At 40.3% G+C, this 72089-nt stretch overlaps 1 protein-coding gene across 1 annotated transcript; it reads left to right on the forward strand.

Annotated features, from left to right (window-relative positions):
* Positions 1-45181: 45181 nt before the first annotated feature.
* Positions 45182-55867, forward strand: SLITRK2 (SLIT and NTRK like family member 2). The gene is made up of 2 exons (XM_040265400.1): positions 45182-53377; positions 53413-55867. The coding sequence occupies exon 1, from the start codon at positions 48586-48588 to the stop codon at positions 51118-51120; it is 2535 nt and encodes an 844-aa protein (XP_040121334.1). The 5' UTR covers positions 45182-48585; the 3' UTR covers positions 51121-53377; positions 53413-55867.
* Positions 55868-72089: the final 16222 nt, after the last annotated feature.

Consider the following 72089-nt stretch of genomic DNA (forward strand, 5'->3'; position numbering starts at 1 on the left):
CCACTTTCTGAGCAGAAACTCTCAGAGCCTTCATGTGGCATGTGGGTTTTTCTTTTTTATTTTCCCTCTGCCTTGAGATTGATGGGTCTCAGAAACTGCCTGTTCCTTGTACTTTGTTCTCAAAATGGAGGCGATAGAGAGTAGAATGGCATTCAACCTATAAAGGACAAGAAATGTGACTGAGAAATAAACTTTCCTTGTTGAAAGATACTGAGATTTGAAAGCTTAATATTGTTACCATGGGATAACTTATCAAGGCTTCCGAGGTGGTGCCAGTGGTAAATAATCCGCCTGCCAATGCAGGAGACACAGGTTTGATCCCTGGTTCAGGAAGATTCCCTGGAGGAGGAAATGGCAACTCACTGAAGTATTCTTGCCTGGCAAATCCCAGAGACAAGAGTCTGGTGCACTGCAGTCCATGGAGTCACAAAGAGTCAGACATGATTGACCATGCACACCTGAACTTAGTAAAAACTGACTGATATGCAAAATAGATTGGAAAGAAACTTGCTTTGCTTTCATGAATTAACTCTGAGTTGAGCTTGTGTTCTACCAGAATATTCTGTGCTATATTATGCAGAACATACAACTTCTATCTTATGATTTTTAATTAAGAGAGAGCCAACTGACTCTCTCAGTTCATAGAGCAAGTAATTTTAACAAGTATCCCTGATGAGCATGTCAGTAATGAATGTTGAGCTAGTTGCAAAATGCCCAGAGGGATAGATAGGGAGAGAAAAAGACTACTAACACTGACTGGGCATCTTCCATGCACTAGATGCTTTACATACATTATTTCATTTATGGTTATGGCAACTCAGATTCTGCTGCCATTCTACAAATGTAATTCAGAAGGATTGGGTGAATTTGCTGCCATCAGAGAGCTACTAAATGAGATATCTGGAGTTTGAGCTTTGATGTGACTGACTCCAAAGTCTTTACTTTCCATTATCCTCTTTTTATTACAGGTTTTCCACTACACGAGACAGATGAATTGATGACACAGACACAGAGGATCATTTCAAAGTCTTTGGAAGCCTAATGTTGCTCTAAGTTTAAAGGGAAAGGGGTCAGGTTGTAAAGGGTTGTTCAATATGTTTGCACAAATATACCTGGGGTTTAATTCCAATATTAAGAATAATTTATTATTTTAATTGTAAAGGAAATCGACAGAAAATTTGGAAAATATAAAAATCACAAGTGTATGTCTATCAACTCTTGATGTCAAGAATTTATAAACTTAGAAGCAGTAGGGGAAATATCAAAAAAAGTCATATTTGGTTGCACAGATGTTAAACAAATGCTGTATCTCAAGTATAGGCTTTAAATTTTGAAAGATATATTTCTTTTGGTATACTGAGTAGGATTCTATTAATGGGCAGACTGATATTTCTATCATTCTTATGATAATATGGCACTTCTAGATCACTTTTATAGTTTTGCATCTATTTTAATTAATATTTATATAATTAATATTCCATAATAGCAATATATTATATATTGATATTAGTTAATTGTATGAATATTAATAACATGCCTCTTTCACATGTTTGGTTATTAACTAGAACTAGAAATTGGGAGTGGGGAACACAGTAGACATATATATGTGAGGAATTGAACATCAAAAGAGATAATGACTATTGGCCTAAGGTGGCATTGCTGACAGAACAAGTAGCATTAGGACTCAGCTATGCAGTCACTGAATGGAGACAAGGATGCAGGAGTGTTTCTCATGGATCAAATGTGAGACGTGGGTAAGGTGATTGAGAGAGACACTTACCTGAAGTCTTTTTCTAAAAAAAAAACTTAATTCATTTATTTTAATTGGAGGATAATAACTTTAAAATATTGTGATGGTTTTTGCCATACATTAACATGAATCAACCAGAGGTATCCTTACCCAAGCAGACTTCCCATCAAGGTAAAGTGACCCCAGTAGAAGATAAGGATGCTGAATTCTCTGGTTAAAAGAGCAATAAGTAGTGTTGATTTATTATTGCCATTTAGGGGATTTCATTGAACCCACATATATGTATCTCCAAGGAAAAGAGTTAGAGTTAACCATCAATTAAGCTCAAAACGAGGCAGCTTTAAACATCTGACGAGGCTAGAGGCACCAACACCAGACACCTTAAGTGCAGTCAAATAGACCTTTCCTGACCCTGACATCCCCTCCCACCTGTTTCCTATCCTGGAGATGTCAGAAACTGGAGGCATGCTTATGGAGGGGGGAGTAGAGAACAGAGGAGATTTGTAAGGGAGAAGGATGCACATGAGGGATAGAATCCTTACCTTTGAAGTTCAAAGTTTTTTTTGTTATTACCCTAGATTTACTTTTATTGTTGTTCAGTCACTCAGTCTTGTCTCTTTTCGACCCCATGGACTGCAGCATGCCAGGCTTCCCTCTCCTTCACCATCTCCTGAGGCTTTCACAAACTCATATCCATTGAGTAGGTGATGCCATTCAACCTAGATTTACATAGTCATTACTAAAATGAAACTACTAGAAAGCCAACCAGAGGACTTTTCATCAACTAAGACTGAACATATATAAGCTATAAAGACTGTCCAAAATTTATTATATGGGCTCAAAAAATATTCCACAAGATGGATTTAAAGGAATAATTGAGAAAAAGAAAAAAAAAATGTATCCCACTTTACAAGTACTCCCAATTCAATGTATTCAATTGTTTTCATCTTCTTCCATGATTTGAAAGGTAGACACCTACTTTTGTTGCTAGAACTCACTTGAGCATTCATTCATTTTTCGTCACATGTATTGAGTACTTACTATGTGCCAGGTTGTATTTAGGTATTGAGGAAATTATAGTAAATTTTAAAAGAGAGCAAAAAACTGCTGCCCAAATGGAGCTTACTTTCTGGTCAGGAGAGAAAAACAAAAAATAAAATATCAAATAAATATAATTGTATTGAAGAAGATTAAAATAAAGGAATGGGATGATGATGGGGGGCAGGGAGGGAATGGATTGCTCTTCAAGTAACAGTTTCAAGGCTGATCTTACCAAGACCTGAGTGATCAGAAAGTGACAGCCGTGTACAATTTTTGGAGAAAAGTATTGTTGGCAGAGGGAAGAACTAAAAGTGAAAAAGCCCCAAGGAAAGGACTAGATTGGCTTTTCAAGAGACAGAAGAAGGCATGTGTGACTGGAGCATAGTGAGCTCAGAAGACCATTGGGAATTGACATTGGAGAGGAGCATATCCATGTCATGTAAGGGATTGTTTGTAAGCCTGTGTAAACTATTTGGATCGTATCTCAAGTAGAATGTCAAGCCACTGGAGGATTTTAAGCATGGCAGGAACATGATAAGAATTACATGTTAAAAATAGCACTCTGGAGACTGTGGGTAAGGGAATGGGCACAGAGAGGTAACTTAGGAAGGCATTACAAAAATCTAAGAATATGATGGCAACTTAGACCAGAGAGGTGGTGAAAGAAATAGAAGAAGGTGAACATTTTCAGAAACTCTTTTGGAAGCAGAGTTGACAGGATGTGTTGATGGATTGAATTCGGGGAGCTGAGGAAATAGAAATCAAGGATTAGTCTCAGGGTTTTGGCTTAAGCTGTTAGATTAATGGTGGTAGTGTTGCTGAGATCTACAGAGACTAGGAAGGACGGTGAGGGAAATCAAAAGGTGTGTTTTTCAGGTTCTAGATTTGAGATGCTTATTCGGTATCTAGGCAGAGATACTATGTAGGAGTTGGATATGTCCTAATAAGTCAAAAGCTCAGTGGAGATGTCAGGCAGGCTACAAATTTGGGATTCTTGGAATATGCTTGCTTGCTATTTAAGACCATATAGCAAAATGAAATAACCTAGGAAGAGAGTAAAGAACAAACATGTGGTCAAGGATTAAATTCTGGGAGCACTCCACTTTCTAGAAGTCCAACAGAGGAGGAGGAGCCAGGAAAAGAGACTGAAAAGGATCAGCCAGTAAAATAGAAAGAAAAACACAGAAGCATGTTGTAGAAGGGGAAAGAAGAGGTTTTCACAAGTAGGGAAAGCAGTTAACTATGTGAAATGCTGCTGAGTGATGAACTAAGGGGAAGATAATGAAGTGACCACTGGATATGATAAGCAAGGTCAATATCAAGATAACACATTTGACTTCCCTTTATGATTCTTATTAATATATTCTGTGATTGCAAGCTTTCAAAAATGTTATTGGAAAATGCAATCATATTTGTAGTATTTATCAGTTTCAGACTTTTCAATTTGCTGTTCTTTCTTAGTCTAAATAAATACTGGTATCTCCTGCTTTTCAAGGGTTGGTTCTACACCACTTTACTTCTGCAAAGGGCTTCCCAGGTGGCTTGGTGGTGAAGAATCTGCCTGCCAACAGGAGATATGGGTTTGATCCCTGGATGAGAAAGATCCCCTGGAGAAAGAAATGGCAACCCACTCTAGTATTCTTGTCTGGAGAATTCCACAGACAGAGAAGCCTAGTGGGCTACAGTCCATGGGGTTGCAGGAGAGTCAGACATGACTTAGTGACTAAACAACAATTTTTGAGAAAGACCTATTTTAGTACCTGTTTTCACTAACTGAAAGAAATGCAAAGAGGGTTTTTGCTTTTTCATGGGGAAAAAAAGCAAAAATAATGTCAGCATTTGTTTTCAGTGAGCCGAGGGGTTGTAGAGGCTATGTGCACCCAGAGTACCCATAAGAATGTCATGGCCAAGCTCCTCCTGGGAACCACACTCAGCATCCAGTTTCCATAACTTCAAACTGTGTCTGTGAGCATCTATGCTTTGTCTATGCTCATTTTGAGTCTCCCTTTGTAAGATGGTTCTAAGGTAATAGTTTTCTTGCTTATGGAAGATTTCATAGATACACCTGCCTTTTGGAGAGCAGGGGAAACCTGTATTCATGTTCATACCTAAATTTGTATTCTTTTTTCCTAACTGCATCCCCTAAATTGTAAAAGCTTCTGGCTACTCAAACACTCAATCTGTACTTGTTGAAGATGGATAGATATATACATAGACAGAGAGGTACCATTTCTTTCAAACATATTCAAAGAAGAATGACAATTTGATACCTTGGTCTAATTTATAATTCTTTTTTTTGTTGTTTTTAATTTGGCCACACCACCTGGTTTGTGGGATCTTAGTTCACCCACCAGGGATTGAACTGCACCCTCAGCAGTAAAAGCGCTGAGTCCTAACCACTGGACCACCAGGGGATTCCCTAATTTGTAATCCTTAACTCACACCCTTTGTCCCCCCAACTCTGTAGATGGTGATGTACTGTCTTCTTCAATTTAGTATTTTGGAGAAGATTAAGGATAGCCTGATCTTTTTCTTTTGTGCAGAACTATTATTAAGTTATGGAGAAGGCAATGGCACCCCACTCCAGTACTCTTGGCTGGAAAATCCTATGGACGGAGGAGCCTGGAAGGCTGCAGTCCATGGGGTCACTGAGGGTCAGACACGACTGAGCAACTTCACTTTCACTTTTCACTTTCATGCATTGGAGAAGGAAATGGCAAACCACTCCAGTGTTCTAGCCTGGAGAATCCCAGGGACGGGGGAGCCTGGTGGGCTGCTGTCTATGGGGTCACACAGAGTCGGACACAACTGAAGTGTCTTAGCAGCAGTAGCAGATTATTAGGTTAATATGTTTTTTTTTTCCCCTTTTCGTGAGCAGTGCAGACTTGACAACAAGGATTCTTTGACTAAAATGATTTATGTGATTTGAATCTATTTTTATTTATATTTTATAGAACCCAGTGAATGCTCCCACTTTCTACATTTAATGCCTTTCTTGAGATCAGAAAGATTTCCCCATGCATTTTTCTTCAATGTTGCTTCTGTTTTGTGTGTTCTCCCCTATCTTCTGTCTTTAATTGTAGCTCCTATCTATAGGATCTCTCCACCAAATTTACTGTCACCACTTTCATTATTTTCATCTCTCTTTTTTTCTGTGTTCTGGGAGTTTCTCAAATTTATCTTTTTATTTACTAATTCAATTTTCTGAGCTGTCAATTCAATGAGATACTCATTACTTGCACACAGTTTCTTCACTGTATTATTTATTCATCTCTGAATAGTCTTTCTTTATTTATATTTATAAAATAGCAAGTGAGATGTGATAAAAACTTTAATTTAAAAAAAAATAGGACAGTGATGCTGGCCCTATGCATTATATCTCTTCTTATCCCAAACTCTCCAAAGAGAAAGATCTTAAAAGTTGTCTGTGAAATCCATTTCAGTGTTAACAATGTATCAAGAAAGCACTGGAGGGGGTTACATTGTGGGGGAGTTGAGAATAGGTTTCTGACTAATGTTTCATTAAAACTCTAGAACTTAAGAGAGACCCTGAGGCTCTGGCAGGTCATAACACTCCATTGTTCATCTGTGGAGCCAGGGACAGATTTAAAAATGAGAAAGTCCACAAAGCAGAGAACTGAAAACCTTACTGTACGCATGATCACCTTAATTCATTTAGCTCAGCATTGCTTGGGGATGCAAGAAGGTAGAGGGCACCAGACCTACCCACCCAGTGAAACCAGAAGCAAGTGTGCCCATGGATATCAACAAATGGCCCATCCAGAATCTCTGGCTAGGCTCACTGGCAAGGGGTTTTGTTTGCTGAAACCAATCTGTAAAGAATTATGGAGGAGGTGCCTATTTCCTTAAATGTGCAGACATCAACACAAGGTGACAAGGACAATAAATAATCAAGGAAACATGACACCATGAAAGGAAACTAATAAACCTCCAATTAATGACCCTAAAGAAATGGAGATCTGTGAACTATCTGATATTCGGAATAACCCTCTTAAAGAAGAAAGTAAAGACAGACAACTAAAGAGAATTAAGAAAACAAGGCCTGAATGAAATTAGAGTCTCAACAATGAAATAGAAACCATTAAAAACAAAACAAAAACAAACAAACAAACAAACAAAAAAACAGAAATCCTAGCATTAATGAATACAGCAAATGAACTGAAGAATTCAGAAGAGAGCTTCAACAGAAGATTTCACTATGCAGAAGAAAGAATGAGTAATTGGGAAGACAGGTCATTTGAAATCAGGCAGTTACAGTAGCAAAAAGAAAAAAAATGAGGAAGAAAGCCTATGAAAATTGTGGACTATCATTAACAGAAATAATCTATAAATTATTGGAGTTCCCAGAAGGAGAAAAAAGTGATAAAGGGATGGGAAGCTTATTCAAAGAAATGATGATTGAGAACTTCTCAAATGTGGGGAGAGAGTTGGGCATCCAAGATCATGAAGCTAGTAGGTCACTCCAGAATTCCAATTCAAAATAATGTTCTCTAAGATATATTAAAATAAAACTATCTAAAATCAAAGGCAAAGAAAGATTTTAAAAGAAAAAAAAAAGAAAAATATTCCTGACATATAAATCACTTTGGAAAACAGTATGATGTTTCTTTTAAAAACTAAAAGTAAAGTTGCCATATGTCAAGAGGCAACAGTTAGAACTGGACATGGAACAAGAAGCTGGTTCCAAATTGGGAAAGGAGTACATCAAGGCTGTATATTGTCACCCTGCTTATTTAACTTATATGCAGAGTATATCATGCGAAATGCCAGGCTGGATGAAGCACAAGCTGGAATCAAGATTGCCAGGAGAAATATCAGTAACCTTAGATATGCAGATGACACCACCCTTATGGCAGAAGTGAAAAAGAACTAAAGAGTCTCCTGATGAAAGTGAAAGAGGAGAGTGAAAAGTTGGCTTAAAACTCAACATTCAGAAAACTAAGATCATGGGATCCAGTCCTATCATTTTATGACAAATAGATGGGGAAACAGTGGAAACGGTGGAGCCTTTATTTTTTGGGCTCCAACATCACTGCAGATGGTGACTGCAACTTTGAAATTAAAAGACTCTTGCTCCTTGGAAGAAAAGCTATGACCAACCTAGATAGCATATTAAAAAGCAGAGACATTACTTTTCCAACAAAGGTCCATCTAGTTAAAGCTATAGTTTTTCCAGTAGTCATCTATGGATGTGAGAGTTGGACTATAAAGAAAGCTGAGCACCAAAGAACTGATGCTTTTTAACTGTGGTGTTGGAAAAGACTCTTGAGAGTCCCTTGGACTGCAAGAAGATCCAACCAGTCCATCCTAAAGGAAATCAGTCCTGAATATTCATTGGAAGGACTGATGCTGAAGCTGAAGCTCCAATACTTTGGCCACCTGTTGCAAAGAACCAGCTCATTTGAAAATACCCTGATGCTGGGAAAGATTGAAGGTGAGAGGAGAAGGGGATGACAGAAAAAGAGATGGTTGGATGGCATCACTGATGAGAGGGACATGAGTTTGAGTAGGCTCCGGGAGTTGGTGATGGACAGGAAAGCCTGGCATGCTGCAGTCCAAGGGGTCACAGAGAGTCAGACACGACTGAGAGACTGAACTGAATTGGTGGTCCTGCAATCCTACTCCTGGGCATATATCCAGAGAAAACTATAATTCAAAAAGAAGCATTCTCCCACTCCAACATTCATTGCAGCACTATTTACAATAGCCAAGACATGGAAAAACATGACGTCAATCAACAGATGAACGGATGAAGAAGATGTGATATATAAATACACAGTGAAATATTACTTATCCATAAAAAAGAATGGAATAATGCCATTTGCAGCAACATGAATGTACCTAGAGAATATGATACTTAGAGAAGCAAGTTAAACAGAGAAAGGAAATCTTATATGATATCAATTATATTTGGAATCTAAAAAATAATACAGATGAATATATACAAAATAAAAACAGACTTACAGACATAGAAAACAAACATGCTACCACAGGGCAAGTAGGGAAGAGATAACTTAGGAGAACGGAGTAAGAGTTATGCATTACTATATATAAAATAGATAAGTGACAAAGATTAAGTGTATAGCACACTCAAATATACACAATGTCCTGTAATAAACTATAATGGAATATAATCAACAAAAAATAATCACTTTGTTGTACATCTGAAATGAACACAGTGTAATTAAAAAAAAAAAAAAAAACTCTAATAGAAAACTCTCAAAATGAAGTCTATTAACTAAAAAAAAAAAAAAAAAAAAAAAAACCTGGAAAAAAGAATGAGAATTACATGAGGGAAATCGAGGGTTAACTAACCTGAAGTGGAACACTGGCAGTGCATGTGCAAGAGAGGCTTTTGATCAAAACTATAGTTGGTAAATCAGAGAAGGCAATGGCACCCCATGCCAGTACTCTTGCCTGGAAAATCCCATGGATGGAGGAGCCTGGTAGGCTGCAGTCCATGGGGTCGTTAAGAGTGGGACACGACTGAGCAACTTCACTTTCACTTTTCACTTTCATGCACTGGAGAAGAAAATGGCAACCCACTCCAATGTTCTTGCCTGGAGAATCTCAGGGATGGGGGAGCCTGGTGGGCTGCCATCTATGGGGTCACACAGAGTCGGACACGACTGAAATGACTTAGCAGCAGCACCAGCATAGTTAGTAAATAGTGTATGAGTTGAAGATGACTCCAGTGTTTCAGATACTCAGAGTGATTTTAATTAAGAAGTAAGATTTCTGTACAGTGAGGAGTTTTTTCTGTTTATGTGCAACCCTCTTATGCAAGTAAAAAAGTAGCTACACCAAGCGAAGAAGATCTCATTGATCTGTTTTAATTAACTACTGATATTTTCCAATACATGTATTGTTTACACTCAGGAGCATCAGATTGTGTCACTCAGAAATTTCATGGGTGCTCATAGCTTAAAGCACCTCAAGTGGAATGGAGAAATAGAAAGGAAATGACTTTGTAGAATGTTGTAGAACAAGTCTTTTTTTTTTTTGGCAGTAGACAAAATAAAATCAGCTTGACCTTATCTGTGTATCCAAAAACAATCACTATTAAGGGAACAGAGTGATTTTTAATGGGAGATTTCAGCTCACCTTGCCTTTAAAATCTCTCTATTGCCTTAAGTAACCATGGATGCTCCACCCCTCTGTGTTCAACAGACCAAAAATGAAGTAAATTGATGTTAAAACATTTTTGTGCTCAAGTTAAATACCATAGCTTATCTCCGTAATTATGGCATTTAGAAAGGACATCACCCAAAAGGACAGAGCATATGTCACCACAGAGAGCTACCAAATCAGTATTTGGCATGAATGATAAGGACGTCCCACAGAGCATCCACTGAGCTCCAAGGAAGGGCCATTAGCTCAGATGATGACTATGTAATTAGATAGGTTAGCTTATAATTTGTACAAAGTGCTTAAGAAACTCCTTAAACTAGAAGAGTGAAGGTTGACTTATTTCTGTCTGATAAGGCACGAAGTACATTCCCACCAATAGATGATTTTAATAAGAAAATAAAGAGAAAGATGGGCTTCAAGTATTAAAAGATGGATTGAACACACATATGCTTCTCTTCGCTCCCAAGAAGCTCTTGAAATTATTAAAAAGAATTTTCTTTGGGCGGGGGGCAGGGAGTGGGGGGAGAAAAAGCCATTGCAGTGTCAGAGAAGCCAGAAAGGCAGCCAGGAGTAGACTAGAGATTTTGAAGGAATCCCAGATGGTAGAAACATCGTAGAACACACATGAGGTGGGACTGACTGAGGAAAAAAGATTGAAAACCACAGCCCAAATATCAGAAAGAATCAGGAGCATTAATGATAGCAGTTATGAATGGGGATGCATTGGGAATAGCTAAGACAGCCACCACTGTCTCTGTCTCCAGCATTCTGCCCAGGGTGCTGGTGTCCACAACTCTGGCTCTTTGGGTCCTGAGGACTCCTCTCCAAATGACATACCTTGTCTGCCTGGTGAGGAGTCTTGAGATAGCTGTTAGGGCCTGGGAGAGTAGAGTTTGAGGTAACTGAATTTTCATGTAAAGTGCAGAGGAAAAAAAATAAATGAAAAAAAAAAAAGGCAAAACAAGAAAACTCTCCTTCCTGGAGTGCAATACACTAAGAGCCTCTCTTCCCCCTAGAAAGTAGGACCTTCCCTCTTTTGAAGCTTGTGGGACATACTGTTTGTCAACGGGGTCTTCAAAAGCTTCCCTTGTGGCTCAGATGGTAAAGAATCTGCCTGCAATGTGGGAGACCTGGGTTCCATCCCTGGATCAGGAAGATCCCCTGGGGAAGGGAATGGCCACCCATTCTGGTATTCTTTCCTGGAGAATTCCTATGGACAGAGGAGCCTGGTGAGCTACAGTCCTTGGAGTCACAAAGAGTCAGACACAACAGAGCAACTAACACTTGCACTTTTCAAAAGCCAAGCAAAGGAAAAGAGCAATTTTTAAAGCCCTGTTAGAACGGAGATGCTACAGAAAGTTTACTCTGGGCAGGAGAGACTGTGGGCTGAGCTCAGCTGAGAAGAGGTTAAGAAATGCTGGGGTAAGATTTAACCTCCTCTCTCTTAACCTTTGAAAGCTTGAGCTCAAGAATGTGTTTTAGACATGTGATAATATAAAGGAGAAAATGAGGGTTCTTGCTCAAATTTTAGTTTGAAGAGCCCATGCTCAAAAATTCCTCTTACAATCTTCTTTTCCTTATAATGAATGTGGTCCAATGACCTTTTTTTCCTCCCTGAAGCATACTTTATTTCTGGAAATGCAGATAAAGTGCCATGCAGAGAAACTCAATCTTATTTTATTGTATTTTTTTTCTTGAAGATAAGGATTTCAGTAATCAGGAGTCACCTGTCAGGGCACAGGCAAACACTGGCAGCTCAGGGGGAAAGAGCCATAGGCAGTGAGCTGAAGGCTTTCTTCTCTCCCCTCGGTTGGCTTTCCTCTGGGGAGGGCACACTTCTCCAGGGAACATGGAGGAGACTGGGTGTCAAGAGCTGATAGATAAGAAGAGCTTGTGGTTATTTATAAAAATCTGCTTGTATAAGATAGCTTCTGGAGTGCTCCAGTGTGTGTATTTGCTGTGAGTTCTGCTTCTGCACTGTGCCTGCCAATAAAGGTGCAGAGCTGAAGAGCACAGGAACTGAAGGCTCAGGGTGGCTAGGCATGATTAGCCTTGCTTCTGCATGAAACTTTGCACACAAATAATTAAGTACCTTTTGAGTAATCCGTAAAGAGGGAAATATCATTTCTGGCAATGATTAGGGACTGTTCTGTGAAATGGCAGCTGGATTTAAACAGTACCTGGCTTCCCTGGTGGCTCAGATGGTAAAGCATCTGCCTACAATGTGGGAGACATGGGTTCGATCCCTGGGTTGGGAAGATCCCCTGGAGAAGGAAATGGCAATCCACTGCAGTACTCTTGCCTGGGAAATCCCATGGACAGAGGAGCCTGGTAGGCCATGGGGTCGCCAAGAGTCAGACTCAACTGAGCGACTTCACTTTCACTTTCCACAATGAGTAGATTTGTCCTTAGCACTCTCTTAAACCGAATAATCAGTTGAAAACACCCACAGCATTCTTATTCAAAAGTATCAGTTCAGTTCAGTCGCTCACTTGTGTCCAACTCTTTGCGACTCCATGGACTGCAGCACGCCAGGCCTCCCTGTCCATCACCAACTCCCGAAGCCTACTCAAACTCCTGTCCATTGAGTCAGTGATGTCATCCAACCATTTCATCCTCTATCGTCCCCTTCTCCTTCTGCTTTCAATCTTTCCCAGCATCAGGGTCTTTTCAAATGAGTAAGTTATTCCCATCAGGTGGCAAAGTATTGGAGCTTCAGCTTCAGTGTCAGTCCTTCCAATGAATATTCAGGACTGACTTCCTTTAGGATGGACTGGTTGGATCTCCTTGCAGTCCAAGGGACTCTCAAGAGTCGTCTCCAACACCACAGCTCAAACATATATTTTATACTTATTGGCTGATCTTCATCCTTTGAATGCAAATTTTCAGAAAAAGACGCCATTTGAAGCTAACACTGGAGAAAAAAAAAGTGAATGATCAACTCTGGTATTATTCTTTGAATCTAAAGCAATGTCTACTGAGAAAATAATGACATTAGTTTCATTTGTTCCTGGAAAAATAGATGGGAAGATGATTCCAAATAATTCCAGAATGGGTCAACATCCTGAAATAAGTGAATAGTGTCCAGAAGAAGAATAACGCCCTATAGGACAGGATGGGTCTTGTTGATTGTGAAGATAGAAACACTTTATGGTACTTGATTAGCTACCTATGAGGAAGGGAGATGGACTCAAAAGAGGAGAGGGATCTGAGAATACTGGCAGGCAAAGGGGGGGTGGTGTGTAGAAACAGGATTGGCCGCTAGGGCAAGACTCGCATATCAGAAGTAAAGTCCAGAAAGGTTTATGAAAAATACAGCACAGGTACAAGCTGAGAATGATGGTAGGTGAAAAATCAGGAAAGAATTGTATGGAGTACGATTTCAACTACAAGAATTATTATAGCTAGAAAAATCTATTTGTCTGTGCATCTATCTGTCTGGCTCACAGAAAGAGATTCCTACAAGATAGATGAATTTGACAGGTACTCCCCACAGTTGTGCAAACTGGTGGTAATCCCAGACGCTGGGGAAGGTCAGGACAAAATCGCTGTAATGTCAACTGGTGGGGAAGAAGGAAGAAGATTGTACCCCAAACCTGGGCAATAAAAGGGCTATACAGACCTTGCTGCCCTTCAATGCCTGTGGGTATCAGGCCCTTTGGCTCTTTAATGTAGTAGTGTTAAAGGTTGTTACAAATGCCTTTAGTGGTTATTGAAATGTTTCTTCCTGCCCTTGTTGGATTCTAGTTCAAAGGAGGAAGATCAGTCAATTTCAATCTTCCAGGATGGAAAAATGAAGTAGATCAAGCTGTGGACATTGGAGATGGACCAAGACAGAACCCAGAATGACATTTCTAGTTTCTTGAGTTAAGAAGTCTCTTTATTGGGTTGTCATAGTCGGAGAAGAAATGCCAACTGCTTCAGTTAACTTGCCTGGAGTCACACTACAAACCATTAAGAAGAAATTAATTAGAGATGCTTAGAAAGTTCACAGCTATTTTGCTATTCATTATTTTAAGGGCTCAAATACTAATGGAATTTTATTTTTACTTCAATATTTAGTGTTTGAGTAACGTCTCCAAACTTGATTCTCCTGATAGCTGCTCCTTTTCCCCTGTAATGTGGTAAACACCATTGGCATTCTGCCAATGGTTTTATGTCCCTTCTTCCTTGCTAGGACAACCAAGCTTATGTTCAGACTTTTCTGAATTGCAATATCCTTCTCTCTACTTGGGTGATGATTTTCTTTTTCTTTTATATGGAAAGGCATTTTATTTTATTTTTTAAATTAATTGATTTATTTTAATTGGAGGCTAATTACTTTACAATATTGTAGTGGTCTTTTGTCATACATTGACATGAATCAGCCATGGTTGTACATGTGTTCCCCATCCTGAACCCCCCTCCCACCTCCCTCACCATCCCATCCCTCAGGGTCATCCCAGTGCATCAGCCTTGAGCACCCTGCCTCATGCATCAAACCTGGATTGGCGATTTGTTTCACATATGATAATATACAAGTTTCAATGCTATTCTCTCAAATCATCTCTCCCCCACCTTTTCCCACAGAGTCCAACAGTCTGTTCTTTACATCTGTGTCTCTTTCACTGTCTCACATATAGGGTCATCATTACCATCTTTCTAAATTCCATATATATGCATTAATATACTGTATTGGTGTTTTGCTTTCTGACTTATTTCGCTCTGTATAATACAGAGTGCAGTTTCATCCACCTCATTAGAACTGATTCAAATGTATTCTTTTTAATGGCTGAGTAATTTTCCATTGTGTATATGTACCACAGCTTTCTTATCCATTCATCTGCTGATCAACACTAGGTTGCTTCCATGTCCTGGCTTTTAGAAACAGTGCTGCGATGAACATTGGAGTACACGTGTCTCTTCCAAATCTGGTTTCCTCGGTGTGTATGCCCAGCAGTGGGATTGCTGGGTCGTATGGCAGTTTTATTTCCAGTTTTTTAAGGAATCTTCACACTGTTCTCCATAGTGGCTGTACTAGTTTGCATTCCCACCAAAAGTGTAAGAGGGTCCCCTTTTCTCCACACCCTCTCCTGCATTCATTTTTTGTAGACTTTTGGATAGCAGCCATTCTGACTGGCGTGAAATGGTACCTCATTGTGTTTTTGATTTTCATTTCTCTGATAATGAGTGATGTTGAGCATCTTTTCATGTGTTTGTTAGCCATCTGTATGTCTTATTTGGAGAAATGTCTGTTTAGTATTTTGGCCCATTGTTTTGATTGGGTCGTTTATTTTTCTGGAATTGAGCTGCAGGAGTTTCTTGTATATTTTTGAGATTAATTCTTTGTCAGTTGTTTTGTTTGCTATTATTTTCTCCCATTCTGAAGGCTATCTTTTCACTTTGCTTATAGTTTCCTTAGTTGTTCAAAAGTTTTAAGGTTTAATTAGGTTCTATTCATTTATTTTGGCTTTTATTTCCAATATTCGGGGAGGTGTGTCATAGAGGATCCTGCTGTGATTTATGTCAGAGAGTGTTTTGCCTATGTTTTCCTCTAAGAGTTTTATAGTTTCTGGTCTTACTTGTAGATCTTTGATCCATTTTGAGTTTATTTTTGTGTATGGTGTTAGAAAGTGTTCTAGTTCCATTCTTTTACAAGTGGTTGACCAGTTTTCCCAGAACCACTTGTTAAAGAGATTGTCTTTTCTCCATTGTACATTCTTGCTTCCTTTGTCAAAGATAAGATGTCCATAGGTGCATGGATTTATCTCTGGGCTTTCTATTTTTTTCCATTGATCTATATTTCTGTCTTTGTGCCAGTACTATACTGTCTTGATGACTGTAGCTTTGTAGTATAGTCTGAAGTCAGGCAGGTTGATTCCTCCAGTTTCATTCTTCTTTCTCAAGATTGTTTTGGCTATTTGAGGTTTTTTATATTTCCATACAAATTGTGAAATTATTTGTTCTAATTCTGTGAAAAATGCCATTGGTAGCTTGTTAGGGATTGCATTGAATGTATAGATTGCTTTGAGTAGTATACTCATTTTCACTATATTGACTTTTCCAATCCATGAACATGGTATATCATGATATATTTCTCCGTCTATCTGTGTCCTCTTTGATGTCTTTCATCAGTGTTTTATTGTTTTCTTTATACATAATGTCTTTTGTTTCTTTTGGTAGATATATTCCTAAGTATTTTATTCTTTTCATTGCAATGGTGAGTGGAATTGTTTCCTTGATTTCTATATATATATATATATATATATATATATATATATATGTCTTTTGTTTCTTTTGGTAGATATATTCCTAAGTATTTTATTGTTTTCATTGCAATGGTGAATGGAATTGTTTCCTTAATTTCTCTTTCTATTTTCTCATCATTAGTGTATAGGAAGGCAAGGGATTTCTCTGTGCTAATTTTATATCCTGCAACTTTACTATATTCATTGATTAGCTCTAGTAATTTTCTGGTGAAATCTTTAGGGTTTTCTGTGTAGAGGATCATGTCATCTGCAAGCAGTGAGAGTTTTACTTTTTCTTTTCCAATCTGGATTCCTTTTATTCCGTTTTATGCTCTGATTGCTGTGGCCAAAACTTCCAAAACTATGTTGAGTAGTAGAGAATGGGCACCCTTTTCTTGTTCCTGATTTTAAGGGAAATGCTTTTAATTTTTCACCATTGAGGATAATGTTTGCTGTGGGTTTATCATATATAGCTTTTGTTATGTTGAGGTATGCTCCTTCTATTCCTTCTTTCTGGATGGTTCTTATCATAAATGTATGCTGAATTTTGTTAAAGGCTTTCTCTGCATCTATTGAAAAATCGTATGGCTTTTGTCTTTCAGTTTTTTAATGTGGTTTATTACATTGATTCATTTGCAGATATTGAAGAATCCTTGCATCCCTGGGATAAAGCCCAATTGGTCATGATGTATGATCTTTTTAATATGTTGTTGGATTCTGTTTGCTAAAATTTTGTTAAGGATTTTTGCACCTATGTTCATCAGTGATATTGGCCTGTAGTTTTCTTTTTTTGTGTGTGTGTGTGACATCTTTGTCTGGTTTGGGTATTAGGGTGATGGTGGCCTCATAGAATTAGTTTGAAAGTTTACCTTCCTCTGCAATGTTCTGGAAGAGTTTGAGTAGGATAGGTGTTAACTCTTTCTCAACTTTTGGTAGAATTCAGCTGTGAAGCCGTCTGGTCCTGGGCTTTTGTTTGCTGGAAGATTTCTGATTGCAGTTTTGATTTCCATGCTTGTGATGGGTGTGTTAAATCTTCTATTTCTTCTTGGTTCAGTTTTGGAAAGTTTTGTAAGAATTTGTCTATTTCTTCCAAGTTGTCCATTTTATTGGCATATAGTTGCTGACAGTAGTCTCATGATCCTTTGTATTTCTGTGTTGCTTGTTGTGATTTCTCCATTTTCATTTCTAATTTTGTTTATTTGATTCTTCTCCCTTTTTTTCTTGATGAGTCTGGCTAATGGTTTGTCTGTTTTATTCATCTTCTCAAATAACCAGTTTTCAGCTTTGTTGAGTTTTGCTATGGTCTCCTTTGTTTCTTTTTCATTTATTTCTGCCCCAGTTTTTGTGGTTCCTTTCCTTCTACTAACCCTGGGGTTCTTCATTTCTTCTTTTTCTAGTTACTTTAGTTGTAGAGTTAGGTTATTTATTTGATTTTTCTCTTATTCCTTGAGGTAAGCTTGTATTGCTGTGAACTTTCCACTCAGCACTGCTTTTAGTGAATTCCATAGGTTTTGGGTTGTTTTGTTTTAATTTTCATTCGTTGTTATGCATATTTTGATTTCTCAGTGTGTACACATCAATCTCAAACTCCATATCTCCCCCTCACCACAACCTTTCCCCCCTGGTAACACTATGTTCATTCTCTAAGTCTGTGAGTCTGTCTGTTTTGTAAATAACTTTATTTGTATAGTTTTTTTTAGATTCCACATATAAGTGGTATCATATGATACTTGTAAGGAGTTTTTGATTAGACTTTCTAAGCCAAGCATTCCTCTTGTTAAGTGCTTGGTTTAGCATGGGCAAAACATGTAATTCTGGCAAATGAGACTTTTGAGGAAATCTGCTGGAGGCTTCTGGGAAAATTTTCTTTAAAAGGAATGCAAGAGATAGACTACTGTTTTGATAATTAAATAAGCTAATATATATAAAGTGCTTTGAACAGTGACAGTACATAACAAGTCAATAATCATTTGTTATCATTGGGCTATTTTTGCTGTGTTTGTTAATGTAAATGCATAGAATCCCAGAGTATCCATGGTATCCTAGAAGTGATATAAGATGTGTACATCACATTTCTGTCTATGTAACAAGGACAAACATTAGCCTATAGTAGAGGCACACAGCCACAGGAAGAGTTTTGACAGAAGCTGAGAAAACCAAGCTCTTCAAGAATTTTGTGACTTAAACATACAGAAGCTGGCTCAGAGCTGACAAGATGAATATGGCGCAACAGTATTCATCCCCCTGTAGCCCTCGGGAGAGCTCTGATGCATTCTCAGTAAGAAGGAGGAATAATCTCAGAACTTGTGTCTATTTTTCTTTATTCTCCATTGGCTGCACCACTCCAACCCCCAAAACAAATCCCCCACGTGTATAATTTATGTATTGGCCGCATGGTAATAACAAGATTACAAAAACTGAAATCATAAAATAACATATCCTATAAAATTAAAACTTCGAGTGTAATGCAGAAACATCTCAATGTCCAGATAATTTTTATTTTCACTCACTTATCTCTAATGTGAATACTAATGGTAAAGTTTAGAAATACTGGCATATGCAGGACACAAACGCCATGTCTCCTCTGAACTCTTCAGCAAGATATTAAAGTATAACAAGTGTGAATATTAAATATTCTAGTTTTATAGCTCATTCTTGTTTTGCAAAACACTACTTAATGTGAACAAAACTCATTAATGAGCAAAAAGACTTTCAGTACCATAAAATAATATAATGTCACACTAGTCTATGACTTAAAAAGTGCTGTTATTAAGGTTCCATTTTCCATCAAGCAGAAGATTGGCCTGCATGATGCTAGGAAGGGTCTAGATAACCCCTATTGCTATCTAGACACTAGGTTTTTGAATATTGGCCAGAGGTATTCTTTTGTACTGAGGGATGTCAGAATATCAGGTTTTTTTGTGTCCATCCTACTTTTCATGATTTTTATATAAAATATTCTGCCTTGAGAGTATTTATTATACTGTTTTTATATCATTTACAACCATTATTAGTAGTAAATAAAGTCTACAAAGTAACTTTTAAACAATACATTATAATCTCAATGTTTATATAACAAGAAATCAAAATAACGTAGAAATAGTTAACTAGTATTTATTGTATGAAATAATATTACAACCAATCGCAGAATAACCCTCAAAACTGAACCGAATCCAAAGCTAAGGATGAGTCAGTGGGGCTTTATGGTACTCTGTCTCTCCACTTCTGTGCATATTTGAACATATTTTTGGAAAGATTTTAGAAGACGTGGGGCAGAATATAGGCCCCAGAAAGGTGTCCACATTCTACTGTGAGAATCTATGAATATGTCAGATTACATGGCATAAAAGAATGAACATTGCTGACCACCTGATCTTGAGATGGTAGATTATCCTGGATTATCTGGCTAAGTGCAGTGTCATTGCAAAGGTCCATAAGCACAACAGGGAAGCCAGAGAGTGAGAGTCAGGGAAGGAGATGTGAAGCTGGAAGGAGGGTTATAATGATTCAGTGTGATAACAATTCGATCACACATTTCTGGCTTTGAAAATATAGGAAGGAACCATAAGCCAAGGAATGCAGGTGGCCTCTAGATGAGGCAAAGAAATGGATTCTGTGCTGGCACTTCCAAAGGAACGTAGCCTTTCTGACACCTTGGTTTCAGCCATTTCAGACTTTTGGCCTACAGAACTGTAAGATGATAAATTTGTGCTGTTTAAGCCACAAAGTTTGTTGTCAATGTGTTATGTCAACAATGGGAAACTGGGACTTTCCTGGCAGTCCAGTGGTTAAGACTATGCACTTCCAATGCAGGGGATGCAGGTTCAATCCCAGGTTGGGCAACTAAAAGCTTACATGTTACATGGTGTGGCCAAAAAAGAAAAAAAAAATGGGGGGGTGGCTAATACAGGGAGAAACATGTGTCCTTTCCCTTCCCATTTGGACAGAAGTGCAGTAGGCCCCTCCAAAGATGTACATATTCTAATCATCAGAAACTGTGACTATGTTAATGTTACACAGCAAAGGGGACTTACAGTTGTTTCATCAACTGACCTTGCAAAGGGGAGACTACCCTAGATTATCTGGATGGGCCCACTGTCATCATAAGGGTCCTTAAAAGTGAAAGAGAGTGGCAGAGAGAGGGCAGAATCAGCTAGGTTTGAAGATGCTCTGCTGCTGGCTTTGAAGATGGAGGATGGGGTGACAAACCAAGGAATGCAGGTAGCCTCTAAAGGCTAGGAGAGAGAAGGCAGTGGATTCTCCCTTAGACCCATCAGAAGGAACATGGACCTACTGACATCTTGATTTTAGCCCAGTGAGCCTCATTTCAGACTTTCTGTAAGATAATACATTTGTATTGTTTGAAGTGACCCCACTTTAGTTATATATTATAGCTGCATGAAATAACTGATTTATGAAAAATTTTTTATTGTTGTTGAATATATCTCTGTGCTTAGCACTGTGATGCTCACTTAGATGCCAAAATGATTTGGTCTGTGCCTTTAAGTTGCTTTCCATCAGCTCAAGGCTTACACAAGGAATGTCTAGGGGGTAATAAAAGATGACAGAGTGTTTAGAGCTAAAATGAGGGATGAAGAGAATAAATCCTCCTGGAATTCTGACCACATAAACAGACAGAAATCACAGGACCTAGCTTGCTCATAACAGAGTTCTGTAGGTGCAGGAGGATGGCGTTGGAGAACTGCTGACTTAGCTGGGTTATCTGTCATTGTACTGTGTTCTTCAAACCTGTCGTGTTACAGCTGAGATCCCTGGGCATCTCAAGGGAGCAAGGGGTGATGGGTGACTGTCAACTTCCCACTGATGTGCTGTCATGCACCATGACAAAAATAGTCTGTTAGCCTATGCTTTCCTGGCCTTCTTGAGAATCCCTTCCAGCCCCTAGACATCCCCAGCTAACACTGCCACACCACCTACAGAATGTGTCTGTCCTTATGCCCTCATTCCAGCCCACTGCTCCTTATTTTCAACCTAACTGGTACTTCCGTTCACCTTTTCCAAGCCCCTGCAATTTGTTTCTGCCAATGGGAACTTAGCCATGGGAACTTGGGTGACTTCCCTTTTTTGTGCTTCTGGTTCCTAATCTGTAAAATCTGGAGGCTAAAAGCACTGATCTGGTAGGGGAGGAAGCTCTGAGGATTAAAAGACACATTGTAATAAAGTGCTTAGTCTCCATCAAAGTGTAGAAAGGTTATTAGTATCATTCGTTAGGACCAGGTACTACTTGATCATAAACAGAGAGATCAAATGTCCTGTTTGCACAGGGCAGCCCAGGTTTATACCTGCTTTCCCAGATTAGTTATTAATAGCATCCTTTTTTTGCTCACAAAAATGTCCCCAAATGGCACTTTAATCACAAGGAATGAGGCAAGAAGCCAATTATTAGAATTCGGCCATCAGATCAGCATCAACAAAAAAGCTAATTTATAGTCAAACATCTGGCCCATAGCTTCTCCATCTTCCCTGCCGAAGGAACAGCATTGGTGCTGGGACTCTGGAACAGGCCAAGGGCACAAAAACGGCTATGGATAGAAGGCTTCAGAGAGATGCTATACTTTTCTTCTCCTTGAACAATTTCTTCTTCATCTTCCCTAATCCAGGGAAAAAGCGGGGATTAGAAAGATCCAACTATGCAGCCATTTGATTATTTCAAGCAGGCATTTTTGTCTATCTCCCTACAAAGAACAAAGTCAAATCCTTTTGATATCGAATTGCTATGATACTTTAAAGCTACAGAGCTGTGATTATGGTCTGAAAATAGCTCTTGACATAAAACACAGATTAAAGATTCAGGTGAGTTTAAAGATGAGTTTTCCTTAGTCTGAAGGAAGCTAAAACCAGAGTTAGACCAAACAACAATTTATTACAGAGATAAGATAAGGAGCTGTATCCAGGTGTTCCTCCTTTATAATAGCTTTTCTTTTAGAATGACCTCTCTTTCAACCTTTCCATTCATGATTTTATATGTAAATGGATGGATATATATATATATGTATATATATATATACATTCATACCTATATCATCTCTATGTATTTATGTATCGTCAACTTTACCTCCCTGGAGAATTCCATGGACATATATATATATATATATATATACACACACACACATACACACAAGACTTTGACTCAATTTCTGCAAGAACCTGTGCCCCTCAACTCCCGCTATGACTGCACCTCTAGCTGAAGGTCTGTTCATGCTCTGACTCACATTATCTCCAGCCGCCTGACCACCTTTCTCTTCCACGTGAATCCTAGTCAGCTTCACAGGCTTTAGTGCTGCCTGACACTGGACATCCAACTCCAGGGGCTTCCTAGTGAGGAGTTGGAAGGTACTGGGAGCAGGAGAGTCATAAGCCACTAGAGCCATTCCTTTCTCAAATCACATCAAGTTACTAGCTCAATTCTGTGCCACTGTGCATATGATGAAGTGACAAGAAGGCCCCTCCAGGAGCTCATGTGAGCTCGCACTCCACTCTTATAATCAACCAACATTTTTTTTTGAATGGCTATAAATATTTCTCCTAATTTTAGTAAAAGCCAATTGACTTTTCCTGCCAGGCATTTTCCACTTACACTTGAGTGCATTTCTGCATATAATCTTTAACCATCTAGTTGGTTAAGAAAGAAGAAAAGAAGACATAAGTGTGAAGCCCTCCAGAGGAAAAAAGCAACCCACTCCAGTATTCTTGCCTGGAAAATCCCATGGATGGAGGTCCCTGGTGTCACAAAGAGTTGGACATGACTGAGCAACTTCACTTCTACAGAGTAAAACAGTAAAAAAAGAAAGAAAGAAAAGAAAAGCAGCAGACTCAGTAACTGTAACGTTGCTCATCATTAAGAGCTGTTCTGACTTTATTATCCATTACTAATGTAGCCCGTCATTTTTGATGCAGTTTTTCATTAGTAAGCCTGTCTACAGTGTACAGTACATAATAGCAACACTTAACTCTACTCACTCTAGGACACGGCAATCAAATGTGAATCATGACGCTCATGAGTAAATACCAGTAACTTGTGGTCATTTAATAATGGTGGGAGGGGGATTCAGGATGAGGAACACATGTACACCCATGGCTGATTCATGTCAATGTATGGTAAAACCACTACAATATTGTAAAGTAATTAGCCTCCAATTAAAATAAATTAATTAATAAAAAATACTAGAATATTAAACTCAATGTTCTCATTGTTACTTTGTATCATAATTCAAAACAAAATATGTGATTATAAAAAATAAACATTGATATTAATTGCAAAACTCTTCCACTAGATACGAGCTGCAAAGCTCTTCCACTAGATATTCTCAGCATAACTCTTATTTTTTAAAACTCTGGATTCACATACATATTTCCACATTCTTCCTGGAAATGAACCCTCTTGATAGATAATTCATGGAAGTTGTATTGTCATCTGACTACCAAATGTCACCAGTTCATATTAACTGCAAAGAAGATCAGTAAGAATTAATTTTAAAAGGTAAAGAAAAATACTTTCCTTACAATAACATAGAATAAAACAAATTTCCAATTACAATATTTCTAAGCATTTGCCTCCCTGATAATGAAAATAATGCTGCCTTTCAGGTGTTATGAGCAATACATGAGATCATGTGTATCAACTGTTTTACACAGGTGCTTGAGTAGATATTCAAGAGAAACAGTACTTATATTATTATGAAACCCCAGTGCTCCCACTTTTCTAGCCTTCTAAGCATCATCTTTCTTGAATGTCTAAATAAAAAATAACTTGAGAACTCATTCTGGGTAACACAGTGTCCTCCTGTGTATTTCAAACCATTCCTGGGGAGTATAAATCTATCTCTCCTGAGCCAACTAAAAATTGGCACTTGCCATCTGCCTCTACAAGGACTTATTGACAAACCACTGCAACCACAGGCTGCAACACCCACTGAAAAGAGTTCAAGGCGGTGATAAGGAATGAGGCCCTCTGTGCACTGGGAAAAACTGGCAGACCAGGTCTTTAGACAGTTGGATATTCAGTTGGATATTTTCAGGAGGCGATTTTATGAGTCTAATTCTTGCATTTTCCCATATCTAGAAAAGCACTAAGATCATTAATGGTGACGTCTGCTCCTCATGACTAGCAGCAAGCCTCTGCCAAAATGTGTGCTTGACTACACATACTCCCCATCTTCACTAAAACCTTATGTAACACTGACCTTACCCCCTGCCTCTTTGGAGCAGTTTCTAAGACCTACCTGAAACGCTGTCTCCCGGGCGACAGTCATTTTGCCTCAAATAAAACTTACTCACAATTCTCACGTTGTGCATTTTGTTTTTCTCAATAGACACCTGCTTTTTCCTTGGCTCTAAACTGATGCCTGTGAATTATCTAATTCACTCTAATTTTGGTCCATCTCTACTTACCACTAAACCATACCACTCCAGTTCTCAAAAACCTCTTTCTGAATATAAAAACAAAGCCCCTTCCTCCCCACCCCAAGGAAGTACAACACAAGAGGCTGTGGTGGTTAACACATTGTGCTGGAAACATGATTACAGTGCGGGAAAGGAAAATTGAGTTCAGTATCAGACATCATTGCTCCCCAAATGCTTAGGACACTCTCCAATATGCAAAGTCTGTAGCAGACCAGCTGCCTGCGTTTCTTCTCCCGTCATCTCTCTCTTTCCAGTTTCAAGGTTCTTCAGCTTTTGCCCAGAGCATGCCAGATGAAAGGGAACATCCCTATATATCCAGGAGGGACTGGGTTCCCATCCCTCCATCCTCACCCCACCAAAAGTAAACTTTTGCATTATTAGAATGTTAGCATTCCTCTTAGAATTATTTATACTTATATTACTTCCAAAATCAGAGAACAAAGAATAAGTACTTAGCTTACTTCTGCATGTCAATAAAGCTCAGGATTAATCCCTTGCAGAACAAAGAGAAAGACTACCTATTCCCAAAGTGCATTCCCACTTTCACTCTTCCAGCCCTAGGAAGGAAATTTTCTGCAACTTTAAAAAAGCAGTTTTGTCCCTGCTGCTAGTCATCAAGGAATCAGAAATATTGGGTTTCAGTTTTGGACTACCTAGATACAACATGAGAAACAATAATAAGGTCTTGGCAAATTATTTTAGTAAATAGATTTTTAAAAATCATTTAAAATTACCACATTAACTGTTTCTATGCAAACATGAAGCTGCTAACTTTCAATTAGAAAGTAGTTGGTTTCTAGGTAAGTCAACAACTACCCTGCAGATTTGTTGGGGAAATTTTGCATGGTTTAGTTCCTACAAAGAAAAACTGCAGCCTAGATTGCACTCAAATCATCCCCCCCCCAAGTCAAATTAATGAGTTTTTGCCTAACTGTAAAGACAGGCTTTGTTTCTTGCTAATATTAGTTAAACAATCCAGAGTGGTCATATTTACATATGGTCACAGAATTCTCTAGTAGAAACAGTTCTTATATATTCTTAAGCTTAGCCTGCTGTTTTGTAGGAAAAAAAAAATCAGGTTTTACACAGCTCCTGTGTCAAGGTGTATGGATATTTTTTCTTAAAGGCAAAATTCTTAGGATGGTATTGGTTTGGCTAAATATATCTGTTTGGATTACTATAACTTGGGTATAGATATTTAATGCTTACATTTAAAAAAAGCACACACAAGTAAACAATTGAGGGCTGGTATGATGGTTCAACATGGTACTTAGGACCTTAACACCTTCTAGCAATCTGTTCTACCACCCCCAGAGGGTTGTTGTTGCTGTTTAGTCACTCAGTCGTCTCTGACACTTTGTGACCCCATGGACTGTAGTCCTCCAGGCTCTTCTGTCCATGGCATTTCCCAGGCAAGAATACTGGAGTGGGTTGCCATACCTCCTCCAGGGGATCTTCCAGACTCAGGGATCAAATCCAAGTATCCTGTGTCTCCTGCATTGGCAGGAGGGTTCTTTACCACTGCACCTCCAGGTAACTTTAGTCTTTATGATCCAAGATGACTGTAGAAATGCAATCAAGGTAAGGCAGAATAAGGGGATTCACCTTGCTACTTAAAGAGATTTTTCAGAACCCCCAAATGACACTTCCACTCTCATTGACCAGGACTCAGCCAGATGGTCACATGTGGCAATTTAGTAATGATCATCTTGATTCTGGGAGATAATGTGCAGAAATCCAAAACAAACCAAAAAAAAAAAATGAGCTTCTTAGACTAAGCAAGCAATGGCGAGCAAACACCAAGAGGCTACTAGCAAAATCTGTGGCAGTAACTTTTGCTTGTTTGAGGTCTGTTTTAAGACTTCTGGGGACAACTTCATATTCACAAAGAATGACAGCCACTTCTATTCCCAGTGACTCTAGAATTCAGGGGAATAACATGTCCATATGAGGTCTGGTTTCTTGGTAGATTACACTGCACCTACAAGAACCCTGAGCTTAAAGCTTAGCCACATTGGCAATGCGGAATGAGACAGGACTGCGTATTTTTAGCTGACCTGAGGAGCAGGCTTGCCAGAAGTCTATTTGTGGGAAGGATTGAGGAGATTCCTGGCAGCAAATTCACCTTAAGAAAGAAGTGATTCATTTGTTGTTTCCATTTATTCACTTATTCAACAAATATTGATGGAGTATACACTGTATGTCAGTCACAAAACATATACACATTGGTGAACAATAGCAATGACAAATACAATGCCTGCATACACATCTTTCGATCTAATGGGATACATAGCTATTTTAGAAAGTAAATAATGAATAAGATAACTAAATACATTGTTGTAAATAGTGTTAGATGCCATGGAAAACATAAATAGGACCCTGTAATATATGAGAAAAACAAGCATGTACTCATCATAGTGAAAGCAAGGTGACAAGAGAAGGTGTTTATCACAAGGATGTGGCTTGCTAGCATTGGTGAAAAGATTGAAACCAACTTAGATGACTATCACTCTTGTAATTGATAAATATAATTTGATAGATGACTATAGCAGTCAAGCTGAATGAATTAGATTTCTATGCATCCACATGGAGAGAGCTAAAAGAAATGTTACATTAAAAAATAAAGAATACCACATACAGTACTGTCCCACAAAACAGGCCTATAGATTGTCCATGTACATATATTTTTTAAATTTATATTTATACATACACACACACACCAATGTCTTTGCCTTTGGGGAGAGGTAAAAAGAATATAACCAGGAATGAGATACAAAAGTGGCTTCACCTGAATCTTCACATATTTTATATTGATAATATTGTTCCTATTTGCTTTAAGTCTCTCCTACATCATCAATTTGGGTAATGGGAACAAAGGTGTTCGCTGCTATATTGCTATTATATTCCATATTACTCCTTTCTCTCTTATTTTCTCTCCTTTTTCAATCTTTCATTCTTTTAATTCTCAAAAAAATAAGTGATAGATTTAATTTTTCCTCCCACTGAGAAGAAAGGAAACTACTGCTAATATTTTCCCTTGGAAACATACATTTCTGTTCTGCCACTGACTGTATTTATGTCACAAAGCATAAATGACAATTAAATTCACAAACACACATACACTCAAACACATTTTTACAAATCAGGCTAAGCTGCAACAGGAGCATTGGTCTTGCTACGATAAAGATTATTACCTCATAATGCCTCTAAATTCAGTACCTTTTGATATCTCAGACATTTGCTGAGTTTAAAAAGAACACATACAATGTATGACTAAGCAGAATTGACCTTCAGGAAGCATCAAACAAAGCATTTCCTCTGCTTTAAAGTTGTAAAAAGGATTTCAGTTTTGACAAAGTATAGGCTAAATCATGCTACACAGATAAAAGAAACCAATGGTCAAGTTTTTCCTCCCAATTAATGCATAAAGATTTAGAACATATGGTAATGTCCCATTAAAAAAAATGTTCACTAAGTTACAGACAATTCATATTTTGAGTAGACAAAATTACTATGAAAAAATGAAGATGCCATCAAAACCCCCATGGAAACAGTAGCTATAATTTATTGACTCTCTACTCTTAGGGATTTGGGGGTGATAGCCTTTAAATCCACTGTGGGTTCATGACTATTTGAGAAATAAATGAAGATACCATATAGATGGGGATCAAAATACCAGCTTCATACTATTATGCTTGAATTGAATAAGTTGATTTGGTCTATGGCCACAGCTGGGCTTCACAGAGAAGACTTCTGAAGTGGATAGAGCGACCCAATCCCAGGCAGTGCTTGGCACACTCTGAGGATGGGTGGCCCTGAAAGAGCGAACACAAGATGCATAGAGGTGAGCTTGGTCAGATTCTTCACTCAAGGTCAGTAACAAGGTCACTTCTCTTTCAAGATTGAGAGAGACAGAAATGTTCTTCCTGTTACTTCCAAGAAGGATAAGAAGATGGTATTCCTTACTCTATGGACCAACTAAGGACAGTGGAAGGAGAACATGGTTCCTGCTTCACCTATTAAATGTGCACAGGATGAAACATTTTATATCTATTTTCCATGTTTTTCACAACAGCCCTCACAAAGTCAGCATAATAGGCTTTACAAAAAAGCAAAGTGAGACTCGGATAATTTAAGCAGCTTGCCCAGTATTCACATTCTTGTTAGATGGTTGAGTTGTGGCTCAAACCTAGGTCTATATAAATCAAAAGCCCATACATTTTCTACTATCCCCACTTCATACCAATGGGATCACCTGATTTCTCTTGAAAATAATTATAGTGATGCAGACAGGGCATACAAATATCATTAGTCCTTTCAAGTTTCTTAGATAATTGGTACTTGTCAATCACATGCATTTGATTCTGTATTAGATTAGGACAAATGGGATGTTTCTTCACAAAAATGTATTAATTTCAAGTTAATTCACCTTTTTAATGCTGAGAGGTGAAGTCCTGTTCTGCCTTGGGTGTGTACACACAGTAGCTATTAGCAATTAAAATGAGTTACAAATGTGTCAAGAAGAGATCCTGTTGCTGAAATCCAGGTCAGGTTACTTGAAATGGATATATATCTTCCTCTTCTAAATGTTAATTAGATGTTCTATTTTATCTTCAAATGTTTCTAGCAGAAATTTTCTTGAAGTAGACATTTATAGGTCAAGAGAGCTTCTAGAGTGCATCCTCAGTCCCTATCCTAAAGGGTTTATGTAACTTTACTCAAAAATTTGAAATGAAGGAAAAAGCAAAATGAACAAACAAACAAACTACTATGGAGTCTGGTTTCCCTGTCATATCCTCAAAATGATTCTAGTAAATGATAACATGAAAAGTAAGCTACATCAGATACCATTAAATTTAACATTTTTGCATCTCTGTGCCCATAATAAGGTAAATCTTTTCAAACTCTAAACCAAAGTTGGGGCTCATTTTTTTTTTTCAATTCAGTAAGTATTTATCAACCATTTTATTCCACTCTATATAGTTTATCACCCAAAGCACTAATAAATAGCAATAAACTTTTAGTCCAAAGGGTCTGGAAATAAAATGTTATTTCTTTTTGTGGCTGACCAACAAGCCACTTTTTATGGGCATTTTGTAACATGGTTCATAAGCAGACTGTACTGTGCAGCATTAAATTTTAACACTGATTGTCATTGAAGAATACAATTTTAAAACTAAAGTATCAAAACATTATACAATTTAATATTTGCATGACAGTTGGGAGATCTGAGTTTGGTTCTTGCTTTGTCTGGTTGACTGTGAATAAGTTACTCAGCTTTTTGGAGCCTTAGTTTCCCTATCTATAAAATGAAGATGCTGGACTATAACTGGCCCTGCAAATTGCATCAGAATCCCTTGGGAATCCTATAAAAATGCCATTCCTGGACACTTTAACACAATATCACATAACACCTCCAGAAAGTTTCATTCCATGAGTCTGGGGTGGCACCCAGAAAACTGCGTCTTTTCTAAGGGACCAGGAGGTAGAGGCTGGAGGCACACCCAAACCACACACCAAACTCCTCTAACTTTAAATCCCTTCTGGATCTACCATCTTCCCAATCTAAGGAAAATTCAATAAAAAGAGAACCATGATGGTGTCTTTCTGACTGATAGTTCTATGTGGTGCTGGGTCATTTCAAAAAATCATTTTCTCGGGATACAGACTGCTGCCTGAAGTGTTGATAGTTTTATTTGACAAAATACCTAATTGTGGAAGAATGAATTCCCAAATCAGAAAAAAAAAAAGGAAGAGAAGGAAGGAATGAAGGAAAGAAATAAGAAAGGGAGGGAGGGAGGAAGGAAAGAAGACAAACATGCAAAATACAAATTCTTAGGCTATCAAGTACTTTTAGTCAACATCGCTACCCAAAATATTGACATTTGGCAAGTAGAAAATTCTTAAAGATGACTAATTACTTTGGTATTTCAATGAAAGATAACAATTGAACTTGCGTGAAAGCAGCTTGGGAAACATGCAGAGTTTAACTAGAGATCACTCATCCTACACCCTTATATTTTGAGGTCTTTCTACAGAGAATTTGGAGAAGGGAAAGGCTACCCACTACAGTATTCTGGCCTGGAGAATTCCATGGACTGTATAGCCCATGGGGTCACAAAAACTTGGACAGGACTGAGCAACTTTCACTTTACAGAGAATTATTTGTTATATTAACATATCATAGTAGTTTTAAAAAATGACTTAAGGTGCTATTGCATATTAATATTGAAAACAGATCAAGAAATTGGATAATTTAACTCCATATAGGCATTATGGGTTATTAGCATTCTAGGATTCCTTTTGGACAAACCACTTAAAAAATCAGTGGAGAAGTACAATTTGGTGAAGCCAGAAAGCCTGTGATCAATATCATTACTACAGTTTGAGACTGAATTTGGCTAAGGACCATAGCAGGGGTAACGAGCAACTCCATTGCTGCCTAATACACCCCAATGTTGTCAACGTAAATCACAGCAAATCTGTTCTGACACCTAAATAAATCATATGCTAGAATTCCAAACAACTGAAACTGTAAATCAGGGGTTGCTCTATACTATTTATTTGCATTCGAGAGTTAGGAGTTATCTTAGATTGAGTGGTTATATTTTATAAAAATTGAAAGAAGGGCATTGATTCATTAATTTGACAATTGTCTTTTCTTGCTGTAAATAATAGCCCACACAATCATTTAGCAACACTGTACACATCTCCTTAAATATTAGTATTTCTATTGAAAATAATCTATTAAAATAAATCTATTCAATATGTTTCGGAGAAGGCAATGGCAACCCACTCCAGTACTCTTGCCTTGAAAATCCCATGGACGGAGGAGTCTGGTGGGCTGCAGTCCAGGGGGTCGCAGAGAGTTGGACACGACTGAGCGACTTCACTTTCACTTTTCACTTTCATGCATTGGAGAAGGAAACAGCAACCCACTCCAGTATTCTTGCCTGGAGAATCCCAGGGACAGAGGAGCCTAGTGGGCTGCCGTCTATGGGGTCGCACAGAGTCAGACACGACTGAAGCGACTTAGCAGCAGCAGCATGTTTAAATGATGACAAAGAAGTTATCTAGTTCAAATAGTGCTGTTTCATGACCTGTACCAACTAGATCAGTATGTAAAGAGGTAAGGGTACAGCATACTGAACTCATTATTCTGAAGCAATGATGTGTAGCAAAGAACGAGCTTGCTTTTCACTCCTTTCAAAATATTAACAAGGTGACACTGACCCTACTACAGTACTTGAGTTGCTGTGGCAATATCTAGGGTGGGCAACAAATCTGGTAATGATTATGCCTCCCGTTTTGTCATGGTGTCCTGAAATTGCCACAGACTGATGTTTTTGAGATACTCCATATGGTTCCTCAACCCCAGATAGACATCACATTATTTTTCTGAGAGGACATCAAAGATATTTAGGTTATCAAAAGTGTCATAAAATTTGAAGGTTTATTTTTTTCTTTCTAATTAATTAGCCTAAGAACCATGGTATGACCAGAAAAGTGCAGAAGTTCTTTGATATATATCCTGGAGTCATTACGTTTGACTTAAAGGTGACCTCAGCTGCAATGATCAGATAAGTCAGGGTGTGTGCCAGGTGGCATTGTAATATCACTTAGATAACTTCCTGGGAGATGAAAAATAGAAGGAAAATTTTAAAGGAACTGATATCACCCCATAATACCCACAACACCACCAGAGAAAGTCCTAGATATATTTTTACTATTTTTATGACCATTCTTTTTTTTTATTTTTTTTAAATTTTTAAGTCCTCTATTACTCCTTTAATTTTCATTTTTATAACCTACTATTACTTTGCAAAAAAAATGCCCTATTTTTTAAAAGCAAATTTCATATATATATATATATAATAAATTTTGTGAATATTTTTTCCTCTTTTTGTCTTTTCTTTAATATTGTATTTTTGAAATTCCAAACTCTACTCGATTTTTAATCTTTGATTTTTGGTATTTGTTATCAATTTTGTACCTTTAAGAACCCAATCTTCAGTACCCATTTTTACTTAGGAGCGAGATTACTGGCTTGACTGCTCTCTCCCCCTTTGGACTCTCCTTTTTCTCCACTCTCCGCCTGTGTCTCCTCCCTACGCTTTCTCTCTTCTAAACTCTGTGAATTTCTGTGTGTTCTAGATGGTGGAGAACACTTAGGGAACTGATTACTGGCTGGCTACGCTTTCTCTCTACTAAACTCTGTGAATTTCTGTGTGTTCTAGATGGTGGAGAACACTTAGGGAACTGATTACTGGCTGGATCTTTCTCTCTCCTTTTGATTCCCCTCTATTATCCTCCTGGCCACCTATGTCTCCTCCCTTTTCTCTTCTCTTCTCTGTATAACTCCGTGAACATCTCTGAGCAGTCCAGTTGTAGAGTGCACATAAGGAAGTGATTACTGACTAGCTTGCTCTCTCCTCTATTGATTCCACCTCATCTCATTCGGGTCACCACTAACTCCCTCCTCGCTCTTCTCTTCTTCATGTAACTCTGTGAACCTCTTTGAGTGTCCCTCACTTTGGAGAAATTTTTCATTTTTACCCTAGATGTTTTATCAATGGTGCAGTATAGAAGGAGAAGTCTTGAAACTACTGTAAAAATAAGACTTAAAACCAGAAGCAGGAGGCTTAAGTCCAAACCCTGAGAACACCAGAAAACTCCTGACTCCTGGGAACATTAATTGACAGGAGCTTGTCAAACGCCTCCATACCTACACTGAAACCAAGCACCACCCAAGAGCCAACAAGTTCCAGAGCAAGACATACCACACAAATTCTCCAGCAACACAGGAACACAGGCCTGAGCTTCAATATACAGGCTGCCCAAAGTTACTCCAAAACCACTGACATCTCATAACTCATTACTGGACCCTTCATTGCACTCCAGAGAGAAGAAATCCAGATCCATCCACCAAAACACCGACACAAGCTTCCCTAACCAAGAAACCTTGACAAGCCACCTGTACAACCCCATCCACAGTGAGGAAACTCCACAATAAAGAGAACTCCACAAACTGCCATAATACAGAAAGGACACCCCAAACTCAGCAATATAAACAAGATGAAGAGACAGAGGAACACTCAGCAGGTAGAGGAACAGGATAAATGCCCACCAAACCAAACAAAAGAGGAAGAGATAGGGAATCTACCTGATAAAGAATTCCAAACAATGATAGTGAAAATGATCCAAAATCTTTTTATTTATTTACTATTTAAAAAATAAATTTATTTATTTTAATTGGAGGTTAATTACTTTACATTATTGTATTGGTCTTGAAATCAAAATGGAATCACAGATAAATAGCCAGGAGACAAGGATTGAGAAGATGCAAGAAAGGTTTAACAAGGACCTAGAAGAAATCAAAAAGAGTCAATATATAATAAATAATGCAATAAATGAGATCAAAAACACTCTGGAGGCAAAAAATAGTAGAATAACAGAGGCAGAAGATAGGATTAGTGAATTCTAAGATATAATGGTAGAAATAAATGAATCAGAGAGGAAAAAAGAAAAATGAATTAAAAGAAATGAGAACAATCTCATAGACTTCCAGGACAGTGTTAAACGCCACAATATTCAAATAATAGGAGTCCCAGAAGAAGAAGGCAAAAAGAAAGACCATGAGAAAATATTTGAGGAGATAATAGTTGAAAACGTCCCTAAAATAGGAAATAATCACCCAAGTCCAAGAAACCCAGAGAGTCCCAAACAGGATAAACCCAAAGCAAAACACCACAAGACACATATTAATCAAATTAACAAAGATCAAACACAAAGAACAGATATTAAAAGCAACAAGGGAAAAACAACAAATAACACACAAGGGGAATCCCATAAGGATAACAGCTGATCTTTCAATAGAAACTTTTCAAGCCAGGAGGGAATGGCAAGACATACTTACAGTGATGAAAGAAAATAACCTACAGCTCAGATTACTGTACCCAGCAAGGATCCTATTCAAATATGAAGGAGAAATCAAAACCTTTACAGACAAGCAAAAGCTAAGTGAATTCACCACCACCAAACCAGCTCTCCAACAAATGCTAAAGGATATTCTCTAAACAGGAAACACAAAAAGGGTGTATAAACTCGAACCCAAAACAATAAAGTAAATGGCAATGGGATCATACTTATCAATAATTACCTTAAATATAAATGGGTTGAATGCCCCAACCAAAAGGCAAAAGGACTGGCTGAATGGATACAAAAACAAGACCCCTACGTAGATTGTCTACAAGAGACCCACCTCAAAACAGGGGACACATACAGACTGAAAGTGAAGGGCTGGAAAAAGATTTTCCATGCAAATAGAGACCAAAAGAAAGCAGGAGTAGCAATACTCATATCACATAAAATAGACTTTAAAACAAAGGCTGTGAAAAGAGACAAAGAAGGACACTACATACTTATCAAAGGATCAATCCAAGAAGAAGATATAACAATTATAAATATATATGCACCCAACATAGGAGCACCGCAATATGTAAGACAAATGCCAACAAGTATGAAAGGGGAAATTAACAATAACACAATAATAGTGGGAGACTTTAATACCCCACTCACACCTATGGACACATCAACTAAACAGAAAATTAACAAGGAAACACAAACTTTAAACGATACAATAGACCAGTTAGACCTAATTGATATCTATAGGTCATTTCACCCCAAAACAATGAATTTCACCTTTTTCTCAAGTGCTCATGGAACCTTCTCCAGGATAGATCACATCCTGTGCCATAAATCTAACCTTGGTAAATTCAAAAAAATTCAAATCATTCCAAGCATCTTTTCTGACCACAATGTATTAAGATGTGATCTCAATTAGAAGAGAAAAACTATTAAGAATTCCAACATATGGAGGTTGAACAACACGCTGCTGAATAACCAACAAATCCAGAAGAAATCAAAATATGTATAGAAATGAATGAAAATGAAAACACAACAACCCAAAACCTGTGGGATACTATAAAAGCAGTGCTAAGGGAAAAGTTCATTCATAGCAATACAGGCATACCTCAAGCAACAAGAAAAGAGTCAAATAAATAACCTAACTCTATACCTAAAGCAACTAGAAAAGGAAGAAATGGAGAACCCCAGGGTTAGTAGAAGGAAAGAAATATTAAAAATTATGGCAGAAATAAATGCAAAAGAAACAAAAGAGACCATAGCAAAAATCAACAAAGCCAAAAGCTGATTCTTTGAAAGGATAAATAAAATTGACAAAGCATTAGCCAGAGTCATGAAGAAATAAAGAGAGAAAAATCAAATCAATAAAATTAGAAATGAAAATGGAGAGATCACAACAGACAACACAGAAATATAAAGGATCATAAGAGGCTACTATCAGCAATTATATGTCAATAAAATGGACAACATGGAAGAAATGGACAAATTCTTAGAAAAGTACAACTTTCCAAAACTGAACCAGGAAGAAATAGAAAATCTGAACAGACCCATCACAAGCATGGAAATTGAAACTGTAATCAGAAATCTTCCAGCAAACAAAAGCCCAGGTCCAGACGGCTTCACAGCTGAATTCTAACAAAAATTTAGAGAAGAGCTAACACCTATCCTACTCAAACTCTTCCAGAAAATTGCAGAGGAAGGTAAACTTCCAAACTCATTTTATGAGGCCACCATCACCCTAACACCAAAACCTAATAAAGATGCCACAAAAAAAGAAAACTACAGTCCAATATCATTGATGAACATAGATGCAAAAATCCTTAACAAAATTCTAGCAATCAAAATCCAACAACACATTAAAAAGATCATACACCATGACCAAGTGAGCTTTATCCCAGGGATGCAAGGATTCTTCAATATCTGCAAATCAATCAATATAATACACCACATTAACAAATTAACAGCCATATGATTATCTCAATAGATGCAGAGAAAGCCTTTGACAAAATTCAACATCCATTTATGATAAAAACTCTCCAGAAAGCAGGAATAGAAAGAACATACCTCAACATAATAAAAGCTATCTATGACAAACCCACAGCAAACATTATCCTCAATGGTGAAAAATTGAAAGCATTTCTCCTAAAGTCAGGAACAAGACAAGGGTGCCCACTTTCACCACTACTATTCAACATCATTTTGGAAGTTTTGGCCACAGCAATCAGAGTAGAAAAAGAAATAAAAGGAATCCAAATTGGAAAAGAAGAAGTAAAACTCTCACTGTTTGCAGATGACATGATCCTCTACATAGAAAACCCTAAAGACTCCACCAGAAAATTACTAGAGCTAATCAATGAATATAGAAAAGTTGCAGGATATAAAATCAACACATGGAAATCCCTTGCATTCTTATACACTAATAATGAGAAAATAGAGAAATTAAGGAAACAATTCCATTCACCATTGCAATGAAAAAACAAAATACTTAGGAATATATCTACTTAAAGAAACTAAAGACCTATATACAGAAAATTATAAAACACTGGTGAAAGAAATCAAAGAAGACACTAATAGATAGAGAAAAATACCACATTCATGGATCGGAAGAATCAATATAGTGAAAATGAGTATACTACCCAAAGCAATTTATAGAATCAATGCAATCCCTATCAAGCTACCAAGGGTATTTTTCACAGAGCTAAAACAAATAATTTCACAATTTGTATGGAAATACAAAACAACTTCGAATATCCAAAGCAATTTTTAGAAAGAAGAATGGAACTGGAGGAATCAACCTTCCTGACTTCAGGCTCTGCTACAAAGCCACAGTCACCAAGACGGTATGGTACTGGCACAAAGACAAAAATGTAAACCAATGGAACAAAATAGAAAGGCCAGCGATAAATCCAAACACCTATGGACACCTTATCTTTGACAAAGGAGGCAGAATACACAGTGGATTAAAGACAATCTATTTAACAAGTGGTGCTGGGAAAACTGGTCAACCACTTGTAGAAAGACTGAAACTGGAACACTTTCTAACACCATACACAAAAATAAACTCAAAATGGATTAAAGATCTAAACGTAAGACCAGAAACTATAAAACTCCTAGAGGAGAATATAGGCAAAACACTTCCCGACATAAATCACAGCAGGATCCTCTATGACCCACCTCCCAGAATATTGGAAATAAAAGCAAAAATAAACAAATGGGACCTAATTAAAATTAAAAGTGTCTGCAGAACAAAGGAGGCTATAAGCAAGGTGAAAAGACAATCTTCAGAATGGGAGAAAATAATAGCAAATGAAGCAACTGACAAAGAATTAATCTCAAAAATATACAAGCAAATTATGCAGCTCAATTCCAGAAAAATAAACGACCCAATCAAAAACTGGGCCAAAGAACTAAATAGACATTTCTCCAAAGAAGACATACAGATGGCTAACAAACACATGAAAAGATGCTCAGCATCACTCATTATCAGAGAAATGCAAATCAAAACCACAATGAGGTACCATCTCACGCCAGTCAGAATGGCTGTGATCCAAAAGTCTACAAGCAATAAATGCTGGAGAGGGTGTGGAGAAAAGGGAATCCTCTTACACTGTTGGTTGGAATGCAAACTAGTACAGACAGTATGGAGAACAGTGTGGAGATTCCTTAAAAAAAAACTGGAAATAGAACTGCCTTATGATCCAGCAATCCCACTGCTGGGATTCCTCGGGCATACACACCGAGGAAACCAGAATTGAAAGAGACATGTGTACCCTAATGTTCATTGCAGCACTGTTTATAATAGCCAGGACATGGAAGCAACCTAGATGTCCATCAGCAGACGAATGGATAAGAAAGCAGTGGTACATATACACAATGGAGCATTATGCAGCCATTAAAAAGAATACACTTGAATCAGTTCTAATGATGTGGATGAAACTGGAGCCTATTATACAGAGTGAAGTAAGCCAGAAAGAAAAACACCAATGCAGTATACTAAAGCATATATATGGAATTTAGAAAGATGGTAATGATAACCCTGTATGTGAGACAGCAAAAGAGACACATATGTATAGAATAGTCTTTTGGATTCTGTGGGAGAGGGAGAGGGTGGGATGGTTTGGGAGAATGGCATTGAAACATGCATAATATCATATATGAAATGAATCGCCAGTCCAGGTTCGATGCATGAAACTGCATGCTTGGGGTTGGTCCACTGAGATGACCCAGAGGGATGGTACGGGGAGGGAGGAGGGAGGGGGGTTCAGGATGGGGAACACATGTATACCTGTGGTGGATTCACGTTGATGTATGTCAAAACCAAGACAATATTGCAAAGTAATTAACCTCCAATTAAAATAAATAAATCTATATTTTAAAAAAGGAACTGATATCACATCTGAGTAATAAATCATCAAGATTCAAGGTAAAAAACAATCCTTTCTCCTCTCATTGATTTGCAATAATGGTTGAATGCTGCATCTAGCTATTACTTGGAAATGATTTTATTTACTTTCTAAATCTTCCTTCCCTCTGAGTCCATAATTTCTAAACCCTGTTTCATTTTGTGCAAATCACAAGTTCAGGATAGATCTGGAGTGTGTCATTCTTGCTATTTTTGAATATTAATGGCCTTGTCATCTTCACAAATGATGACTTTTTAAAAATTTCAGAAATACTTAATGCAAATCCTTAGTAGCTGCTCTTCTGACTGTAACTCTTTAGAACTGGGCAACTTGTGTGCAGACACTTTTGAATGTTCCAGCAGAGTCAGCATTAAACTCTGCCACAGCACATACTTTACCATATATTTATACTAGCCAAACATAAATACATAAATAAAATAAACAGAACTTAGTACAGAGGCTCTACTGCATTATACCACTGCAATAATATGTAGTGTCAAACCCAATAAATTTGGTTTCCTCCTGAGCGCATTAGGTTGTAACTCCAGACCAAAATATAAATTCCAGCTGCAGCAAGATTAATAGGGAAGAATGTGTCAGGATAAATGAAATACTTACTAATGCTGTCCTAAGTCTGATCTGTAAAATCTATGGCTTTTGCCATGTATATTCCCTCCCAAGTCCAGTAAGCTTAAATATGGTTCTAAGTGATGAATCACTCTACTTAGTCACCATGGATGGATGGAGGTCTGGTACCCTCAGTGAACAGGTGCCATCACTAAGTGACATTTGATTTGAATACAATCAGTTGAGAGCTGTAAGTTTTACTGTAACTTTGCACCATATGCACTTCTCTTTTCCCTCTATTTCTAGTTTCTCTCTTTTTCTTTACTGCTTCCTTTTCTTTTTTCTGGCTCACTGTTCCTCCTTGGCCTGATCCACTATATCAATGTTTTTTAAACTGTGAGATACAATCTATTAGTCCTTTATGAAATCAATTTAGCAGGCCACGGCCAGCAGTTTTTAAAATCAACTACAATAGAGTATTTCAGGGTGCATGGCTATGACAAGAGGAATACTGCTTCAGAAACTCTGGTTTCAACCCATGACAGTGCCCTGGGTCATGATGGAAAATACCTTTCTTCACAAAGAGCAGTACCAGTGTGTGTTGTCTGCCTCCAGTGATAGTACTTGGGGTCGTAGAAGTGGTGGGCAGGCTTCAGGGTGAGGCAGACCAAGAAGCAGGGCATCAGGGAGCCTGGGCTCTTGGTCTTGCTCTGTCACTATGTCATCATGTACATTATGTTACTCCATTTTGTTTAAGTGTGAAATAAACATATTGTACAAACATACCATATATATACATATACACATATACATACATAAAATATATATATATATATATAATAGATAGTATGCATATACTGCTTAGTTGCTCAGTTGTGTCCAACTCTGTGCAACCCTATGGACTGTAGCCTGCCAGGCTCCTCTGCTGATGGGGTTGTCAACACAAGAATAGTGGAATGGGTTTCCATTCCCTTCTCTGGGGGATCTTCCTGACCAATGGATTGAATCCAGGTCTCCTGCATTGCAGGCATATTCTTTACTGTCTGGGCCACCAGGGAAGGCCAAACATATAGTACATGTATATAAATACATAACATACTGGTGCTACTGGAAATTGGGAAAAGCCAGGGATGCTGTGGATGCAGCCCTCCACAGCAAACACTGATCTGATCCAAGAAGTCAATACTCTGATATACACACATATCTATGTATTTAAAAAAAAAAATCTAGGGAAAAGATGAAACATTTTCAAGTTTTCATTTGAATGCCTGACATCATACAGCTCCAATAAGAAGAGTAAAAAATCTTTCAAATCCTGATTCTATTATCTAATTTCAGGTAAAATGATGCTTTCTCACTAAAACCATTGCCTTATATCAATTACTTTTCTTAAGAAAGGAGTTTAGGAATTTCTCATTTCAATATTTCACCTCACATATGGGTACTCATCCTTACTGACTCTATAGGACAGGTGGTAGTACCCAGTTTTGCACATGGGGAAACTTAGGGACAGGATCTACCCTGGAATTTGAACCCAGGTCATTGGTCTCCAAGGGTTTGGATATGAGTTTGATTAAAAGACAAACTGCTCTGGGTCCCAGCCCAGCACTATTCCAACCAAGCCAACATGCCTGCCAAAATAATCAAACTAATTGCATTGACTTTAAAAATATCCAGACTTTCAATAGGATCAGAGAACCAACGTCTACAATATCCTTAAAACTATAATTACCGGTATTAACGACATGTCCTCTGTGTCTCATTTCTTTATTTAGGAATTTGTCTGTCTCCGTCTGAACACTTCTTTGAAACCTTTGGTTTAAAGGGACACTATTTTCAGAAAACACCTCACACTGGTCTTAGATTTACTGACTCTGCATGAGGTCTCTACTTTGTCTTATTTTGTAAAATTTTTAAAAAATTTCCAGCCCTGGATAGGTGTGGAAAGGTAGAGAAGCAGCATCCTCAGGCAAACTGTGTACTCTCAGTAACTGGGCAACATTTGCATTGTCTTGGTAATGTCTTCACATTTCAAAAATTCATCCTGTGTGAAGCTTCTGACTTTCTCCTAAATTTAGCTTGAAATTTCAAAAGCCCAAGCAAAATTTAACAAAATTTTCTCTATTGCCCCAGCAGCATTGTAATCAGGGATCTCTAATCCCTTTGGTAACATAAACTCATCAACTGAGTTCAGCAGACAAACACAGAGATGCATTTACAATGCCACTACAGCAAAGAATCAAGAATATCATTTTTACTAATTCACACACATACATTAATATGCATGTCTTTGATATTCAATTACATCAAGAATTTTCCCTGTAACACAGAAACTTTTAGAAAAGGCAGTATGAAACAGCTTTCCAACAAATTGGTACATTTAAATCTTCCACACGCTTCAAACTCCCTTCTGTAATTATCTATGTAACAACACTCACAGAAAGTTCTGTGTTGCTCCTGATTTTGTGTGCATGTGTGCATTCAGGGTATCCTTTGAAATAGCTATTCACCTACTTGAAAATGTTATGCTGACAAAAAGTCTGCTTTTTTTATCTTACTATCAGTGTGGTCTTGTGCAGAAAGGCAGGCTGCTAAGTGCTTTTCTGAAGGCTGATAAAGATATTAGACTTGCTTACAAGGCTGATTAAAATGGACACAGGCCCATTTTACAAGTTTCTACTGGGCTAAAATAAAATAGCATGTTCCTCATCTCATCTATATATGTTATGGCTTTTGTGTGTGTCCCCTGTAGTGAGGGATGCACCACTCATCTCAGTAAACTGTGTCTTTTTTTCAGCATGAATGTGTCATTATTTCTGCCTTTGAATAGCCCCTCAGCTCTGTGCCTTGTAGTTGTTTATAGCCCCCATTAAATGACTACACAAAAAGATGACACTGTCGGAAATGAGGTAAAGACAGAAGAAGAAATAGTATTAACTGTTCTCAGTAATAATATAATGAGTTCAGGCTGCTGCTATAGTCATAGTGAACGGGTTTTACAGGAATAAGGATATTAAAGAAAAGCAATGTTTCTGACTATGTAACTAAATAGCCTGCCCATGTGCATATGTGAGAACTCTATTATTCTGAAACTGCTTGTCTGAATGGCAGGGGAATCTCAAAAAGGCTTTCTCAGGACTGAAGTCAATAAAAGGAACAGTAATGCTCCTTACAACCTCAGAGATATAAGAGAAAATTCTCTGGACTATTACTAAAATAAAGTCTGCCTATGTGCATAAGATTATCAGTAATTTTCTATTAAAGAGGCCCAGAGTGGTCTGCTTAGAAAACCATTAAGAAAAGAAAGCCTAGAAGAGAAAGAAGAAGCACAAAAGATTCCCCAGGGTAAGTACAAGAATGAAGTGGAAGTTTGTGCCAGGAGAAAGTGGTTTAAACGTGCAGGAAATAACCTTGAAACAGACAAATTGCAGTGCAGATTCATTAACACAGAGCTAGTTTTTGCTCTAATGTTGCGTCTGTCTCCTCCCCTCAGCTCTCCTTCTCTGCCACCAAGTGAGCGGATTTCTGAAGAACTGGGGTTTTACAGACTCTGTAGAGAGGGAATGAAAAGGATAGGGGACAGTGATGACTCTCCTTATGGCTGCTCTGCTCCAGGACTGAGGGGAGAAAGTCTCGGTGCTAACGCATCTACTACCTGCTCCCATCTTCAATGAATACAACTGCAACTTTCTCCCGGAGACCCAGGGAAAGCGGGTGTGGAAGGAACCGCAACGTTCTGGGCTTTTGCGCACTTCCCTCTGGAGCTATCATGACTCTCGCCTATAGCATCTTCCCGTGATCAAAACACAACCACCTGGACTACTAATTAGAGAGGAAAGAAAGGAGAAAGCAGAAAGGCGAGTGGCCCCGAGTCCGCTCCAGTCGATCCAGGCAATCCCGTGAAGAATGAAAAGAATCAAACGGAACCAGGGATTGGGCCGTAGCGAAAGACTGGCTCTGGCGGACGCTGGTGTCCCCCGGCTCCACGTTATATGGAAACGCCGTGTTGACTGCCTCGTCAGGGGTCCTTACACATCTGCCCGCGAACGGCGAGCCCCGGGCGCTCACTAGTTAAGGGGGCGCCCGTCCTGGACCGTGCCGGCTGGGAGAGCTAGCCGCTTTCAGTTGTCCATAACTTCCATCCTGAGGTCTCAGTGTCCCCTCGCCTACGGTCCGGACCCGGTGCCATCCTGATGTCACTTGACCGTGTCCGCGCCGCAGCCCCTGGTGAAAGCTGCAGGGGCTGGGCAGATTTCCAGGCGAGAGGGGCCGCCGGGAGGCGGGAGCTGCGCTCCGCGGCACAGGTCAGAGAAGCCGAGACAGGCTCGTTTGTGGGCCGGTCCACTGCCTTCCGGGTGCAGCGCAGTGACATCTGATCTGCGGGGTGATTGATAAGCGCGGGCGGGGGTCCGCCGGCCCGCCCTCCACATCGCCTGCCTCCTCCCCCTCCCGCCTCCTCCCCGCCTCCTTCCCAGTTCCCTCCCTCCTTCTTGCCAGTAGCGCTGCCCGGCGGCGAGCCGCTCCAGTGGGGATCTGCCTGCCCTTGGGGGCGCCGCCCGCGCTCGCCGCCGAGCCTTTGCTCCCGGGCCGCGCCGGGCTGAGGCCGCGCCGCCTCCCGCGCCTCCCCAGCTCGCGGATGCCGGGGGCGCCTCCGGGGGAAGCTCCGGGCAGCGCGTTCGCCGGGTAAGTTCTGAGCACTTGGGGACGCCGCGGCGACGCGGCCGGCCAGCCGGCTCCCCCGGCAGAGGGAACGGGTGGGGAAAGACGGCGCGATCCGCCGGGGACCGCGCGCGGGTGGCCGGCCGTACCCCTGCAGCTGCCTGGCTCCGGGACCGTCCGTCCACGCGAACGGGCGTGGTCCGGCTCTGGGCGTCGCGCGGCCACCCCTCGGGTGGAGGACGCGGCGACCGGGGCCCGGGAAGGGGGCGGTGCGGCGCGAGCAGCCGTCGCGGCGTTGGAGGCGAGAGAGCAGGAGGGGGCTGCGTGAGCGGTTGGGCCCGGGGCCCGGCCTCAGGGGACTCGGCGGATTCCTGGGTCCCCAGAAGAGCTCTCGGGAAAGGCTGGGCCAGGGGAGGCAGAGCGGGAGCCGAAGGCTGCTGGCGGGCGGGCGGCGGAAGCCCCCTCCCGGGACCGGCCGGGCTCCGTGAAGCCCCTGGCGGCCGGGGAGGAGGGGGACTGCGCGCCCGCCCGCACTTGCCGCCCGCGGCCCCGAAGATCCGAGCCCCGCTTCACTTGGGAAGATGCGAGGGAGACCGAGGCGGCAGAGTCCCAGTTTCTCCCTCCATCGCCCCCGCGAGGACAGGGAGCGTTTGCCCGATTTTAGCGTCCGCCTCTGCCTCCCGCGTGCTCCGCGTTCACTTGGCCTCTTTCCGCCGCCCCGGGAGCCGCTGTCGCCAGCGAGGAGCCGCGGCGGCGCCTCTCGACTCGCGGGGCTGAAGGAAACTTCCTTAAAGTGCTTTCCGGCGTGGAGGTTGATTTGTTCCCGTCACTGTGTTTGGGGAAGCTGCTGCAGCAGCCTGGGGACCGGTGGGAGATGCGGCAGTAGTGGGAGGGTCCACCGACCCGCGTCTGAAGCCAACCGCCGGAGGGGACCGCTGCCGCCCCCGCGGGGTCCCCAGTGCCGCTCCCCCAGGCAGCCTACCGCGTCGTCTCCCTCGCCCTGTGATGTCGAGGATTTCAACCGCCTCCGTCATCGATTGACGAACCCCCGCCCTAATTCCTAGTAGATGCTGTCCTAAAACATTATTGACACAGTCATCCGTGTCCTGCATGAAATTATGATCTTTGGAAACTAAAACTCATATTTGTTATTTCACTTTCAAAATTTTTGTTTTTTAAGAACACATTTCAGTAAATCACCACCACCACCACCAAATTCACGGTAAGCAGGAGTGAGTTTTTTGGAGAACTGCTGGCCTGGGACTCAGAATCCCTGGGTTCTGTTTCTAATTTTATAGATTCTTGAACTTAAGCAAGTCAGCACTTCCCCTGGTTGAGGAAATGTCCTCATCTAGAAAATGAATCTGATTGCAAAGGTATTGTCCAGCTCTCATGTTGGCTTCTACTTCAGTGAAATATTAACCTAATTAATAAATGTTTGTTATATGACTGAATAAACCATCTCTCTCTAGGAACTCTGTATATTTAACATTTGGAAATATGTAGAAACAAATGTCCCTCTGCTCTGGAAGGCAGTTTAATCGTGCTGGCACTGCACCATTCCACTGGCATCTAATGATGTAGTTGCCAGGGTGGGTGGGAGGCTATGCCCTCCCCCTCTGGGGCAGTTCCTCTACTGTTGCCCTTTAGCAGAGAAAAAGGAAATCTGAGGGCCAAGAATAAAACAGTGTTGCCCAAGGTGAAGCCAGAATTACTGGATGAGGTTGGGCTCTTCCCCAAAGGAAAAGGAGGGGAAAGACGAAGGCCTCTGACCAATTGTGGAGGAGACTGGCCAAAGCCACAGGTTGCTTGAGAACTGTTTATAAACTAGTGAGCCCTTCTTGGGGAGGGAAAAGCTTGTCTGAGTGGGACAATTCTAGGACATCAGCTTCACAGGAAAGGAAGAGGGGAGAGGCAGGGGGCTTGCTGTTCTCTGAAGGCTGATCACCTCTGCCAGTGCCTCTCTGCCACCCTTGGCCCAGCCATGGGACCCTGTGTGGACTGTGGCAGACAGGGCCCAGGAGGCAGGGAAGAATCAGCTGAAGTGTCTGGCTGGACTGGCACATAGCTCGGTCAACTCTTCCCATTCTCTTCCATCCATTGCTTTTGCTGCTTCATTTCCCCCATTCTCACCAGAGGCAGTCCCTGGCCCTTCTGGGCCATAGGCAGACATTCCCATTTTGCAAACGGACTCCAACTGAGCAACTTAAAAGTTGCCTTAAAAGAGGACATTAAGATAATTAGGGGAAAACGAGATATTGAAGGCAAAAAGCCAACACCTGGCCAATAATAATCCTGAGGAAAGGTTATCTGAATGCAATTGATTATCAGACCTGGGAGGAGCTGAATAGTCCACCCCCTTGTGCCAGTGGGGACAGGAAAATCCAGAAACAAAGCGACACACCTGGCAACAGAACTGGACCGGAGGCCAGGTCTCCTGAGTCTCAGGCTAGGACTCGGGTCATCCCTCTTCTTTCTCAGAAGCCAGTCTTCCTGCATCGGTGGCTTCTGTCCCCCTGGGTCCCTGGCTCCTGCAGCCTGGAGGACTCTGCACCCTTGTGGACTGGACACCCACCTAAGGCGCAGCCTGGCAGTGCCTGTCTGACACCCACCCCTCTTCTCCTTCCTTCAAGCTGAGTACACGTTTAAACCTCATTATCTGGCTAAGTATAAACCTCAGGGGGAGAAGGGTTTTGTTGTTTTCATCTCAGTCTATAGGCTAACGTTGTTGGGCTGGCTGTCAGAATCCAGGCAAATATCTAGCCAGTCACCACCCAGAAAGTAATTCTCTGCACACTGCAACAAAGCTCTGAATGCAAAGCATAGAACCCCCAGGAGAACTCCTCGTCCTCCCACACAGGCACACTGGTGCACACACAGCCTGCTCTCCGCACCAAGAGCATCTCAGCTAGGAGGCTGGCAGGCGGGCTCAGTCCTGTAGCAAAGAGGCGCGCGAGCGCGGGCGCGCGCGCACACACACAGACACACACGGAAGATGGGACACACTCGGAAGATTTGACACACACACACAGAGTCCTGTAGCAAAGAGGCACACACACACGGAAGATTTCACACACACGGAAGATGGGACCCCTGCTCCGGAATCTGGAATGAGACACCAACATCCCCACCCCCCACCCCAAGTCCCAGTGAAAGGGCCAGGAGGGAGGGGCAGGTGGAAGAAACCACTTGGAAGGGCCCGAGGCGTCCCGGGGGTACCAACCCCATAGTGGGGCCGCTCCTGGAGAACCCCCTCTCCAGGAGCTCCGCCAGCCACCCGCCACCCGCCGGGCTGGAGGTGGAGGAGTTCAGAAGCAACTGACGCAGCCAGGATTCGAGCTTGGCGAAGCCACTTGCTGGGAAGGGAAGCGTCTGCCCTTCCCTCCCCCGCAGCGCGCCCTCGCTCCCCCGCCTGCCCCCTCCCCCGTGACGTCACCCCAGCCCTGTCCCGGGGAACCCGCAAAGCCTCTCAAATTCAAACTGCCAGGCGCACTGCTGCCACTACCGCGGGACTGGAAGTGCGCGCCCGGGCTCGGCCGTCGCCGCCGCCAGCCGACCAGGCCGGCCGGCTTCGCCAGCTCCGTGCCCAGTCGCACCCCCCGGGGTCCCCGAGGACTCAGCTGCCCGCCGCTCGGAGCGTCCTCGGCCTCTCCTGCCGCCTGCCAGATTCCGAATTCGTGCGCACCCCCATCTCCCCACCCCCCAGCAAAATTAAATCAACTGGCAGAAAGCAGAGCATCCCTCCGGAAGCAGCGGCGTCCCCTTTTACCTTGCTCTTCCTCTCTTTCTGAAGATGCTAAACTACCAGCGGACTGCAGAGGAGAGGGGTCCCGTCTTCTCCTGATGCGTGAGTAACCGACCCCCCGCCCCAGCAACCCACGCTGTCTTTGCTCTTCCACCCTCTCCCCTCCCCTCGCCGCCACTCCCCTGATTTTCCCACCCCCTTTTTGCGCAGTTAAAAAAACAAAACAACAACCAAAAAAAAGTAGAGCAATTTCTGCTGCGAGCCCAGGACGGGCAAGCCGCCCGAGATAGCTTGAAGATATCCCCCAGGGGCGGAGGAGGAGGCGATGGGCTGGATTTAGTAGGACAACTCGGTTACTAATGACTCCGTGGCTGGCTGCGACCCGCCGGGAAATCAGGTGCAAGCATGTGGGTGCCGGGACGCGTGGGTGGGTCGGTGGGTGGGTGGGTGGGCCGGGGGTGGGGTGGGGAGGGGAGGAAAGCAGAAACCGCTGGGGGAAAAAAAAAAAAACGCAGTGATTTCATTAGGTCTCGCAGCCCACTCCCCGCCGTCTTCCTCCCTCCCACGCCGCCCCCTCGCTTTGCCATTTTAATCGGGCCTCCGTGTTTCTTTCTCCCCCGCCTCCCACTCTCTCTCGCCCCCCGCCCAAGGTTTGCCTGTAGGTACCTGAGCTGACCCCGACGGCGCCCAAAGATGCTGAGCGGCGTCTGGTTCCTCAGCGTGTTAACCGTGGCCGGGATCTTAGAGACGGAAAGTCGCAAAACTGCCAAAGACATTTGCAAGATCCGCTGCCTGTGCGAAGAGAAGGAGAACGTCCTGAATATTAACTGCGAAAACAAAGGATTTACAACGGTCAGCCTGCTCCAGCCCCCCCAGTACCGAATCTATCAGCTCTTCCTCAATGGCAACCTCCTGACCAGACTGTACCCCAACGAGTTCGTCAACTACTCCAATGCGGTGACTCTCCACCTGGGCAACAACGGGCTGCAGGAGATCCGTACCGGGGCGTTCAGCGGGCTGAAGACCCTGAAGAGGCTGCACCTCAACAACAACAAGCTCGAGGTGCTGAGGGAGGACACTTTCCTGGGCCTAGAGAGCCTGGAGTACCTGCAGGCCGACTACAATTACATCAGCGCCATCGAGGCGGGGGCCTTCAGCAAGCTGAACAAGCTCAAAGTGCTCATCCTGAATGACAACCTCCTGCTATCGCTGCCCAGCAATGTGTTCCGCTTCGTCCTGCTGACCCACCTAGACCTGCGAGGGAACCGGCTGAAACTGATGCCTTTTGCGGGGGTCCTCGAGCACATCGGGGGCATCATGGAGATCCAGCTGGAGGAGAACCCCTGGAACTGCACATGCGACTTACTTCCACTCAAGGCTTGGCTGGACACCATCACTGTTTTCGTGGGGGAGATTGTCTGTGAAACCCCCTTCCGCTTGCACGGCAAAGATGTCACCCAGCTGACCAGGCAAGACCTCTGCCCCAGAAAAAGTACTGGCGACTCGGCTCAGAGGGGCGGTCACACTGACACACACATCCCGAGGCTGTCACCTACCCTGAATCCTGCTCTCAACCCAACCCGGGCTCCAAAAGCCAGCCGGCCACCCAAAATAAGAAACCGTCCCACCCCCCGGGTCACAGTGTCGAAGGATAGGCAGAGCTTTGGCCCCATCATGGTGTACCAGACCAAGTCCCCAGTGCCCCTCACCTGCCCCAGCAGCTGTGTCTGCACCTCTCAGAGCTCTGACAATGGGCTGAACGTCAACTGCCAAGAACGGAAGTTCACCAACATCTCCGACCTTCAGCCCAAACCCACCAGTCCAAAGAAACTCTACCTGACAGGGAACTATCTTCAGATGGTCTATAAGAACGACCTCTTAGAATACAGTTCTTTGGATCTGCTGCATCTAGGCAACAATAGGATTGCAGTCATTCAGGAAGGTGCCTTCACAAACCTGACCAGTTTACGCAGACTTTATCTAAATGGCAATTACCTTGAAGTGCTGTTTCCGGCTATGTTTGATGGGCTGCAGAGCTTGCAGTATCTCTATTTAGAGTATAATGTCATTAAGGAAATTAAGCCGCTGACCTTTGATGCTTTGATTAACCTACAGCTGCTGTTTCTGAATAACAACCTGCTGCGGTCCCTGCCTGATAACATATTTGGGGGCACGGCCCTCACCAGGCTGAATCTGAGAAACAATCATTTTTCTCACCTGCCAGTGAAAGGAGTTCTAGATCAGCTTCCGGCTTTTATCCAGATTGATCTCCAAGAGAACCCCTGGGACTGCACCTGTGACATCATGGGACTGAAGGACTGGACAGAGCATGCCAATTCCCCTGTCATCATCAATGAGGTGACCTGTGAATCTCCCGCGAAACATGCCGGGGAGATCCTGAAGTTTCTGGGGAGGGAGGCAATCTGTCCAGACGGTCCGAACTTATCAGACGGAACCGTTTTGTCAATGAATCACAACACAGACACACCTCGCTTGCTCAGTGTGTCTCCCAGTTCCTACCCTGAACTGCACACTGAAGTTCCACTTTCCGTCTTAATTTTAGGATTGCTGGTTGTCTTTATCTTATCTGTCTGTTTCGGCGCTGGCTTATTTGTCTTTGTCCTGAAACGCCGGAAGCGGGTGCCCAGTGTTCCCAGGAGTGCCAACAACTTAGATGTAAGTTCCTTCCAGTTACAGTATGGCTCTTACAATACTGAGACCCAGGATAAAGCAGACGGCCACGTCTATAACTACATCCCTCCACCTGTGGGCCAGATGTGCCAAAACCCCATCTACATGCAGAAGGAGGGAGACCCGGTGGCCTATTACCGAAACCTGCAAGAATTCAGTTACAGCAACCTGGAGGAGAAGAAAGAAGAGCCAGCCACACTTGCTTACACTATCAGTGCCACAGAGCTGCTGGAAAAGCAGGCCCCGAGAGAGCCTGAGCTGCTGTATCAGAATATCACTGAGCGGGTCAAGGAGCTGCCCAGTGTGGGACTCGTCCACTATAACTTTTGTACCTTACCTAAAAGGCAGTTCACCCCTTCCTATGAATCTCGACGCCAAAACCAAGACAGAATCAATAAAACCGTTTTATATGGAACTCCCAGGAAATGCTTTGTGGGGCAGTCCAAAGCAGACCACCCTTTACTGCAAGCTAAGCCGCAATCAGAACCAGACTACCTCGAAGTTCTGGAAAAACAAACTGCAATCAGTCAGCTGTGAAGGGAAATCATTGACAACCCTCTGGCATCAAAGGATGCTGCTCCAAACTCTTGGAAGCTGGGCGTTTGCTTTTGTGTGTGTCTGTTCTCCCTTTCTCAGCCTCAGTGGGGGACTTTGAAAATGTTTGGGGATGGGGTGAAGCAATGATACTGCTTTTTCAAGTTTTCCTTTAAATTATTTCTCTCTTGCTCTCCTCCCTCCCCACCTTCCCCCCCTTCTCTCCTTAGGAATCATCATTGAACATGAATGTTTCTACAGTGAATTTTTTCATATACTTTATGGTTGTGTTTCCTTTTTCTTCTTTTATTTTTCCAGTGTGGGAATGGGAAGAGGAGATTATAGTGAATGAAGAAACAGTAAGCAAACTTTTCAAATGAAAATGGATATTTAGTGTATTTTGTAGAAGATCTCCAAAGATCTTTTGAGACTATAAATTCTTTGTAAATAATGATATATGGTATTTCGGACTTCAGTTACCAAGCATAGCCACTGGGCATCACTTCTTCATGTTAAAGTGCCTTTGCACTTTAAGTACATTACTTAAATGTTGCTTTTAGCTTTGATAAATTGAACATATTTTAATGTGTTGTATTTTTGAAATTAAAAACACTGTAAAATAGATTGAAATGTCAGCTATATTAAGTCAACGTACAGATTGCTTGAGTTATAGAAACCAGCTTGTCATCAAATGATTCTAGTTCTAGGACTTTATAGATTTAACTGTAAAATGTTTCCTTTCCTTTGGGTTTGTTCTAAATGATTTTATTTAAGTCAACTATGGGGATTTAACAGTGGACTAGAGGTAATAAACCACCTCAGTTGGGATTAGTAATTCATTAATAAAATATATTTAACCCAATATCAGAGTGAATTGAACAATTAATGCCCTTCCGTAAATCATTTTACACTAACCTGGTCAGTGTTTTAGATTATTTTCCTAATAAAGAGTACATTACACAACTTGTAATATATTTTCCTGCATTAAATTAGATATTTTTATATTTAAATGAAGGAGTCTGTATTTCTAACTTTTAAATTGAAATTAATATTTTTTCTGCCTATTGAAACATTTTCTATAAACACACACCAGTAGAGGCCGCCACACACCTCATTGAATAAAGACATACGAGCCATTAAATACCTTGAAGGAAGACTTCAAAGGTGAGATTTAAACGTTCCAAGTAAGTTCTCTGCAAATTCAAGGCGACAGAGACAAATGTATACGTTACTTGCAATTTCTTTTAGGATTAAAGGTTAGACTCAGAATCCATCTCAATTTTCCCATTTTCAGAGAGAGCAGCGTTTTCCTCTTGAGTTTATGGAAGCATTAACAGGGAGCTATCAAATGATGTACCCTGTAAGTCTCCAACGCAATTAATAAATGCCTAAATAGAGAAAGTAGACATCTTTTCTTCCCCTGCCTTCCTCCGGCGAGTGTTGCTTGAATTTTTCCTTGACTTGACCAAGCTTTTCATTGTGGTGTTAGAATTAAAATGATTTGAACTAACCAAGTCTACATAACATTTATGAAGCCTTATTAGCCTGTAAATAATTTTTAGATGCAAATATTATTGTGTGATTTAAACAAACAGCCCTTCTTTACAACAAAAAATAGTTTTGTTTTGTCTATTGTAAATCCTTATGCAACTGGGGTGGTGATCTGCATATAAAGTAGTCCAGCTTTTCAGTTCCTTATTAAAGCAATTGATGGCATCTGAAAGAAGCACACTGTTTCCTTTTCATAAATAGGTTACTGCACATAATAATCCTTTATTATCATGTGGAAATTGAAGTGGATCCTGATGACTTACTTTTAAAGCTTTAAAATGACTAATAGTTTATTGTCTGTCACTATAAACAATTCATGTGATAGGCTTTCAATTAGAAATTACTTAAATCCAAATTATTTGGATTAATAGCTACTGGTGCAAAATCGTTTTTTTAACAATAGAAGGTAATTGTGTATATATAAATGTAAAGGGCATTCAGGAAAGTAAATGCCTTTAATACCCTAAAATCTCCGAACATCTACAGTGACAAGCTTACATGTTCATTCTTTGATTAGAGATCATAATTCTTATTTAAATCCATTAGATTGAAGTTTAAAATGGTGGGCTGAAATGATCTACAGGAAGGTTAATGTCCAGAGATTTTACATTTCATAGAAGAGGAGCAAGAGTGATATGCCAGTTGAACTTGTAGATGGCTCCCAGAAACCATCTCCTCTTATATATATAAGAATTACAAAAAGACTGTCGTGTCTGCTCTCATTTGGTGCAATGATAAATACAGAATGTCGTGTCTGCTCTCATTTGGTGCAATGATAAATACAGAACACTGAGGTAGGTACTTGAGAGAATGATTATGAAGGCAAATTAATATCCATCTTCTATTAAGAGAGTTTTTTGGTTTAAACTCTATGCCTAGAACCACTGATGTGGTGATTCCACTTCAGTGTCCGTATTCTCCTGAAAATAAAGTCATTCCTGTAAAATACTAGTCTCCATAGAAAAACTAATTCACTCATTTTAAGCAGAGATAGCTTACTATTCATTTAGTTACATGGTTTTAAAGCGGCCTCCTGGAAGAACTCAGATTCATAAATTCTTTTGCTTAATAACTGGTTTAATTTTAAATTCTCATGCTTCTTAGATGTGTACTTTATTTTGTATTAGGTCTTAAGATGAAATTGTTTGAATGTGGTCCAGACTATTTCATTTAAAGGCATAAAATACCATACACTGTAAAGCTTTATTTTTTTAATGCCATCACAAACACTTTGTCTTTTAACTTATTAGCATCCCCACTGATTGTATTGTTTTGCTTTATCCACTCAAGTGCTTTAAAACATATTTTATTTTAGGATTTTTATTTTTATCTCCTACAGCTGGATTTTGCTATTTCACTTTTATTTCACATGCAGCTTGTAATGGGTATGAGCACAAGCACAGCGAAATGGTTCCAGCCAGCAAAATGCAATCTCCCCTGGCCCTGCCTGAAACAGATCTGTATATCTGGTAAATGGTAATTCCCTCTGATTCTAGCTCTTAATGAGTTGCTTCTGCTGTTTCTGAATATACCTGTGTCTAAGTTTGTATCAAAACTCTCAAAAGCACCACTTCTCAGTCTGGACACAATTTCCAAATGTCTAATTTGCTTCTGGACTTTGGTCAACCTGTGTGCCTTGTTACTTCCCTCCAGCAGTTGGTGAGTAAGGAAATTACCCTTCAGTTTCTTCTGCTTTATCCTCTGGCCTCTAAGGTGATTTAATTTTTCTAAATATTTTCATTTCATCAAGGGATCAATATTCTATGGATTTTACAAAAAGGGTCTAATGAAAAAGAGAAACATTCTGTGATTTCTCAGACTCTGGAAATTCATTTTGGATGTACACATTCCAGAAACATAACTGGATTAGAAGCTAGACTGAAGGAAGCCTTCTAGACAATTCTCCTAATCCAGTCATTTCTTCATTCATTCACTAAGTAATTGAGTGCTTGCTTCCTAGGGGCCAGGCTCTGTGCTGTGTGCTAAGAGGGTGCAGAGATACAGTAGTCAGGATCTCTGCCCACCCCCTCACCTCACACCCTGAAGAGAGCTTAGTACTAAAAAAAGGATAACCTTATCTGAATGACCATCACCTGAAAAAACAGTGGGGACAGCAGTGAAATGCAGAAAGTTGAGTTTTTGAAGATGATTTTGTGCAATGAAGTATAACACTGACACATCATGGGCTACCTACTGTGTAACCACCATTAACATCATTTTAGAGTTACACAGCTAAACAGGGAGAACACCCACAAAAATAAAAACAAATTTCTGCAGAATAAGGCCCAATATTATGGCCTGAAAATAGCTATATACTTCTGCTATCTAAAATGTACATTGTAAAGATGAATCTCCAAATTGTAAATACAAAAAATCACAAACATAATTTTGGAATATCCATGTTTTAAAGGCAATATTGACTTTCTATTTCAGTGGCTTAAAATATAACATTTTGGCTTAAGTGTCTTTTACAAAGATAATAAGACACTTAAGTCCTGAGAGAAAATTAAGTACTGTATATAGGTGTACTTTGCTTCCCACAATAGTTGTGCAAAAAGTCATGTGTAAATTGAAGTTTTCTAAGTTAAATTGTATTTTAAAAGCATTAGGAGAGCTGCCATTTAGAGGAAACTTGTGAATCAATCCTTTTATAAAGCAGAAAACCATTTTATAATACAAATAATCTGTCTAATTTATCTTTTTTGTATGTTTGGAGTTTCAATATCGACTTTGCTTAAAACACAGCCCACCTGCATAATAAGAGTGTGTTTTTCCAGTGCTGCTTGTGCTACCAGTTTCTTGGTTGCTAAGGGCTTATACTTGAAAATCCGCTGCAGTTTTGTGTGACTGGAGCTATGAAGCGATTCTCTGAGGATGCAGTAGCATTCCTGAACAGTCCAAGTAGCCAACCCATTTCAACTCCATTGACCACAGGACTTTTCTGCTCCACAGCATCTTCTCTGTCAGACGTGGCCATGATTCATTAGATGGTAGAGTGACTCCTGTATTCATATCCTATAAAGTGCTTAGAGTCACAGGTTTTATAATAAATACATGTGATCATGTAAACATATTAAACTGCATGTGTGTTGGAATTTTTTAGCAGTATTTTAGCTTGAAAGTACTTGTACAAATACTGTTAGATTTAGTTGCAAATAATTGTTTTCAAGTTGCTGGAATAAATGGAAAATGAAATGCACTCTCGTGTAAATAGACTTCTGTGCCAAATAGTGACATCGTTTCAAAAAAATGAGTGCCATATTTTGGGCTGTTAATAAGGAAAATGAAATATTGAAAATGTGATCAAATGATACTGTGTTTTATTGGATAAACTTTATATAAAATTCTTTTTATGCTATAGTTAGCTTTCAGTTAATAAATATTCACTAAAAATGAACATTTGAATTAGTTAGAAAAATTCTTTAGACTCTTGAGAAGAGTTGATGACAAAGTATTACTGGAACCATTCTCTTTGCCTTGGACTATACTGTTCAAATATTTACAAATTAAGGTCTTCTTTGTATGATTAGAATTTACATATTAAGGGTAAATGTCCTTTTAAAAACATACTAATACTTTTCTATGAATGCCTATTGGTATCAGCCTTAAAAAATTAAAAGTAGAAAGAACAATAAAACAATTCAAATAGACATCTCTCTAGGAATTGAAAGTCTGATTTCACACTGCCCTTACCACACACCAATCCACACAACAGCCAACTGTTTTTAATTACAAAATTCTGTCTAATACCAAAGGTGATTTAATACTTTTATATCTATAAAATGAGAAAGATTGGCATGCAAATCCAAGAAATAGAAATTATGAATTCATTAAAGAAGATGTTATAACTATATTCCCAGAGACTAGAGTCAAAACGAGTGAGAGAGAGATGCATTTGTTGCTGTAATCATGGTAATACTATAGCAAAGTGACTTATTTGGTATTTGCATTGGTTGGACATCAGAATATATCTGCCAGGTATGCTCCATCCACAAATATATAACAAAGGATTTGAGATTTGTGTGATGAACAAGAGGATTTGCAACTAATTATCCCCTCTTTAGATTATTAATTTACTGTCTTCACCATATATTCAGATTATTCACATGGCCTTCACAAGTCTGTGCAAACAATTGGAATAGTCTCATTCTAGAGTGTTATAATGAAGAATGAGAGTTGGTACTTAGTACACGAGATTATCTCATCCTTTACAAGTGAAAGCCGCTCAGTTGTGTCTGACTCTTTGTAATCCCATGAACTATATAGTCCATGGAATTCTCCAGGCTAGAATATTGGATTGGGTAGCCTTTTCCTTCTCCAGGGGATCTTCCCAACCCAGGGATCGAATGCAGGTCCCGCACATTGCAGGCAGATTCTTTGCCACAAGAAAGATGAGTTGAAATGGAATGGGAATGAAAGGGATATATAGCCCCTCATTCTGAACACATGTCATATCAGACAGCAAATCATATGTGCCTGTTGATCCTGGGAAAAGACCATCAAAATAGATGTTGTCATTACTGAATGGGGGCTGGAAATGCACCTGATCCATATTTCCCTGGGCAACAGTATGTGATTAGTTATAGATCATTTTTATTAATTTGATTTTTCAACCATTATTTTGTGTTTGCTATCAACATTACCCTAAAAAGGAACATTAGAGCTAATTATCTGTCAGATCTAGTTGCCTGGCATTTTGGGATACATTTGATCTTAACAGAATGTTGGGTACAACATAAAATATAAGGTAATTTCTGGCTCACAAAGTGACTGTTGGGCAAATAAGAGAGGTGAATAGGGTGTGCTCTGGGTAATCTTTAGCCAAGTCGCTCACTCCACAAGCCCCTTTTCCTTTCACAGCATTAACACCTGCCATAGTGATTTGGAATATATAACGCTTCAATAAATATTTCCATAATGAATGAATGAATAAGACTGGCTCTCATGTGAACACTGAAGAAGGGTGGAAAACTGAAGGATCTAAGTCCAAAGCAATTGTAATGGGTTTTTAGCTGTTACAGGAAGTCCTGAACAAATATTTACTGGAGCTTATGAAGAACACACACATGCACACCGTGATAATGGTAGAGAAGTTACGGTAACACACAGCTAAGATCCAAAGTTTATTACATGCCAGCAGGCCCAATTTTAAGTGATACCCAAACCCGATGATCACATTCTAGACTTAAAAGTAGCTTTACTGCTGAGCACTGAGGTTTCCTTGTTATTGGCTTTTGGAATCAGGAGATTCTGAGTTGAGAGAAAATACACTCCCTGGCAAGCTTGAATGATGCTTATCATTTAGGTCTTCCTAGGATCTGTGTGTTTGGTTTGTTTCTTAAGTCTTCCATATAGAAGAAAAATTCTTTGTGTTCAGACTATATTAAGTTATATTGCTGTCAGAACACAGTTGTTTCATAAAGTCCAACTTGTCCAGAAAAGAACCTAGAGGTGGTGTTTCATAACAGAGTCCTAGGATCTGAGGTTCTGATCTTCATACAGCTAAGAAGCTGTGAGGATAAGTCATAGTTCTCATTGGGTCTCAGTTTTCCTATCTGGAGCAGTGTTGGCCTGTATGAACTCAATGGATATGCTCTGATTCTAGGTTATTTGGGGAGTTAGTGCTACACACAAAATGGACAATGCATGAAGGCAATTATTCAGGTACTTCAAGCCTGAAAATCTATTACCCTTCTCCTTTCCAGTGTCTAATTTGGACATAGCCATCTCTGATTTTATTTTTACAAGATTCAAATGTAACATTTGTCTCAGGTTAGTTTATCTTCCTAAAGCTTGACTTTTAAAATGTTTAAAACATTTTTCTTACTTCTTTGTAAATCACATTCTACTGCTTTGGGGGGAGGGGAGGAAGGTGATGGGATTTTTCATTTAGCTGTTTGGTAGGGGAAGTTTTCTATGGGGCTTATTCTGTGTGATAATTAGGAAAGTTAAACTCTGAATCTTCCTAGGAAAATCATATTATCACATTTCAAGGCACAAAGCAGTTTTCCCATCTGGTTGGTAATCATCCTACCCTTTCAGCCAACACTGCCAAGTTTCTTATCATCAAGGAAACTGACGGACCCTTGGACAATTCAGTTGAGCCTCAGAAATCCGATTCATTCCAGTGAGCAAAGCTCTTAGCTGACAAGTGTATTTGGCTTCTAACTGATCATAAACTTCAGCCATAGTTTTATATTGCTGGGCCACTATGTCTCTAGTTAGTCAGATTGATTTTAACTGGAAACAAAAAACAAAGCTCTCAATCCTGTAATATCCGTCTGACATAAATTTTGCAAGGGTAAAAAAGAGAAGCAAACATTTACCGAAAAACTTCCTCTGCTTTCCAGGTGTTTGAAGGGCTTATTAAAAGCCTTAGTGAATGCAAGGAAAACCCATCTACACTTTGCTTTCTGGTTTCTTCTGCCATGTTACAGAAGGTTGTGGAAAAGGACATGTAGACTATCTTGTCCAAGCCATTTTCTTTAAAAAAATTAAAAAAATAGGATGCCACTGAGATACTAAGGATTTACAGTGTAATTACATTTCAAATATTTAACTCAAAATTTTGGAACAAAAGCTATTTTATGTACTCTGAAAAGCAAGTACATTGTAACCAATAATCTGGATAATTTGAGAGCAGGGCTTGTTGAAAGAATCTTACTCTTTTTAAATTACATTTATTCAGATAGAGACAATCTAATTGTTGTTTTGTGCAAATTTCTCAGAAAGTTGTTCAGTTCTACAACTCAAACAGTTCAAATATTATGAAATTTTAAAAATAAGTTTATTATTCTGTTCTTACATATTAAAATGAGGAAGGCTCTGACTGTGCTAATGGAGTTTGTGGTTTTCCAGCTGGACTTTCTGAGCATCTGTATACAGGGATGGATATTTGTACAAAGACAAGGTAAAGTCTTAGAGGTAAATAGACACTTTCTAGAGTGATTTATAACAGATGGCCAGGAAATGGGGAGTTTCACAAAATCTTGCCTTGTGTCTCCAAAAGAAATCTTTCCCCAGCTTTGATCCCTTATCAGGAGACAAACATTTTCCTATAGCAGTAAGACTGTGGGTTTTTCTGAGTTCTGCTTTGTTTTGGTCTTCAGTCACACTGATTCTTTCTGATTTGCTGATGAAGGAGGATCTGAAGACAGTGGGGGACTATTCCCCAGAGGACAAGTTGCCCTCAGATTTTGCCTCCATGTCTCTGCTAACACTCCATGTGATCTTGAACCAGTCCCTTCTCTGTGCCCCAGTTTCCGCATCTGAAAAAGAAAGTAGTTAGACTTAGCCTTGCCAGTCAAGAAAACAATTGAATAAAAAGGAGCTTACTACTGGGGAAACCTGAAATCCACTTTGGTTTATAAAAAGTAGTAAATCATCTGCAAAGTTGACATGTTAATGATCATTAATAACAAATTATTTTCAACAATCCTCACACCTGTTCTGTGACACACCAGTGAAAACATTTGGACTACAAGTTCTATTTCTTTCAGCTTTAAAAAAAAAAAAAATTTCATGCTTTTCTTTCCCTCATCTTTATTCCAGCTCCTAAACATTTTAATTGTATAAATCCATTTACACAAAGAGTATGAGTAATTTCTGGTAGTCCTTATGTGGTAACAGATTGTCTCTAAAAATACAACTTATGGAGTGCTCATTGTGTGCCGAGCACTTGAGCAGATGCTGTGCACATCTAAAACAAATCCACAAGTTCCTGAAGGCCTAGTGCTGGGACCAGACTCTGTTGGGGCGAAATGAAAAAATTGGCTCCTGTATGTCGGGGAGACATAACACATACACTAGAAGTAAGACGTAGCTCTTGCCCTCAGGGGATATAAAACTAAGTTGGGAAGATGAGCTACTCGTCCTTGAAAAGGAGAGGAGAAATCAGGGTCACAAAAGAAAAAAAGATCAATGCAGATTAAATTGGAATTAGCTGAGAAGGCTCATGGGAGAAGGCAGGGCACAAAAAAAGAGCCGTGGATTAGGGAAAGGCTTGGGGAGTCAGCAAGCTTGACAATGTAAAGACAAATAAGCCTGTGAAGAAAACAAATTTTTACTGCAGTGGTGGAGGGGTGGGGATAAATTGGGAGATTGGGATTGACACATACACACTACTATGTATAAAACAGAAGTTGCTCAGTTGTGTCCAACTCTTTGTGAACCCATGGACACCAGGCTTCTCCGTCCGTGGGATTTTCTAGGCAAGAGTACTGAAGTGGGTTGCCATTTGCTTCTCCAGGGATTCTTCCCAATCCAGGGATCGAACCCAGGTCTCCCGCATTGTAGACAGACGCTTTACCATCTGAGCCACCAGGGAAGTCATATATATACACACACACACATAACTAATAAGGACCTACTGTACAACACAGGGAGCTCTACTAAATACTCTGTAATGACCTATATGGGGAAGAGAATCTAAAAAAGAGTGAATATATGTATTGCATTGGCCAAAATGTTCATTTGTGTTTTTCCATAAGATGTTATTGAATACATATATGGAAGATATATATAACTGATTCACTGTGCTGTTCACCTGAAACTAGCAGAACATGGTAAGTCAACTATACCGCAATAAAAATTAATTTAAAAAAGTAAAAGGCAATGGGATGGGATAAAGTTACTGCCCATATTGACATATGATATAGCAATTTATTTGAAAATTGAAGAAGAGTAACAAATGATAAAAACTAATTAAAAAAGTAAAAAAAGAAAGAAATAGGCCTGTGAAAGATAGTGAAGAAGAGTGTGGAAAACTGGCCTAATGCACCTTTTGATGATTTGAAAACCACAGTAAGAAATTTGGACTTGATTTCACAAATAATGCAAGGTTCTTCAAGCAAAGTAAAAATTGTAGAAGTGTAGCTATTTGTATAGGACTTCCCTAGTGGCTCAGACAGTAAAGCATCTGTCTACAATGCGGGAGACCCAGGTTCGATCCCTGGGTTGGGAAGATCCCCTGGAGAAGGAAATGGCAATCCACTCCAGTACTATTGACTGGAAAATTCCATGGATGGAGGAGCATGGATGGAGGAGCCTATTCCATGGAGTTGCAAACAGTCGGACATGACTAAGCGACTTCACTTTCCTAATAGGACTTTATAAAGCATTTAACATGCATTTCCAACATTAATCCCTGCATTACCGTTTGAAATGATTATATTTGGGCTACAATGATGAAACCTAGATTAGTTTTGATATTTACCCTGGTGACCCAGTGAGTGTAGGCTGGGGCCATCTACTTCACCAAGTCAGCACAGAGACATGCTCCCAAGCAGGCAGGCACTCTGCAGCCTACATGCTGAGATTTGAAACCCAGCTCTGCCACTCACACACTGTGTGACCTTGGGCAAGTTGTGAAACCTCTCTGGGCCTCAGTTTCCTTATCTGAAACAAGGAAAGAAGGATCATATTTGCCCTAACAGTGTGGTTATGAGAATCAGTGACTCAATATTTGCCAAATAAAGCAAAAAGTGGCAAAGGTGTACTTTGAAATCAGTCCTGACTGACTTGAAACCCATGTCTTGTCCACTCTATCACTGGGTCTCCCTGGATAAACAGAGTGAGTCATCTGGCAGAACGAATGATCTGAGCATTTGGGCAGAGAGATTAGGGCCCAGGAAGCTGCTCTGGTGACTCAGGATTAAGGAAGCGGACCCTGTGATGAGGGGAATGGAGAGAAAATGAAGCCAAGAGGCCTGCTCTCATGTTCAACCACAGACTGACCAGGAGCTGGGAATCCAGGCTGATGGTTTACAGAGCCATATTTAGTAACATGTCTGTCTTTTATCTTCAGCAGATCCTTAAGTTAATATTTTTATTCTCTAAGGAAAAAGTGTAAGGCAAAAATGGGTTAAAAAAATAATAAAAGCCTGTTTCTTCATGGATCCTGAAGGGATAGAGCCTCAAAGGGCTTGGTTGTGAGTGGAGAAACCTGAGGCCCCCTGGGGAGGCATTTCCAGCTTCCCAGAGCCTCACACAGGCCTCTTGTGAGTGGGGTGGGGGGGAAGACCTCTCCCCTCTTGGGTGGGGGGAGACCTGCACAGTGTCAGGACTAACGGCGATCCTATACGCAAGGCAGCAAAAGAGACACAGATGTAAAAAACAGACTTTTGGACTCTATGGGAGAAGGCAAGGGTGGGATGATTTGAGAGAACACTGTTGAAACATGTATATTATTATATGTAAAATAGATGACCAGTGCACGTTCAACGCATGAAGCAGGGTGCTCAAAACCAGTGCTCTGGGACAACCCAGAGGGATGGGGTGGGGAGGGAGGTGAAGGGGTTTGGATGGGGGAACACATGGACACCCGTGGCTGATTCATGTCAATGTATGGCAAAAAAACACTACAATATTGTACAGTAATTATCCTCCAATTAAAATAAATACATTTTTTAAAGTGCCTAGAATTGTCTCACATGTAGTCTAAAGCTCTGCCACTTTGATGATTCTTGAAATTATGAGGAACTTTTGAACAAGAGATCCTCCATTTCCATTTTGAACTGGTCCTCACAAATGATGTCAAACCAGCTCAGGGTTTGTGACACCATGGACTTGATGAACATGCCACCAGTTACTCCTCAGGCAGCTCTGTGTGTCCCAGGACTACTACCTTCTGAGCAGCCTGCCCCATCTCATCTTTCTGGCCAAGTATCTCTCTCAGGCTGTCTGACATTGAACAAAATTGTGGATTCTTCTCCTTTTATACACATTTTATTTACATTTGACACACTTTTTGACTAATTGAGAATGTGTGTGTGTGTGTGTGTGTGTGTGTGTGTGTGTAAATGAAAGCCTCCAGGGCTAAAGCAGAGGCAGTGTCAGGGGTGGCTATTGTTATCTCCACAGTGAAGAGCTGGTGAGAGTGGTTGAATGAGTTTGCGGTGTGAGGAAAGGAATTTGGCTTTTGTAGGGCTTAAAAAAACAACTTTGTATGATTTGGTTATACTTTGTGGGAAAGAAATTGTGTACTTTTTTAAACTCTTCATTTACCTCTGTCATCTAAGCTGTGATCACAAGAATAACTTCCAATGGGCCCAGGTTTCATTCATCATCAGAACAGCCTTAAGAGAAAAGAGCAAAGAAGAAAGCAGAATTTTCCCCCATTGAAGAACATAAAGAAACAGAAACATTTTGAGGGGAAGTTGACACAGTTAAGTTAGAGCAGGGCTGGACAATGATGAAAGCCTGATTCACGACATCAGGATATTTAGATTGTCTTCTATTCCTTCATTGTAAATAAAATTGTTCCAAAGCCTTTGAGGATTTCCAGTAAATGGTACTTAGATAAATTTTCACAGTTACTCATAGCAAAACTCTTTAAATAGTAGATGAGAAAGGTCACGTCATGACAGCGTTGTACAAGCAAAACCTCCCCCGATGCCCATGCACAGATTTCTATCAAGCACTTGTCAGGCGCATAGGACGAGCTCGTAGGCAACCCTCACAACTGCCTCTGAAGCCCGCAGCATTTGGAAAGATGTTGGGCCACATATCAGTCTTCTGTCTACATCTGACCCACAAATCATGGGTCTTACTTGAAATGCAAATGAATGAGCCTTAGGGGCAACAGGACCTTTGATTGATGTATTTGGGCTTTCTGACCTGAAAACGCATCAATTATGAAGGGCTGTGTGGGCATGAGTGGGACTTAGAAAAGTCCATAGTGTATGTTGGGTTCAAAGCTTGGGGCTTACATTCTTCTTCTTCTACTTTTTTTTTTTTCTAAGTAAAAGCTCTCAGCACATTCCCCATTGATTCTTTGGGCTAACAAAATCTCAGTAGTGCCAAGTAGTGCAGAAGCCCAGAGCCCTAAACAGACAAAAGAGACAACCTCCCCCGTGGGGCTGGCTGCCTTGCTTCCTCAAGCATGGAAGTGTGGATTCAGGCACCAGAAGACTCTCCTTGAGCTCTGGAACTGCTTGCATGGTCACAGATTCAGAAAGCTTTGTTCTGCAACTGTTAAAAGTTATGAATCACAGTAGAGAGAGCTAGCCTGTGACAACTTCTGGCATTATTTGTTTTATTTTACCAAATAATCTTCATGTTATGAAATTTCATTCATGATTGTTACAAACACTCAAGCCAAGTAAAGATCATAAAAATAAATGTTAAAGACTGATTTGGAAAATACATACAAACGTATCTGGCTTGATGCTTAAATAGACAAATCAAGAACTTTTTATGTTTGTATTTGGTTATCCCTAGAACTGGTAGATTAAAAACTGCCATATGGCTTTTTACAAACATCTCATCTCACACGGCCAATTACTTTTCTATACGTAGTAATGACATAAAAATCTCCTCAAATCTGTTACCTGCATTGGACAAAAATTGTCCTAAAAACCTCTTTTGATCAAAAATGCATGAATCTATGGCTTACTTTACAAATTGTGGCCATGATTAGGATTAGAATTATACTAAAGTAAATCTGTGCATTAAATTTTGGATGTAGAGATTTCCACAGTTTTGTAAATTGAACAAGTATTTTTTACCTACAGCAAGCAATTTACTTTTTTTTTTTTAGCAATTTACTTTTAAAACCATGCTACTACATTTGTAAATTCACCTGATCTTCATAAAATTTTGAAAATCAGAACAATATGAAAGCACTTCTTTTTCACCTTTTAGAGACCAGAAATCTGGAGGGAAGAATTTGATGGGGTTTTTTCATCTGGTAAACACTGCAGGGAGGGGACTGAAATATGGGTTAACATCACCTATGGCTCCAGGGTTAAAGACAAGAACTTTTCACTCCTAGCTATTGTTAAACAAACCATGTTTTAAAAAATCTCATTCCTGATATTTTCCAGCATGTAACATCTGTCTTTAAAAGGTTTCAAGCTAATGCCCACAAGTGTCTACTTTAAAATACTTTCTCATTTATTACATTTCCTTTCCCCAGACCTCTGGTAGACTTAAGAGCCCTCATTATACCATATGGAAATAAAGAGATTCCCAAATGGAAAAAAGACTGTTTTGAATGCTGACTAATGTCCATAGCAGGGGGAAATAATTAACTCATTACCTCACTCATTCACTCATGTAACAAACATTTATTAAACACTGTGAAGAAACTCCGGTTCTAATCCTCCAGGAGTTCACAATCAAGTGGTGCAGAAAGCCAAGCATAAAACGAATGCTAATGCAGAGCTATAAATGCCACGTTAGAAGGATACATAGAGCACCCAGAGAACAGAGAGGAAGCAACCACTAACTTACTCTTGGCAGGAGGCCTAGCAAAATTTACCCTAGAGCTGGTGAGTAGAATTGCGTTGGCTGCAAAAGGTGGAATAGGGAACTGAGAGTCTAAGGCACAGAGGGATGTGAATGTATCACCTGTTTTGGTCTAGGTGAGATATCTGGTGGAGCTAACTCTAGGCTAGAGCATACAGTGAGAATGGCCAGGATGAGGCTGAGAAGGTAGGCCACAGTCAGCTCTTTAAGGCCCTCAAATGTCAGGCTAAGGAGACTGAAGGCAATGCGGGTTTGAGCAGGGTAGCAACAAGATTAAATCTGTATTTAGAAAAGTCTCTCTTTTTTTTTTTAAGAAAAATCTCTTCGATGCCTTGAATAATGGACTAAGGCAGGGAGATAGTAGAGATGGGAAAACAATTTGGAAGTCAAAACTGGAGGTTCAGCAGCTGAAAGTAGGGGTATGGAAGTCCCAGTGAGAAAAGGAATTAGTGATTTTTGCAAGGTAAGAAAAATGGAGGAATCAAATCTTTCTAGAATCATACATATTTCTATTGTATGAGATATTCACATATATTTAATTAAAGCTTTGTATAATAAAATCATCTTGGCCTAAGAAGCATTTACTAAGCCCATATTCCTATTTGTGTGTTATCCCAAAGCACCTATGAGAAGCATAGACAGTTTTACTTCTTTACATACACTAAAGCCTTTTGTAGATAAATAAATGGCTGTACTTCCATCAGAAATATGTATAACTGCCCTAACTAATGAATGTTTTAACAGAGTCTCCAAATCCTGAACATTACCTGGTATCTATTCTTTAGGACGGACATGCATGTGGTGACTGTATGAATATATGAATTCTATGTGGACTATGGGAACCCAGTAACATGTGAATTTATTGTAAAACTCAGATGATTTGAGAGTGGAAGTTCAGTATAGTTTTGATGTCAGTCATGTCTTACATACAGCAATTGGAAAGCATTCAAGTAGAGAACTGTAATTGAGTTATCACTTATGTTTGATTCTTTCTCCATTTTGTTACTTAAAAGGGCTAGCATGATTTATATTGAAGGGAGCTATTTTAAAACCTGTAGGTCTACTATGATTGCTTTACTAAATAATTTCTATAATGTATTTGTTATGCTGTTACACCAATATTCAAGCACTTGCCCCATGCTAGGTACCAGAATCCTGCATGGATGGGGAAAGTGGGCAGTAGCCCTCATAAAGGTCAAGGGGATGTGGAAAAACATCACCTAGGAATATATTCTTTTCAATTGCATTTGAAATCACAGCCACATATCTCTCCAAAGAGCTGGTGCTGTAATCATTCATTCAGTCAACTCTTTGGGCACTTCCTCTGTGCTGGGCACACAGTGGTAAATAACATAGACAAGGTTTCTGTCCTCATGGAGCTTACTGTGTCCCAGAGAGTACTTGCAGTGCAATGCTCTGAGTGCTAAGGTGGGGTTAACTAGAGACTGAAAGTTCCCAGGATGCAATGGGCATTTGAAATTTCAGCACACTATGTATACAATTGACAGAGAGAGAGAAGGAAGTGAAGGTACACTTACCCTAATTTTACCTAAATATAACCACATTCTTTCAGAAATCTGTGAAAGCAAACAATGAATGAAATAGGAAGAGGAGAAAGAAATGTGAAAGTCACACTTCCTCCATGAAGTCTTTGCAACTTCCTCCAAAATGGAAGTGATCTCTCAGTTCTGGGCCACTCCCTCCAATTTTGGGGCATATTCTTTCTTGATTAAAAATAAAGAAAATCTCACACAATATCAAGTTATTTCTTAGTCCTACTTTTATTTTTTCCTACTCCTACTTTTAAATAAATCCGGAAAAAATCTACAATGTTTGTCCTTCCTCAATGCTTTATCTGAAAAAGATTTAGCAGAATGGTGTATAAAGACTGAAAAAAAGAGGAAGACCACGACTGGTTCAAGCTTTCTCTTCTGTGATTATTTATGCTCCTTTTTTTCCACCTTTCCTTTCCTGTAATCAGCCTCATCCTGAAGTATGCTAGAGAGATGCTGATTACATACAAGTCAGGGTAATTTACCCTTTTGACCTTCCTTGAGCTGTTATAAATCTCTCCACTGCTGGGAGGCCAGGGTTTTGTTCTTCCCTCAGCAACAAAGGGCTATTGCTTTGTAAGCTGCCTCACAGAGCAGCAGAGAGGAAACAGTGAAAACTGTGTGTGAGACTAGCTGGGGGAGGGGTGACTTTGACCTTGGCCTTTCTGAGAATGTGGGGAACCGCTTACCATTTTCCCAGTGTCAGTAGCCCTCATCATGCCAGAAGCAACACTGGTGACAAATTGGAATGCAGTTATCAGTTGTGAGTGTAAAACGAGGAGGCTGGACCAGTGGATCTCAAACGCCCCTTCCGGCCCTCATGTTCCAAGATTCTAAATGTGTCTCGAGGGTGATAACTTGAAGAGAAAATTGAATAGAGCCATGAATTAGGCTTATGTGTGAGAAGCAGCCCAGTGGATAGAGCCATTCACAAATCCCAGCTCTAGACAGTCTCTCCTGAACTCAGATGTCAAATAGGGAAGATTCGTTCTGAGTTGCGTTAAAAAAGACAAACAGCCTCACTGCTCTGCTGGCTAAAGCAGGGGGGTCTGACCCCCAGGAGAAGTTAGGCAGATGGGAAAATCATGTCAGCATTTTGTTTCTCTAACTCTGAGAACCTTTAGCCTCTGTGATCACATAGCTGCTCATAGACTCCGACTAATCCTCAAGAAGGAGAGGGAGGTTCTATGAAGGTTTGCCTCAGTCTGGTGATCACCTTTGGTCCACTGGTACCTGCTGTCCTCTGGGATGCTGCTTATGGTATTGTTAGACTTTCTGTTCTCTATTCATACCTTGATCATGATTGCTCCCATTAATTCTTTCGTTTTGCTTTCTGTATTAATTTTAATGTGTAAAGGTGAGACCTCTTACAACTTGTTCTATTCTTGTCGAGACTGTGAAGCAAATATGAGCAACGCATGTGTTTTATTCCTTTGGCCTGATATGGACATAGGCCCATCTTCATACAAGTAATAATAATAATTACATAGCACTTAATCTGTGTCACTGGAGAAGGCAATGGCACCCCATTCCAGTACTCTTGCCTGGAAAATCCCATAGACTGAGGAACCTGGTAGGCTGCAGTCCATGGGGTCTCTAAGAGTCAGACACGACTGAGTGACTTCACTTTCACTTTTCACTTTCATGCATTGGAGAAGGAAATGGCAACCCACTCCAGTGTTCTTGCCTGGAGAATCCCAGGGACGGGGGAGCCTGGGGGTCACACAGAGTCGGACACGACTGAAGTGACTTAGCAGCAGCAATCTGTGTCACATGATATTCACAGTGCTCTGCATGAATTCATTCAGGTCAAGTTCTCACCTGCCCTGAGTGAGTGTGTGTGTGTGTGTGTGTGTGTGTGTGTGGCTGATGGTACACTCCCCCTGTAGGGCTTGTATTTTGAGTAGTTCATAGTGTCCTGTGTTTTATTTTTAGTTTGAGTTTCTGAGAAAAAAAAAGAGAAATTCCCTTCATTGGTTCATTTCTCTCCTCTCTTACCATGGCACGCAGCCCTGGCCTGGCAGCCCTTCATGCCCAGGAAATATTTTGTTGGTGCCAAGTGCTCTAGCGGCTGCACTGCTGGCTTCTGTGGTGAGCACTGCTCTGCCTGGGCACAGGCCCTGGTGGCTCCGCCTGGCACCAGGAACTTTCTGTGCCTCTTTTCCTCTCACTGAGGGAGGGGTGAGACTGAAGGAGGGCCTCGTTTCAGAGGCGACCTGGACGCTGTTCTAACCCAAGTCCTTGAGAGCAGGTTCTCCATGAAAGCTGGGCCGCAGCTCAGATGCTCAGCCTGAATGTGGGAGGGCAATGACAGGGACACAGGCTGCAGGGTGATCACAGAGCACAGCTACTGGGTCATGCTGGAAAAAGGTAGCACATTTTGTAGTTTTATGGGAAGAGTTTTTGGCCATCTGCACAGCACCCTTGTCCTGGTCTTTCCCAGCACTACTTGTATCAACACAGGCTTATCAAAGCCCACATGATAGATGACGCTTGAAATCTGCCAACAGAATGCAGTATTAAAACCAGGTCTGAACAGTCACTAAGACAGTGAAAGGAAATTCAACATTATCTTGTGAGACACTAATGACCCTTTATCTGCTAGAGCTTTGGAAGATCCATTTGACTACCTGAGCACAGAGGCCTCCATTTGGCAACCTGAGCACAGAGGCCTCCTCCTTCGGCTAAGGGGTTGCATGAAATGACAGTGGTTGTTTGTTGTTATGAATTTATGATTAAGATGACATCTCAGCCACCCTACTCCCAGCCTGAATATGAATGACTTTGCAGGGAGAGGTATGTTGGGTTTTACACACACCCCTATTCCCCAAAGTCCACAATGCAGTCTAAACTACACATTTTGTGAGACTGGGTCTGTGTCTGTCTGGGTGTGAATGCCTTGGGAGTCTTCTGTGTCTCAGCGTGTTTTATTCTACAAAGCTTCTCATTTAGTGGCTTCTAAACCTTGTTGTCAAATCACACTGGAAAGGGAAGCTGGCCTGCAAGTGGTAGCATCTTGCAGGCAGCATTGTGACATTTACTTTTCCCTCCCAGTACCTATAAAAATCCCAAGATTAAATTTGGTTTCCTTTTGTTTCTTTGACACCCTATGCTGGGTTTTCATTGCAGAGACTTCTCAGGAACATTTTGGACGTGGGAATGGGCTGCCAACAGATGAAATTAAAAACACTTGCATCATTTTTTCTACCACCTCTGAGAAGCAGATGAAAATACTTTCAGACCAGAGCTCAAGTTTTGATAGCATGTACACAGTACACAGTATGTCAACTGGGTGCTTTTTGACTTAAATGCAGTCAACACAGCCAAGCACAGTGTAATCTGAGAATTTTGGTTACTTTAGAAGAGAGTAAATACATATTTCAGTTCTCAACAATAAAAGAGCAGAAATGTGCTCAACATTGTCTTGCTAATCTCAAACCATTGTAGAGAAATGTTTGTTTGTGCTTGCTAATGTTCAGTATAGACAGAAACACAGCATGCATGGAACTGGTTCCATGGGAGTCATTAGAAGGCTTGCTGAGAATATGTGCTAAGAATAATACACAATTCTTTGTGCTTGTTCTCTGGCAAAACTCATTATGAGAAGTGATGCCAAAGTCATGGGAGATGATGTGTTTGTCCCTCCTGGAAGAGGGAGGTTTGAATGGCAAGTGTCTTCCTTTGCTCTATCTTTCAGGACAGCACCTTTGGCTGGTACAGCAGGAAGAGATTGAAAGCAGGCAGGGAAGATGAGGGAGAACAAAATCAGGGTGGAGGAGACCAGTCTAACACGCTATTGATCAACATCCTGACTGTACAAGTTCCATTATGCAAGACCTAAGAGCATATCCCATCTATTTTATAAAAGGGCATTTCCTTTGCAACATAATGTGGTGGAAGAAGGTCTCAAGGTCAGAAAGCATATATTTTAATCTGAGCTCTGCCACTTCCTCTGTGATCTCAAGCAGGTTTACCTCCTAGAAGTATCAGTTTTCTCAACTGGAAAATGGGCATAATGATAGCACCTCCCTCACAATGATATAAGGATTAAATGCACTCATACATGTGAAAGTGTCTCTTGTATGGCTTGGCACCCAACTGTCGATTCATAAATTTTTAAAAAATCAGTATAAGGAATGAGAAAGTATTATGTTATATGGTTTGACCCACTATCAAGTGTGCTAAGCTGTGAGTTCCACTTTAATATATTTTGGTTGGGGAATTCCCTGGTTGGTGGCTAAGACTCTACACTCCCAATGCAGGGGGACTAGGTTCAATCCTTGGTCAAGGAATTAGACCCCACATGCTGCAACTAGGAGTTCACCTGCTGTAACTAAGTATTCTGCATGTTACAATGAAGACTGAAGATCCTGTATGTGGTAACTAAGACCCAGTGCAGCTAAATAAATAAACAAATACTTAAAGAAATATTTCAGTTCTTCCTAGAGCCACTGACTCTCCAGACAGGTTTTCTTTAACTCACAATGGCAGTTTCCTGCTAAGCCCTAGATGCCCAGGCCCCACTTGCAGAGATTCTTATTCAGCTTGTCTAGGGTGGGTCCTGAGGTATATTCCACATTATCATTTTTAAAAGATTCCAAGGTGATTCTAGTATAAAAC

This window comes from Oryx dammah, unplaced genomic scaffold (genome assembly GCF_014754425.2).
Source record: "Oryx dammah isolate SB20612 unplaced genomic scaffold, SCBI_Odam_1.1 HiC_scaffold_23, whole genome shotgun sequence".
Classification (NCBI taxonomy): Eukaryota; Metazoa; Chordata; class Mammalia; order Artiodactyla; family Bovidae; genus Oryx; species Oryx dammah.

What these genes read in the sequence shown, in the direction of transcription:
- SLITRK2 (XM_040265400.1), top strand. Translation starts at nt 48,586, where the DNA reads ATGCTGAGCGGCGTCTGGTTCCTCAGCGTGTTAACCGTGGCCGGGATC.